At 35.6% G+C, this 72,089-nt stretch overlaps 2 protein-coding genes and 1 non-coding gene across 4 annotated transcripts in view; 1 reads left to right on the top strand and 2 right to left on the bottom strand.

Moving 5' to 3' along the window:
• LOC112703263 (MADS-box protein AGL24) overlaps nucleotides 1-4,935 on the bottom strand; it is a 10,691-nt gene extending 5,756 nt beyond the window's left edge. Inside the window, exons 1-2 of one of the 2 annotated variants that reach the window (XM_025754640.3) lie at nucleotides 4,538-4,935; nucleotides 3,743-3,943 (exon numbers count right to left, since the gene is read on the bottom strand). In XM_025754640.3, coding sequence (XP_025610425.1) covers nucleotides 3,743-3,924 — 182 coding nt within the window. In that variant the 5' untranslated portion in view covers nucleotides 3,925-3,943; nucleotides 4,538-4,935. The remainder of the gene's footprint in view (nucleotides 1-3,742; nucleotides 3,944-4,537) is intronic. The other variant, XM_025754642.2, reaches the window with a different exon arrangement.
• Nucleotides 4,936-22,453: 17,518 nt separating this feature from the next.
• Nucleotides 22,454-24,210, top strand: LOC112703262 (uncharacterized). Its single transcript, XM_025754639.3, has one exon. The coding sequence runs from the start codon at nucleotides 22,705-22,707 to the stop codon at nucleotides 23,824-23,826; it is 1,122 nt and encodes a 373-aa protein (XP_025610424.1). The 5' UTR covers nucleotides 22,454-22,704; the 3' UTR covers nucleotides 23,827-24,210.
• Nucleotides 24,211-42,313: 18,103 nt separating this feature from the next.
• On the bottom strand, nucleotides 42,314-42,422 carry LOC112704359 (small nucleolar RNA R71). Its single transcript, XR_003154987.1, has one exon. It is a non-coding gene; the product is annotated as a small nucleolar RNA R71 (small nucleolar RNA).
• Between the last annotated feature and the right edge of the window lie 29,667 nt (nucleotides 42,423-72,089).

The raw sequence follows: 72,089 nt of genomic DNA, 5'->3' as shown, positions 1-72,089 counted from the left end.
TTTTTATTGTATTTGCCTTATACATGCTTACATTTTTTCTGTCAGTCAATAGCAATTAAACTCTAAATTTTTAAATTATAAAAATTTTCAATACTATATTATAAAACTATATTTTATCCTAAAAACTTAAACTGATAGGATAGGAAAAGTCACAAAAACCAGAATTGTCCCCAATTACTCAAAAACCAAGCGCTTATAGTAGCTAGCACGCTTTAAGAAGTTGTCCAAGCTAATACCACCATCAATTTAGACTTGCACATCTACCTCAAGAACTAGTTCCTTCAGTTGCACTATATAATTAACTAGTGAGGAAATAATTGGTTCCAGCAAGGGTTCAGAGGTTATATGAAACCACTTGTTTAAAAACCTAAACATGAATTTTGTTACAAAAATTATAATATTATCTTTTGTTCTAAAAAGTTAAACCGATATGTTTCTTGAGATCTTGATTTAGGATAAGCGATGAGGAATGGTATAGAATATCCAATGAGGTTATGTTTACCGCTTCTTATGATGATGTGCAGTTAGAGAATGGCCTAATAAAATTGATGAGGTTGATAGGCTTGAAAAATGTTAGCAGTAACACTTTTTATTAATATTTTGTTTTTATATTGTTATAATTTTAAAATTTAGTGTTTAAAATTTAAAATTTTAATTTTAATATTTAAAAATAGTTACTATTAGTCAAAAATTTAATAAATTTTATTAGTCATCTAGTATTGTTAATAATGATAATGAAAGAAATTAGTATAAAGTACTATTTTAGTCCATAATATTTTAATTAAGTCTTAATTTTGTCTCTAATATTTAAAATATTTTGTTTTTGTCATAAATATTTTATTTCGTCCTATTTTAATCTTTTTGTCAAAAATAAAATTTTTTTCTCCTAAAAATACAATTTTTCCTCTATTATTATCATTTTGTTTCACTTATTATTTGTTATTTTTAATTTCAAATCACTACAAGCACCATTATAACTATGAGAATTATGATTTTTTTTGCTACTTGTTTAAAAAAAATCATAATGAAAAAAAAGAATAATTTAAAAAAAATGAATTTTAACCAAATAACTAAAATAAGATAAAATGAGATATTTATAATAAAATTAAGACCTTTAAAACGTTAAAAAAAATTAGAATTTACTCAAACATTATAAATTAAAACATTGCTTTACCAAAGAAATTAAATGTATGTAGACCCAATGAAAAGAGTAGAAAAAGAGATTATGATGAATTATATATTTTTTTTAAATCTTTCGGTCTTTGCATTAAGCTCAAACTCTGGTTCAAAAGTAGGCTTATATTAAAGGTAGAGAAAAATAAGGCTAATATTTTTGTTAATATTAGTTAATATTTTAGATTAATATTTATATTATTAAAATTTAGATTTTAAGATTTAGAATTTAAAATTTAATATTTAGAGTTTAGAATTTTAAATTTAAAATTTACCTAACTAACAGTGTACTGTCTAAATATTAAGTATAAAAAAATATTTTTATTGACTAGTCAAAAATATAAATTTTGTTAGTTATATAACATTACTCTTAAAGGTATACACTACACAATTTATAATAGTTATGTTTTTAACGTTTTACTGAGAAATAATTTATTTTTTTTATTTTTTATTAATAAGACAGACATGCTAATTCTAAAATAATTACTGGCGTTTTGCCAGTGTTTATTTTAAAAAAGAAAACTAAATGACTATTCTACCCTCCATTATCTAATAATGAATGAGTAGAATTATGGCAAACATGCAGCGGACCACACAACAAAACCACATCCCAAAAATGAATATAAAGTAGAGATCAGACGTGTGTGATGGGAGTTATATCAAAAGCATGAGTAATCATCAGGGCCCATCGTCTGTTTCTGATTTCAGATTTGTACCAATCAAGAAAAAAATCTTCTTTGTAAATAACCTTTTTTAAATGTAAATTTAATTTCTCTTTTATTTTATTGTTTGAGTTTAGAAAAATTAGAAAACATTTTCTTTTTTTGACAAACATATAAAAAGTTGCTTCTGCCAAAATTAAGATGTAGAACTTAGAAGAGAAAGAAATGTATTCCTAAAATTTCGCAACTACTATCTTATATATATATATATATATATATATATATATATATAATTCAAAAAAGCTTTTATATTTATAATGAAATTCAAATATAAAAATAATTTTACTCCTAATTTTAGTTTTAAAAGTATATTCTTCCTATAAATTTAGTTTTAAAAAAAGTATAGATAAATAATGAAAATACTAAACAATACAAACAATAAATATATTAATTTAATTCACTAAATGTACGAATGATTATCTTAATATTAAAATTTAGATAAATAATTTAAAAATATAATATTTTTTATTTTATTAAATCAATTTTAAAATTTATTGTTTACAAAAATTATTATCTACTTAACAAAATTTTAAGAAAAATCTTTCTGAATTAGTTCATTAACTTCATATTGGCTGAACCCAATGATGTTATCCAATGCATCTGGTATAATGGTATACATTCACATTAGATAAACCGTCATAATATACACTAAATGGAACTATAATATTACTAATTAATTATTATATAGATATAGATAATATAACTAAAAGTGCTTTTATTTATTTAACAAAGTTTTAACTTGGGCAACTATCGCCACCTAAAATTAAATTAGGAAACGACTAAGCAACTGTGTAACCTAATTAGTACAGGTTTACATATTTAATAGGTATCTATAAGAGTAAGATTGAGTTTGTTTATAGATACTAGACATTAAAATAAAAATATAAAAATATAAACATTAATATTATGTTCAGTCCAAAATATTATTAATATATTTTGTATTACAAAAAAAAATACAGAGATACTAACAAAAATATAATTTAATTTTTTATTTCTGTATTATTTTTATTATTTTTTATTAATATATATATTTTTTAATTCTTTTATAATAAAACATAAAAAAATTAATTTTTATATTTAATTTATCATTAAATAAAATATAAAAATATTAATTTTTACATTTTTATCTTTTGTATTTTGTTATCAATGATCTCTCTTATTCGGTTTTGATTATCAAACACAGACAAGAGCCAGCATTTTATGAATTTTTTATGTAAACTTGATCAGTAGTCGCAATCACAAGTTAATGAAAATCCAAAAACGCTTAATTAACCAATATAAAATTTTGATAAAATAAAATTAAACTAATTAAGAAAAAGTCGTGTGGGTGATACGAGGTTACTATTTGATCTTAGATTTTTTTAAGCTTGGTTCCTAGTTCGTACCCCTCTCTCTTTATTCTCACGACTCATCACAGAAATGAAAACAGAAGAAAGACTATTTATTCCGTACACAGTGAGTCCACATATCCAGATCATTATTATGTACCAAAAATGGATGACCACTTCATCTACCCAACCTTTGTCTTCAACTACTTATGATTAAAAAACAGATGAAACTTGATGTATTTTTCACAAATATAATAATTTCAATTATATTCAGGTGTCCTTACAATAATAGAATTTTTCTATAAAAAAAGTCCATAAATTATTCGATCTTACTCTCTCACTCGGATAAATTTAGCAAATTTTTTTTTTGTTTTTTGTCTAATTCAAATTTTCACTAATTTTTTTCCATATTATTATACTTCATCTTCATTTCATTGACAAGGCATCACAAAAATACGATAATTGAGTTCAAGTGTTCAACAAAATGGAAAGGGGGAAATAAAATTATATATATTATACCTGGAGCTAGCATATTCAAAGAGCCTCCCAGTGGCAGAGAAAATGATGAGAGCAACCTCAGCATCACAAAGCACAGAAAGTTCTTGTGCTTTCTTGAAGATCCCTCTTCTCCTCTTTGAAAACGTTACTTGTCTTGCTGTTATGTTGTCTATCTTCTTTATCTTGATCTTTTGCCTCACCATCTTCAGCCTCTTGTGCTTGCTGTATTTTTTTTAAAGAAAAGAAGAAGAAAATCAAAACTCCTTTAATTTTCAGTATATAATACCAGAAGAGTTTCAGATATTACACGAATGCTAATATTCAAGTGTATTTTTTTTTTTTTGTCGTTGATTTCAATTATATATAAATTTTATGAGTGAGACCACCAAAACTACACATTAATGTTCTTGAAATATATGGAAATTCTCCAGAAGTAATGATACATATTCAGAGTCGCTTCATCACTAAAGTAATAATAATTTCAAAGTCACAAAACCCTAGTAGTGAAAAAGCAGTTTCAGATCTGGTGAAAAGATAACCCAAAAACAAAAAGAAAATTAAAACAAAGAAAGAAAAAGGGTAGCTAGCTCTTAATGATTTAGCAGAAGAGCTTTGATTTGAAGATTTTTTTATTATTCCGATGAGGTTTTAACCTATCAGCGACGGTTCAGAGATATATCTAGAATCTAGATGAGTGATGCACATAAAAGAAATAAAAATGAAAAAAAAAAGAGTTACTAATAATGGAAAGAAAACATTATGAGAACTTTTGGGGGGTTTGTTAAGACAAAAAAAAGAAAGAGAAAGAAAGAAAACCTCGTCACTCCGGAATGCTGTTTTTGGATCTCAAGAAAGGAAAGAGAGGTTTCTCCCTTATTATAGCAAAACAATAATGGAACCTTCTTTCTTCTTTTTTATTTATTTATTTTTAAATAAATATCCCTGCTTGAACACTTTTTATTTTTCTAAAAATGGTTAAATTCTACCAAAAATTATAGGACCAAGATAGACCAGAAATATAATGCAACTGAAAGCTTTTCAAAAACAAAGAATAGATCAGGTTTCATTGGAAGCTACGTGTTATCCAATGGTTCAAATGAGGTAAGAAAATTTTTTCATAATAAAATAAAATAATTCTTTCCCCAACACTTTAACTTTTCAGATAATAGATGAGATATTTTCAGGTTGAAATAATTCAAATTTAGGGTAATTTTAATAAGGAATAAAATCTGAGTTTATTCTATAATATTTTGATCCAATTTTAATTTTTTATTTTATTTTATTTTTATTCTTTAATCAAAATTCTTTTTTATATTTTTTTCTATTATTATCTTCTTATTTCTTGTTCTTCTATCACTTTTGGCTCTCAAATCACTATAAATACGATCATGACTACTACAATTACGACTTTTGTTGTTATCTAAAAAAAATTATAATAAAAGAAATTGAAGAATATTTCTTAAAAATAAATTTTAATTTAGACTAAAAGACTAAAATAAGATGAAATAAGATGTAAAGATAAAATTTAGTATACGACCAAAATGTGATATTTGTAAGCATATTATCTTTTATATCTCTGCTGTTTCTTTTAAACTCTCTCTTTCTTTTCTGTTCTATTTTTTTTTGTTATTTATTTTTTAAGCTTCAAAAAATTATATTTGCACACCATTCATGGGAGGCAAAATGGAAAGAACACTCAAATGCCCATCATCGCAAACCCCTCGAACCTCCCCAAAATCTAATTAGGCCCCAAGTTTGATTTGATAACTGAAGAATAAAATGTCTTTGAAAAAGGTGATGTATATCGACTTACTTTAACTGATCCCAACTTATAAATGCAAATTTGATTGGAGTTATTTTGACGTATAAGTGTCGGATTGTTTGAATTGAATCCGATAGGGGTGTTCATGGATCGGATTCAATCCGCATATCCACGGTGTTTATCCGAATCCGATCCAAAAATTGTGGATATGGATCCGATTCGCACACTAATCAGATCGGATTGCGGATTTTGTGTTGGTATCCGCATATCCGATCCGCATATCCGCGTATCCGCAAAAATAAAGAAATAAATAAGTAAATATTCTTTTTATATTTTATTTCAACTAATAATTATCATATATGTTATATTATTTTAATTTATTATTTAAGAAAAGTATGTTTAATATTATTTTAAGAGTAAACATATTTAAAAGAATAGAAAAAATGAATTTTATTGATATTTTTTAATAAAAATAAGCTTTTAAAAATATTTTTGTGTTTTGCGGATACATCCGATCCGATCCGATCCGATGATTTTAATGCGGATCGGATCGAAATTTTGGTCATATCTGATCCGATCCGATCCGCGCACACTCCTAGAATCCGACTTATAAATGCCGATTTGATTGAGTAATGGAATGAATAATTAATTAGTACGAAATAAATAAAATAGAAAGGAATGTGAAATGTCTCCAATAAAATAAAGGAATAACATTTGAAATAGGTAATAAATAAGGTGATAGAGGTAATTATGACATGCAGTTACTTTTTTGTTTACCAAGGTCATCAGGACCTTTCATTAAAGGTTGGAAATTGAAAAATGTGATCAACAATTAATGTGTTTAGTTGGGGAGGGAGGGGGTTCAGGTTTATGAGAAAATGGAACGGTTTCTCATCTTATCCCTATGCATCACTGTTTTGTGATATACCTGCTTAGTGTAACTTTTGGAGAGTTTGCACATTGAAGGTTTTGTAGAAGTTTTCTGAAAATATCTAAAAGATGAGTAGAAAAGGTCAGTAGTATCATTTTGTACTTTTATACGTAGTCTTCTTCATCTTCTTCTAGTCTGTAACTCTTGTTGAGTTTGTATTTGTGGAACATAAGAATGGAAACAATAAGGGAAAGGAGAATAGTGATGGAGATGTGATTGTGGATGAGGAGTATATCTTGGATAGTGAAGACCGGTATTCTTGGGTGGCTGATTCGATAAAAGAGTATGCGTCAATTTTTTTCTTATGAGGAGTGAAGAGGGAAAGCATGCAAAGTGGAGAAATCATGAAAAGTCAAAGAAGTTGAACTCGCCCATGGACGCGCACGCGCACCTGGCGCTTGCGCGCACCTGCGAATTACCCCATGGACGCGTACGCGTGCTGTGCGCGTACACGTCGGTGCTGGTTTATGATTTTTTAATGAAAACGTGACCAACGAAGTCTCAAGGGTTGTGGGGCCCAATTCCAACCAACTTTGGCGCCTAAACTGCTATTTAAAGCCAAGGATTGAAGAGCAAAGGGAGATTAGTTCATTCTCACACATTAGGATTAGTTTAGAAGTAGTTTCTAGAGAGAGAAGCTCTCACTTCTCTCTAGAATTAGGATTAGGATTATGATTAGTTCTTAGATCTAGGTTTTAATCTTTGCTTTCTTCTACTTCTACATCTCAATTCCTTGTTGTTAGATTCATTCTTCTTCCATTCTTTTGTTGTAATTTCCTTTATGTTGTTCTTGTATTTTGTTGTAGATCTAGTATTGTTCCTTCCATTTTCTTTCAATTCAATAAGAGGTAATTCATAATAATTGTTCTTCTTTGCTTTTCTATTGTTGATCTCTTGCCTTCGTAGTTAGATCTCTCTTTAATTCTTACAATTTATGTTGTTTACTTTTATTGCCTTTTATGTGTTTGTTGAAATGCCTCTTCTAGATATAGTGTAGATTTTTGTTCCTCTTGGCCTAGGTAGAGTAATTAGTGACACTTGAGTTATCTAATTCCTTTGTTGATTGATAATTGGAGAGATTGCTAATTGGTTTGGAGTGCACTAAAGCTAGTCTTTCCTTGGGAGTTGGCTAGGACTTGTGGCTCAAGTCAATTCATCCACTTGACTTTCCTTTATTTAGTAAGGGTTAACTAAGTGGTAGCAATGAACAATTCTCATCACAATTGAGGAGGATAACTAGGATAGGACTTCTAATTTTCATACCTTGCTAAGAGCCTTTTATAGTTGTTAGTTTATTTTCTTGCCATTTATCTTTCATGCCTCTTATCAAAACCCCAAAAATAACTCAACCAATAACAAAACACTTCATTACAATTCCTAGGGAGAACGACCCGAGGTTCAATACTTCGGTTTATAAATTTAGGGATTTGTTTTAGTGACAAACAACTTTTTGTATGAAAGGATTATTGCTTGGTTTAGAAACTATACTTCGACGAGATTTTATTTGAGAAATTCTAAACCGTCAAAAATCCAATCATCAAAAAATGGCGCCGTTGCCGGGGAATTGCAATGGTGTTGTGTTATTGGTTATTGTATATATGTGAATATTGTGAATATGTTTGCTTTTTTGCTTCTTTGTTAGTTCTTAGTTTGTTCTCTTTATTTGTTCCTTTTTTTTGCCCTCTTTTACTATCATGAATTCTCACTTTGGCTATGAGTGTGATTACAACTATGTTGTAGGAAGTGGAGATTACAATGAAGATGTGTATCAAGGATGGGATAACCAAAGGTGGGAGGAGCCATATGCTTATGATCAATCCTCATGGCAACAACCCCCACCAATGCACTATGAAGAAGAGCCATTCTATGATGCATACCAATCAAATGGCTATGGTGAATCTCCTTGTGACTTTCAAGAACCACCACCATATGCCTATGATCCATACCCTCAACATAACTCTCAACCATACTCACAAGCCCCTTCTTACCAACCACCTTCATATGACCCTAATCCATATCCATCACACCAACCAACTTTTGAGCCATATGAGCCATATATGGAACCACCACAATATCAACCCTTTCAAGAGCCACCCCCTCCATATTATTACCAAGATGAACCACCTCCAATATATGAAAATTTTCAACCACAAGATGAATACTACTTTCCACCACAACCTCCCATGGAAGAATACTCATATCCATTGATCCAAGAGCCACATGATCCTAATCGTATTATCCAAGAAGAACAAGAGTCAAGGGATCATCTCAAGGAAGCATTGGATCAATTTCAAGCAACCATGGAGTGTGTTGTGCAACAAGTGGAAAGAATGGAAAACATTGAACCACCATAATTCTACCAAGAACAATCACCTTCCTATTATGAACCCTTCCCCCAAAATGATGAACCCTTCCACCCACCCCAATCTCTAATGGATGAAACCCTTGGTGTTTTTGCTCAAGGACAAAAAGAGATGAAAAGGGATGTGCAAAATTTTATGGCCGCCTTAGATGTGGTAACAAATCAATTAGCCTCCCAATGCTTGAACACTCAAGGAACTCCCATGGCTACATGTGGAGAATCAAATGAAGAACATAGCATGAAGGAGAGATTGGAAACTCCGGTGGGAAATGAGGGAAGTTGCTTTGTATTGGAACAATTGGAGGAAGCTTTAATTGTTGAAGACAAGGAAGAAGTGGTAGAAGACTTAGGAGATGCGGAGCTTCCATGGGAACATAGAGTTGAAGAAAACCCCTCCAAGATGATTGAAATTGATGCTAGGGAGGAAAGTGCACACCTTCCAAGGCATACTCCATATGAAGACTTGGATGGGATAGAGCAAGAATTAAGTTCCCTTGGTGATGAAGATCAAGCATCAAGTCTTAGTGGTGAAGAATCCTTTGAGCATAAAGAACCTTCTCCGGTTGGATTTGAAAGCGTTGAGGAGGTAAATTTTTCTCACCCTCCCTATTATGATTTAAGTAAGGGAAAAGGCTTAGATAGTATTAATGAACAAAGGATTAAATTAGAAAAATCTTGTGAAGAGGTGGAAGTCCTTAGAAATAGAAGGATGGGAGTGGAATATGCTTTGTCAAGATCGTTGAAAGTATCTTTGCCTAGGTTGTCATCTACTCCTTCACTTGAGTGGGTAAAATTCATTTCTATTAGCTTTATTGTCCCACTTGAGTATGACGTGCTTGAAACGGATGGTCAACTTAGGATGCTTTGTGGGATGAAGCGTAAGCGAAAGATGTTTTGTGGTGGGCGTTGCAAATCAAGGCTCATTATGGTTGATGCATCAAACATGAGATATAAAGGTTGGAGTAGTGCTCAAATAGATGGGTCTAGGAGGATTGTTGGGTACTTCATAGAGAATTCATCTTGTTCACCACCCGGATGGACTAATAATGATGATCAACCTCAAGACGGGTATGAAAACAAAGTGTGGGATCCCGAATTACAAGAAGAGGATCAACTTTGGGAGCCCCAAGCTTGTGAAGAACTCCATCAACACTTGGCTCAACCTATAGGAAATCTTGGGGCACAATGGAGATTCAAGCATTGGTGGAAGTTCCAAGATGAGTACAAGCACAAGCCACCTTGAGAGGAGCTCCCCATAAGTCCAACTTAAGGACAATAAACAAAAGTGCTAGGTGGGAGACACCCCACCATGGTAAAATCCTCTCATTTTCTCTTTTGTACATATTGGTAGAATTAGTTTAATTTCTTGTTTTGATTGTTTTAATGAGTCTAATTGGTAGTTTAGTATGTTAAATAAGGTTTTATGGTATTTTGGTAGCTGTTTGGAGGTTTGGAATGCTTGGATTGGTGCAAAAACATAGCAAAATTTTTTGAAAAACAGAGCACCATCCACGCGTACGCGCACTTCACGCATACGCGTGCATCAAGCGTTTTCAACCATCCATGCGAGCGCGCCATGCGTGCGTACGCGTGGATTGAGAAGTTCCACATTCCATACATTTTTCAGAGAGTTATGCCTACGCCGCGCCAACGTTGTGCCTTTGGCACAACCCCACTCGCGCGCACGCGCACATGACGTGTACGCGCCACTCTCAGAATAAGCCATCGACGCGGACGCACTCTGTACGCGTACGCGTCGCATCCATTACACCACCATCCGCGCTTGCGCGCCATGCGTGCATACGCGCGGATTTCCTTCCTTCACCACTTTTCTTTTCTTCTCCTCTTTCTATTTCTTTCCTTCTCCTTTCTTCTTCCCCCCTCCTACCCCTCATCCAACACTTCCAAACACCATGGATAACCATTTATTTTAGTTAGTTAATTAGTTAATTAGTTAGTTTGTTAGTTAGTTTTAGTTTAGTTTTCATTTTATTTTCTCTCTTTTCATCATAAGTGTTGGATTATTGACTTTGTTTACTATGCATTGCTTCCCCCTTATTGCCTAAATGCTAATTTAGCATTAATATTTTTAGATAATCTTTGTTGGATCCTATGATTGAGGTTATATTTTGCTACTTGGTCTTGAGTTTTTCATGCTTGTCTTTTGAAAAATACCAAGTGATGAGAATTGCCTTCGAGCTTGTAACTCTTCTTGAATTACATGATTTGGGCACCATGTGATTTGAGCCTTATTTTGTGATTAGGCAACCTCTTGATGATGGATGATGATGTGCATTTACCTTAATGCATGGTATTTCATGATCATATGCATCCATATGTGTTTGACTTGAATGCTTTCATGCTTCTTTAATGCTTGTTTTACCTTACAAGTTTACTTAAAGCATCTCAAGCATACTAGAATGAGTAAAGTGCATGCTTCTTTGGTGACATAGCTTTTTATGCTAATGTGTGTTCTAAACCGCGCAATTTAGAATTCACACACCTAATATTTCTTAATGTCACACTAATTCACTCACTCAATTCTAGTGATTTACCTCATTCCAACAATTATGCTTCCTTGCTTTTGTATTACCCTACCTTATGGTGTTATATTTTTATTTTTCATGATGAATGCACCACGAGCAATAACGGAAGCAAGACTAAGAACACGTAGCAATCCAGAGAGTCGCCGTACCCCCTTGCTCATCTTTGAGTGCACCGAGGACGGTGCAAACTTTTAAGTGTGGGGAGGTCGCCCGACCGTTCGGCGATTTTGGGTGACAAATTTCTAATCCCAACACTTTTACTTGCATTCTCTTAATTTTTCATTTTAGGTTTTTAGGATTTTTACTTGCATTCTCTTAATTTTTGCATATGTATACACAATAAGCTTAGTCAAAATAATGAAAATTTTCAAGATTTATATTTATAGGGCACTTCAATTGATTTAAGTGAAAACTTTTCATTAAACTTGCTTGAATTATATATCTTGTGGATCATGTTTTTGAGCTAAGAACACAAGCAAGTGAGTTTTGAGCCTAATAGTGTGGTTACATCTTATAACCACTTATTTTTCCTTCTTGTGTGCATTATTCTCTTTCTATGATTGTAATCTTTGATTTGTTTGATTCTTTATGTCTATTATTTTGTGTATACATGCATTTATATGATTGAGGCCATCATTTCATTAGCTCATTTATCCAAATAACCAACCCTTTTATATTCCTTTGTTAGCCAATTTGAGCCTACGATTAACCCACTTGGTTCTTTAATTTAGCACATTACAAGCCTTAAAGAGGAAAACAATAAATGCCCTCATTTGGATCTTTGATTAGCTTAGGCTAGTGTGTGTGAGTATCATTCAAGTGTGGGAACCTTGGGACATTGGGTGAAAAAAAGGGTAATTTTGTATTGTTATTGAAAATATTGGGAATTTGGTACATACTCATGTATTGATCAAATGTAAAACCTTATGCATTGAGGTTCTTGTATATAGAAAGAAAAGAATGAGAAAACGAAAGAAAAAGAAAAGAAAAATAATATGGAAAAGAAAAAGAAAAAAAATAGAAATAGAAAAAAAAAAAGAAAAAGCAATAAAAAGGGGACAAAATGTCCCAAAGTAAAGTTCAAATAAAAGTCAATGCATATGTGTTGTGAAATGAAAAAGAAATTGCATGAGTATGTGGAAAAGTGAGGAATGGGTAGTTAGGTTAGAACTTAATTGTATAGGATGTCATAGGTTAGGCGAGAAGTTTAAGTTTATCAAAGATTTAAAATTCAAGCTCACTTAACCATATATGCATCCTACCTTGACCCTAACCCCATTACAATCTAAAGAAAAGACCTCATGATAGATGTATGCATGCATGAAATATATGTTGATTGTTAGAAGAAAAACAAATCCTGGAAAGCATGATTAGGAGAGAATTGAGAGAATCAACCCCAAATACTTGAGCGAATAGAGTGCAAATACATCCGTGAGGGTTTGATGCTCAATTACATGCTTCCATCCATAAATATCACTTTTTATGCAAGTTTGTAAAAATATTTAATAACTCAATTCAATTGTGGATTAGACTTGCTAATCCTTAGCCCTTGTACATATATGTTTCTTGGGAACTGATTTATTTTGACCAAGCAATTGCATTCATTTAGATAGTTGCATATAGGTAGATTGCATTTAGTTAGCTCCATTGAATAAATGCCATACCCTTTACTTCATTCTTGGTTTAAGCATGAGGACATGCTTGGTTTAAGTGTGGGGAGGTTGATAAACCCCGTTTTGACGGTTTATATTGTATTGATTTTAAGAGCTTTTACCACCTTTTACCCACATTTATTCAATGAAATAGCATGGTTTTGTGATTGTCTCCTTATTTGGCTTAGATGTGAAAACATGCTTTTAAACCCTTGATTTGATGGTTTCAATCTCCCTTTTGATTCCACTAGATGCCTTGATATGTTTGTTAGTGATTTCAGACTGAAAAGGCTAGGAATGGATCAAAGGAGTGAAGAGGTAAAGCATGCAAAGTGGAGAAATCATGAAAAGTCAAAGAAGTTAAACTCGCCCATGGACGCGCACGCGTTCCTGACGCTTGCGCGCACCTGCGAATTACCCCATGGACGCGTACGCGTGCTGTGCGCGTACGCGTCGGTGCTGGTTTATGATTTTTTAATGAAAACGTGACTAACGAAGTCTCAAGGGTTGTGGGCCCAATTCCAACCAACTTTGGTGCCTAAACTGCTATTTAAAGCCAAGGATTGAAGAGCAAAGGGAGATTAGTTCATTCTCACACATTAGGATTAGTTTAGAAGTAGTTTCTAGAGAGAGAAGCTCTCACTTCTCTCTAGAATTAGGATTAGGATTATGATTAGTTCTTAGATCTAGGTTTTAATCTTTGCTTTCTTCTACTTCTACATCTCAATTCCTTGTTGTTAGATTCATTCTTCTTCCATTCTTTTGTTGTAATTTCCTTTATGTTGTTCTTGTATTTTGTTGTAGATCTAGTATTGTTCCTTCCATTTTCTTTCAATTCAATAAGAGGTAATTCATAATAATTGTTCTTCTTTGCTTTTCTATTGTTGATCTCTTGCCTTCGTAGTTAGATCTCTCTTTAATTCTTGCAATTTATGTTGTTTACTTTTATTGCCTTTTATGTGTTTGTTGAAATGCCTCTTCTAGATATAGTGTAGATTTTTGTTCCTCTTGGCCTAGGTAGAGTAATTAGTGACACTTGAGTTATCTAATTCCTTTGTTGATTGATAATTGGAGAGATTGCTAATTGGTTTGGAGTGCACTAAAGCTAGTCTTTCCTTGGGAGTTGGCTAGGACTTGTGGCTCAAGTCAATTCATCCACTTGACTTTCCTTTATTTAGTAAGGGTTAACTAAGTGGTAGCAATGAACAATTCTCATCACAATTGAGGAGGATAACTAGGATAGGACTTCTAATTTTCATACCTTGCTAAGAGCCTTTTATAGTTGTTAGTTTACTTTCTTGCCATTTATCTTTCATGCCTCTTATCAAAACCCCAAAAATAACTCAACCAATAACAAAACACTTCATTACAATTCCTAGGGAGAACGACCCGAGGTTCAATACTTCTGTTTATAAATTTAGGGGTTTGTTTTAGTGACAAACAACTTTTTGTATGAAAGGATTATTGCTTGGTTTAGAAACTATACTTCGACGAGATTTTATTTGAGAAATTCTAAACCGTCAAAAATTCAATCATCAGCGTGTTGTCTTGGAGCTGTCACGTAGTAAATTTTTGTTGAAAATATATGATAAAATTGCCTCGAAATTTTACAACAAATTCCTACTAAAATAACACGTAGAGTATGTGTTACCCCTAGAATTACCACATGATGAATTTCTGATAGGAATCTCTGATAAAGTTACCTTAAAATATATCGATAAATGACACGTGGCGAATCTTTGATAAAATTGCGACAAATTTCTGCAAAAAGTAACATACATAAATACATGTTAGTATTTTTTTAAACATCCACGTCTTTATAAAACACCCCAAACACTAATATTCAACAAAATAATTTAGTTTAATTTTCAAACTATTTAAAATGATTTAATATAATTTGAGTTCAGTAAATGAAAAAATTGAGCCACATGCACGCCTCTATCCATGAATATATTTACACCGGTTTCTTTCTTTCACAAGTTTATCTTTCTCATTTTTTCCCATTTGAAAAGAAGTATACACACTTCAATTAATAATTTTAATATGTATAACTATATTAGTGTTTTACATTTTTAATATTTACCGTATTCTTATTAACATCACTTGTCAATTCTATCATAATCGATTTTCTTTTAAGAGCCTTACTAAAATACGAGTCAAGAGTGCTGTAAGAAAAAAGATTTCACTAAAACTTAGAAAAAATTTCTTTATATTTTTAATACATAATATATAAAAATTATAAAAAATTCAATTATATGCACTTAAAATATACCATTTTAATTAAATTATTTTTGAATAAACATCCATATTATTATCTATCAAATTTTAAACTGAACATTTTAGTCTCAATAAATTTTGGTTATTATGAAAATTTAAAAAATTACTCTTATCAAAATATTAAATAGATTAATTCTTTCATCATTTTTAATAAAATTTTTAATATGTATATTGAATAATAAATTTTTAATAAATTTTGTTACAAGACAAGTAAATAAAAAATCACTTTTTGACCAATTAATTTTCCTTATAAAAGAAATCAATCATATAAAAACTTTTGAAATAATAAAAACTTATCAAACATTAAAATACCCTATCTAAAATTTTCTAAAAATCAATTTAAATATTACGTGTAAACAAAAAATTAACCATCAAATTAGTAATTTATATAAAATATATATTAAAATAAAAAATACATATTAAAAATATATAAAATAATATATATATATTTATACACAAATTCATATTAATTTAGTAGCTAAATTTTTGTATACATATATCATTTTTGTATTTATTAAACTTTTGTTAAATGCTATATAGCTAGAGTAAACGCCCAAGTTTGATCCGCAAATAAATTCAAATCGTACATTGGGTCCTATATACCGAATTTTTTATTCTTTAGAAGTTTTCAAAAAATACTTGGATAGATTAATTCCGCTATTACTTTGAATCAAAACTTCAATATGTATATTGAACAAATAAGTTTTCAATTAATTTTATTATAAAATAATTAAATTAAACAAATATACGATAAGATAAAATTAGTCTATTTTTAAAATAACTAGAAGACCCCATATATCTTAGAAAAATTTTCGAGGACTCAAAAGGAAAACTTGTTAAAAAATATTTAATCTTAAATTCTTTTCAAGAAAAATTAATTTTGATATCATCCTAGAACATTTAATGGCTAAATAACATTTTTCTCCTATTTACACTGACGCTCGATTTGGTAAAATTTTTATTTTTTAAAAATATTTTTAAAAAAATATTTTTTAAAAGTTATAATATCTATATGCGATAAATTAAATTAAAAATATTTTTTAATAAATATAAATAGCAATAATTGTATTGATAAAATAATTTTTAAAATTTTAAAATAGTATAATAAATATAAATATTAAAGTTAAATTTTAAAATTAATTAATAGATAAAGTTATATTAATTGTTTTAATTTTGATAAATACAAGTCAACTTTAAAAAATTCTACTTTAAGACTTAGCTTGGTAAAGTTATTACTTTTTATAGTTTTTAAAAATGGTAGCATCTACATTTAATAATTAAATTAAAAATGACTTTTAATAAGAATAAGCAACAACAAATAGGTTCGTAAAATAACTTTTAAAATTTAAAAATACTATAATCGATATTAATGTAAGAATTAAATTTAGATACATTTTGATAAACAAATTCATCTTTAAAACATTTCACGTTAAGCATTTTCAAAAATTTTTATTTTTTAATAATTGCAAGTACAAGCACGTAGGCTTGATTTGCTCATTTATACTTTTCAAAATACAAGCTCTTCATTTTGAGTTGGTAAATAAAAATGACAATATACTTATACTTGTAACTTTTAAAAGATAAAAAATGCATTAAAAAGTACTTGAAATAAAATTTTTCAAAAATAATTTATGTTTATTAAAATTGAAAAGTCTAATATAATTTCGTATATTAATTAATTTTAACTTTAGTTCTTATGTTAATATTTATTATAATATTTTTTAATTTTTAAATTTTTTTACTAAATACATTTGTTATTGCCTTTGCTTATTAAAATTATTTTTAATTTAATTTATTAAATATAGATATTATAACTTTTAAAAAATTAATTTTTATAAACTATTTTTATAAAATACTAATGAGTTATAATTCAAATGATATAGTCTTTCGATCTTCACTTAGAAGTATTAGATTCGTGTCTCATTCTTAACTTTTAAAAAAATATTTTTATAAAATAAAAATTTTACTAAATCAAATTATAATATTTTTTATTTACTAAATACAAAATAAAAGATTATGCTTTTAAAAAATACACTTTATCAAATCATATCTAAGTAGTTTTAAAAATATTTCTATCTTTAAAAACTATAAATTCAAATACATAACTTTTTGTTTATCAAATACAAAATAAAAATAGAAGAGTGCTAAGAAGTCGTTAGATTTTGTGATTTGTAAACCTTTAATTAATTATTACAAGTGTAATGATCTGTGACATGCACGTGATAAGATTAAAATTATAATTTTAAATTATTTTTTAAAATTAATTTAAATTATAATTATTTAATTAATAAAAAAATAATATGTTATGCATTGTTTGTTTTTTTTTTAAATTTAGTATTAATTGGATTAACTCTAAAATAGTTATTAATCGATTTAATAATCTACTTTCTTTAATAAATCAGACATATATACTGAATGTGATCATAAATAATATAGTAATAATTAAATCTACCAACAAACATATTGGCTATTATCACACTCTAAAACAAATTAAATATAAAGGCTATTAGCACGCACTTATAAATCTCTAAAATTGCACTGTCTTTAATTCGTGCAAGGGTTTATTTATCAAATAAACTTAAAATATAAACAAAAAATATTTATAAAATAGACCTAGTATCACTTGAAAGAATCATGGAAAATAATCAACTTACCTTATCATCCATAAGAACCATTTCTATGTAAGTCGTGTTGTTCTTGTCAAATTTGGATGAAACTTTTCATAACCTTATAATTCTTGCCTTTATTTTTCAAACTTTTTCATTACATAATCTATCATAGGTAATACTGTTGATAGAATCGTAATTAGTATCCCTTAGGTATGAAAAATAATAAACATAAGAAGTTCTATGTCTGAGGTACAAATTTTCTAAATGATAAATAATTGTAACAATTCACTATTAATCCTTATATATATATACACACACTAATTATACACGGTAATAGTTAACAAATATTTTTAATGGAGATACTTACTCAATATATATGTTATCGACATTAATTATATGCCAATATTTTTAAGAAAGAGCTAAAAGAGGAGATATATAAATATATATAATATTATTGCTAAATAGGAAACATACATAAATTGCTATATTTTTTTATTATATTATACAACTTAAAATTATACTATCATATTATTATTAATCCTAGATACTTGCTATAATTATATCAAATTTAATTATGAATCTAAATAAATAAAATAAATAACATTCAATATTATTTTTTTCTTTTTTTATATTCAATATTACTGTAAATATAAAAAGTAAAATAATTAATGAAAAAATATGAGTAGAAAATAAAACATATTAATTAAAATTCAATTTGTTATCTAATTAATCTTGTGTCCATATGATATAACTTTATAAAAATATTATGAATCACAACCTTTTTTATTCTACAAAAAAGAAAAACACTATATGTAGTCTTTAATAGTACAAAAAATAATTATAAAAATTAATTATTGATATTGATATTAATCATAATTGATTATTAATATTCTAATTTTTTAAAATATATTTTGCCTTTTTAAAATATAATGTATGTACCTGTAGACTTTATTATTATTATTATTATTATTATTATTATTATTATTATTATTATTATTATTATTATTATTATTATTATTATTATTATTATCCACTAATTGATATCAAATTAAATGGGTCACTATTAATGTGTGCATCAATTATCTCCTAATAAAATTATTGTACTTGAATGAGAATTAAAACTATATCAATTGATATAATTAGAATGATTAAAAATATCGATGATTTATAAGTAGTTTAATAACGCATTAAATATTAATTTGATATAATTATAATAAAAATATTTTCTTAAATTAATATAATCATGCATTATTCATGAGCTAATTGTAATATAATTAGAATAAATTTATTTGAGAAAAAAATTCATGTATAATTTTCAAAAATTATAATAATTTTTTATTTATATATACGTATATATTAATTTTGTTAAATAATTATATATATATAAATAATTATATACATATACATAAATAAAAAAATATATGAATTATATTTTGTTAAACTCCATGTTACCGGTTATTAAAAATATTTAAATCACATGTATTAATTTTTCCGTTATAATTATTTCGTTTTATATATATGATTATTTTTTATTCTACAATCGTGCAATAATATTTTCTATAATATTATTGTTATATATGAAGCAACTTTATATTACTATAATTATATCAAATTTAATTATGATTGTAAATAAATAAAATAGGAAACAATCAAAACTAATTTTTTTATAGTCAAAATTTACTGTAAATATAAAAAATAAAATCACTAATGATTAAAAATTTGAGTAAAAAATAAAAATTCATAAGCTAAATTCAATTTGTTAACTAATTAATTTTATGTCTATATAATATTATTATTATTATATATTGATTAAAACTGTGAATACATACCAATAAAATTATTACATACGAATGAGAATTAGAACTATATCAATTATATCAATTATATAAATTCGAAATTATTATTATTATTATTATTATTATTATTATTATTATTATTATTATTATTATTATTATTATTATTATTATTATTGAGTAATGATGATAATTCATCTGATAAAGAATATTACCTATAAAACATCTAAAATTAAATAATATTCAAGTATAATTATGTGACAATTATAATTCAAAAATGACTGTATATGAAGTCACGTGAATTATTATTATAATTGATATAATAATTGCTATAATTACTACATATTCTCAATCTTATCGATTGTATCAATTTAACTATATCAATTATATTCAAATTAGTAGTCAATTATTTTTATGAAAATTCTTGCTATAATTAGGTTATACTTATGAGATTATCTTGTATTAATCATTATAATTAATTTAGTAAAGATATTTATTAAGTATATATGTTATTTATTAATTATATGCCAATATTTATAAGAATAAGTTTAAAAAAGTGATATATAAATATATATAATATTATTGTTATATAAAAAATAGATTTAAATAATATATTAAATATTAATTTGATATAATTATAATAAAAATATTTTCCTAAAATAATATAATCATACATTATTCATGAGCTAATTATAATACAATTAAATGTATAATATTATTCAATATTATTTATTTACCGTCATGATTTGATTTGATTGTTTTCTAGTTTATTTACTTACATAAATGATTAAAATATATAACATAACTATCGTAATTATTATAATTTTATGATATAATTATAATTAATTTATTTTTATCATAATTAAATATTGATTTGATATAATTATAATGGAAAAATTTTCCTAAAATAATATAATCATACATTATTTATGAGCTAATTATAATACAATTAAAGATATTATTATATCATAATGTCTACTTACTATATTAATATAATATCAAAATATACATGTTTCATTATTTTTTATAGATAAAATCGGTTTTTATTGGCAACTAAATTGTGTTTAGGTCAACGAAAACTATATGTTTAGACAGTGATTTTTTGTCAAATATAATGAAAATACAAATAAAGAAATAAAGGATAAAAATAAACTTAAATAATATATCTGACACCACTTCATTTTATTAATTATTAAATTATTTAAAATAGTACATTCACGAAAAATACTCATAATATATAAATTGAGGCAATAATTTAAAATTTTCTAATTATAATTTAATCAAATACTAATATTAAAACTAAATTACTTAAACAATATTGAATTTATTCTAGTTCTTAGTCACGTATAGTATAGAGTCATTCTCGTAACGATAACCAACTGAAATAACATCGTAAGTATCAACATTTAGAATTCGTGCAAATTCAAACCATCCTCTTGTTAAATAAGCTTCATCATCCGCTATCCATGCAATGCGGCAAGGTATAGAATTGCCACACCGAGAAACCAAACTAACCCTTATTCCTCTCAATAGCATTGCATGCATGCAAAAGAAAGCCGGTAATTTCTGAAAAAAATCACAATATGTTATAAAATTATTCTAATAATGAACAACTTAAAATAAAAAAATTTAAATATATTACCAATCGTTGAAATTACATATTCGAGTTTGTCATAAATTTAGCAAAACTGAACTTAAATTGAGGGAATTCAATCTCATTAGTCATTATGTGCTCCACTTCGAAGATTTTCAAGCAGATGTAAAAAGCATGGAGGGGATGAAACTTGAACTTGTCCTATAAAGTTCCGTGGATGCAATTCCTCAATCAAAAATCGAGCTCCTCCCAAAAAAGCTAACTTTAACCACATTCCATTAGGTTGGTCATAATAGGTGAGTAGATCCAACCATCTTTCGGTAAAGTAAAGATTATTGCCCCTTCTTTGAACGTTACATCCATGTAGTTAGAACCTGAATCAGTGAAGACAACTCAATGAGGTATTTCATGGATGTGATGCATTGTAAACGATTGTGGTAAAAGACAATCGAACTGGAACATTAGACGATAAGAATAACTTAGAGTAACAACAATTAATAAATTATTAAAAGAATAGTATAATAGAATGAGTATATGAAAAATATTATAAAAAATTATAAATTGTACCTTAAAAGGATTAACTTCAATAAAAAACGAAGAATACATTCTTATTCTATGAAGTAGTAAAAAAAAATACTAAACATAAAATTATGAACTGACTCTCAAATTTAAATTTATGTACCACAGAAAAACACTATTTATAGACTTTAATAAAACAAAAATAAATATGTAAATTACTTATTATTAAGGTAATTTTTTATTATGTAGAGTAATTATGTATTATAATTGATAAGTAGTTTAATAGTGTATTAAATATTGATTTGATATAATTATAATGAAGATATGTTTCTAAATTAGTATAATTATATATTATTCATTAAATATTAATTATAATATAATAATATAATTATAATAAAGGTATTTTTTATAAAATAATTTAGAATAGATGAAAAATTTTATTCGTTTTAGAGGGAAACTGACTTACGAGAGATTGACACGTCATCCTTATTAGTTGGGGGAAAACCAATTTTAATATATTAAATAGATTAGTATTTTTAATGGCTTAAAATTATATCAAATAGTGTGAGATAACTCATTTTTATTATTTTTATTTTTTTAGTTAAATGTTGATCAAATTTTAATAAAGTATTGATTCGCTGAATTTACTTATATTATACTTTAAAAAATTACAAATATCTCATTAAAAAATTATACAAAACAAACCTAAAACATGTACTCCCTCAGGCCTCAAGCCAGTCAAGCGTGTGTACATACTAGAGAGAGAATGGCTGAGAAGTGAGAACTGAACCAGGAACCCATTCTCTCTCTGTAGCTTTTACCAATAGTTCCAGTAACTCTCTCACTCTACCAACCAAGAAACGCATCAACCAAACCAAACCAAACCCAACAAAACCCTCTCTTACAACAAATCCAAAACATCCAAAAAGTTTTAAGAAATGCAAACGGCAACGAGAGCAGAAGCCGAACGTCTACTCGGGATCGCAGAAAAGCTCCTGCACACCCGCGATCTCAACGGCTCCCGCGAATTCGCCATCCTCGCCCAAGAAACCGAACCTCTTCTAGAAGGTTCCGACCAGATCCTCGCCATCGTCGAAGTCCTCTTAGCCGCTGATAACCGTCCAAACGCCGCCACCAGCCACCCCCACCACCACCAACTCGATTGGTACGGCATCCTCCAGGTGGACCGCCGCACCAACGACCTCGACCTCATCAAGCGCAACTACCGCCGCCTCGCTCTCCTCCTCCACCCTGACAAGAGCCGCTTTGCGTACGCCGACCACGCCTTTAAGCTCGTTGCCGACGCCTGGGCGGTGCTCTCGGACCCAATCAAGAAGTCCAACTACGACAAGGAGCTCTCCTTCTTCTCCCGAGTCGACCTCTCCGTTCCCGGCTGGGTCCAGCAAGACAAGCTCCCGGTCCGTAGAACGGGACCTGGGCCTGGTCCAGGGCCAGGCCCAAGCGCCAGGACAAATAATAGCAGTAACACCATAAGCTTCGACGGGATGAATATCAGCATGACTAATAACACGCCTGCGTCCGCCGCGAGGAACGAGATTGCGGCGGACGAGAATTCGAACGCGAGGCAGCGGCAGGGGCAGAACAGATCGGGAAATTTCTGGACCGCGTGTCCGTACTGCTATAGGTTGTATGAGTACCCTAGGGTTTACGAGGGATGCTGCTTGAGGTGCCAGAATTGTGACAGGTCCTTCCATGGGATCTCGATTCCTTCGCTGCCCCCACTGGTGCCGGGGCAGGATGCCTATTATTGCTGCTGGGGGTTCTTTCCGATGGGGTTTGTGGTTGGGAATGTGGGATCTGCGGAGAAAGAGCCTGCGCCGGCGCCGGTTCCAGTCACGGTTGCACCTCCACAGTCTGCGTCCTCACTTCCGAATTGGATGCCTGCCGCGGCTGTTCAGGAGAATGGGGGAAATGTTGCTGTGTCGGTTGCAGCGCCTACGCCTGCGAGGGTAGCTGCCAGAGGAAGTATTTCGAATGGAGTTGCTGGATCTGGGCCGAGGAAGCGAGGGAGGCCTCGGAAGTATCCCTTGCAGTCATGATCCGTGGCGATTCAGGGTTTTGGTAGGGGCTGAGGAGCTTGTTGGAGTTGAAAGTGTAATTTTGTTGAATATGAAGTGTTCCATTGAAGATCAGAGAAGATGTGAAGCTGGTGCTGAGTGCCGAGGTGATAAGTAGCGCTCTTTTTTTCTTTTTGGTTCTTGTTTGTAGATATTGTTTTAACTTATTGTCTCAATTGCCTCGTGATTGTTGTAATTTGGCTCTCTGATATATCTATTATGGAGTTGGATTTACTTGGCTGTTGGGGAGGAGAACGATTTCGCAGTTTGGTGTAGTTGAAATTCCATTGACATGACCTTGGCAGCCAATTTTCCTAAATGTGAAAACATTCTTATAGAAGTGCTGTCATTGTATTTTTCACGAAATCTCTGTAGGCAATCATATGTTTGGAATTGGTTTCTGTTAAAATTATTAAATTTAGTTGCTAGCTGCTAGTCTTTCTATCTGGGTTCGGGGAAGATAGGGCTTTGATAGTTAATCCCTTAATCAGTTATGGCAAGGCACTATATTCTTGGCTTGGATAGTAGTAATGAAGAGATTGACAGAATTTGGTTATGCCTAGGTGATCATGGGGTGAATGTAATCAAGTGATTGACAGAATTTGGTTATGTCTAGGAGATCATGGGTAAATGCAATCAAGAGATTGACTCCTTGATCTAGCTCTGATGTTTAAGTGAGTACCTAGAATAAGAAGTCTCAGAAAAGGAGTGTGCATGTTCATGTATGTCTGTGTGAGAGAGTGACAAAACGAGCTTATATTCATATACTTAGAGGCATCTACAGGTTGAGTAATCTTGACTTGTCACTGACTAGAAAGTCAGAACAGTTGGTATGAGGTCTTCTATGATTGTTTTTTTTCCTCTGCTGAAGTTTCTTCTCCCATTGTAAAATCAGACAACCCCATGCACAGTATGCTAGTTAGTATGAACCCATTTGAAAATTCAAATTGTGAGCATCTGGCTTAATGGACAATGAACGTGTTTTGTCAGTGGTGTTACCCATTTCTGCAGTCCAATTCCAAGTTTCTGTGTTGAGTGTGTCTTTTATATATTTTAATTGGTTTTGTCTGATGTCTGAATCTGTTTCTATGTAATTTCTTTTCCTCAAAATTCTATGTAGAGGATGCCGACTTCAACTTGAGGTTACTTTTCAGTCTTGAAAAGTTACTTGGGATTTAAAGGTTACTAACTTCCTGCTTGTCCCAGCCTCCCAGGAACTAGGTTGGGACAGTGATAGTTAAAAGTTTTTATGACAGAAGGGGCAAGGGAATTGGTAGATTATTTATTTTTTGCAATCTGATTTTCATCTGTAGTTTTAAAATGTAAATGGGATTGCATTCATCAAATTTTTAGAAAATAACAGGTGCTGCTGTGGCTGAATTACAGTTGCAATGTGGTTGCAGATTGTCGATGAATTTTTTTTCCCGGTTCAAATGTGATTTACATGTCTGAGAGTGAGAAACTCACCCAATTTCATTCATTCGTTGGTCGGTTTAGTTGCTGATCTTTGTGTTGTATTTTGGCACTTTGCATATGGTAAGGAGGGACGGTGATAACCTAAGAAAATGTTGTGTGGAAGAGAGAATTGGAGTACCTCCAGTGTTGTTTCTCCACATTTATAGTTGTTTCTCGAAGGAAGATATCATCCATATATAACCCAAACGTATCAGGACTGTTATCTTCTTAACCCCGAAATGACTTCATAGTTATTCAGATTATTGGCAAATATGTTCATATGCAAAGAATTCTTAATAATTTTGACGTAACATGTATAGCATTAACACCTCTCTCTCTCCCCCCCCCCCGGAAATTTTTTTTTTCTTTTCTTTCTTCCTCTCGTTTTACATTCACACTGTTTCAAATAAACCTTTTGTTATTTGTTTTTCGGCCACTACACTTTCAAGAAGAAACTTAGGTGGTCTACGATTACAAATGGGCCTCTTTCTTTTTGATTTTTTGAGTCAGTCAACAGGCTCGTCTTTAGTGGGCATGAGAAAATAAAAGGGAATAAATATGCAAGCTGATATATTGAACAAAAAGGTCTCACAAAAACCATAGTACCTACCAAGTAGTTCATAACATCCTGGCCAACGCCAACAAAAAAAAAAAAAAAAGAATCCCAAGCCAACCCCGCAAACCAGAATACCTAGACCCAGATTGAAATCCCACCTGTAGACCCCAACTCAATCATCCCTAACTCTCTTGGCACCCTTCTCTCGATTCAATAGGGGAGACTATGGTCATGGAAACCCCCGAACCTAGCATGGATGTAGCCATAGATTCGGAACCACCAGACCCTAGCAACCAAGGTTTCTCAGGCTCGGAAATTATCGACATTCGGAAATTAACGACCCTATTATGGCAGCTTGGGGAGATAGAGAAACCCTGGATGGGGAAGATGTTCGTATGTAATGAATGGGTTCTTGTGGTTGTGTTTCTTTGGTTTTCTTTGGGTGCCTAGAAGCTCTAGCTTCACTCATCTTTGTTTTGGCCTTTGTGATTATCCTGTCGTGGAATGCTAGAGCGACAGCGAGCCCAAAGTTTGCTAAGTCTATTAGGATGAGTTTGGTTCTAAGAAGTAAGACCATAGCGGCATAACAAGACATTGAAAACAAAATATAAAGTACACTGAAAACAAAATATAAAGTACACAGATACAAAAATTAGTGTTTTGTATTTGTTTAGTAATAAACTAGAACAAATTACGAACGTCTAATTTATCCTATTTTTTTTCATTCAAATGAAGAAAAATATAATAATAAAAAATATAATTATGAAAAATTAATAAGAATAATGAAAGAAAAAATGAAAAATAAGTTGTATTTCTTGTTAGTATTTTTGTGTCCTTTTTGTCAAGATGGACATAAAATACACTAATTCAATATATTTGGATATAATGTCTATTCATGTCTCATCTGTCAGACATGAATTATATCTCTGTGTCTCTATCTTAGTGTCCTGTACATATAAACAAACGCAACCTTAAATAATATTGCAGGCAGTATAAACCTGATGATTGATATTGCCGTCATTCAAGAGATGCGGTGCAGCGGTAAGTGACAAGTAATTCTATAAAAAATTTTGGGTTTGATTTCTCCTTAGTGATTGATGCTAATGGTTTCTTAGGAGGAATTTGGCTCCTCTGGAACAAACCCAATTTGAGAATTTGGAAAATAGAGAGACATGACCAAGTGCAGCATGTTTCGATAGAGGATGGGACGGATAGGTGGCTGCTCACTATGGTATATTGTAAAACTCGGTTAATTAATGGCTAATTAATCCATAAATGAGAATTTATTTTAGAAAGTCAAAAATGTGATTTTTATGGCTTAATATGATAGAGGAGATTGAGACGAGAAGTTCGATATCAATTTATGGAAATCGGACCAAGATTGGACCGAACAGGCCAAATCGGGCCAACCGGACCTATATTGGGCCCTTGGCCCAACATAACTAAACCAAAACCCTAATTTTCAGCACTCTCTCTCCTCACAACACACAAACACACACTCAAAATGGGAATGGAGGGGGAAAGAACACTCTCTCAAGCTCTCTCCCTTGGTTGATCTTCAAACCACCATAACTTTTGATCTAGAGCTCCGATTGTCGCACCGTTTACGGCCATGCGTTCACCGCGAAGAGCTCTACAAAACCCACTACTTTATTCTTGAGGTAAGCCACGATTTCATCTCAGTTCCTCAGACCTTAATTTCGAATTTTTGGGTGAAAAATATTAAGATTTTGGGCTCTTTGATGTTATAGGACCTAACTCTCTTGAAGGAGAAGATTAATCTTGTCTCTTTGAACCTTGGATGTGGTAAGATTCTCAATCCTAGTGTAAATTATTATTCTATGATGTTTGGATATTGAGATGTTGTGTTTGGGTATGATGATTGTGGCTTAGGTAGTGTGTATGTGAATATTGGAGCTTGATTGAGATTTTGGAAAGCTCGGAAAAGGGCTTTGGTGTGCAAAAAATCTGTTCTTGGTGGTGTTGATACCTTGAGAGCATGTGGAAAAGTGATTTGGAAGTGCTCCGGTTGAACGTGGGAAATCGGCTAAGGTATGGTCTCGGTTTTTTGTATCTAAAATGTAATGTGGTGCGAAAACTTAGGCTAGAGGCCCTAAGATAGACATTGAATTGTTGATGTTGTTGGATGATTGAGATATATGATGTGGTCATATATGTGGTTATGAATATTGATGCCTTGATGGTGTGATATATGAGAAAAATGCATGTTGTGATATATGCTTGATGAATGATTGAGGTTGATTTGTGGGTGAAACCATATTGATGGTAAGTATGATATTGATTATGTATAATGATGGTTGATTGGGAATGGTATTGTTGGAAATTGGGATGAGGAATGATGTATGACATGTTAATGTGTTTGTAATTTAACCATTTGATTGAGATGGGTAAAATGGTTGGGTGGTGGTTTTGTGAATTGTGGTAAAGTGTTAATGTGTGAGTTGAGGAGGCTTGATGTTGATTTTTGGTATATTTTGATTGATTTAAAAAAGAGTTGAAAATTGGTATGTTTTGGTTAATTTTGAAGATGGATGAAATTGGTTTGTTTTGAAAATGGCATTTTGTGGTATTGTATGAAAATATGGTTTTTGGGCATACTTTGACGGGGTATAACTTGGACTCTGAATTCCCAATTTGTGCCAAATTTGTTTAGAATTGAAATTGGATCCGGGATGTTCATGCCGTTCTAAGAACGGGGGAAAAATGATTTGAAATGAAGAAGTTATGTCCGTCGGAAGATTGTGGGTTAAATTTGTGAATTATGCAGCTTTTAACTTAGAAAAATTTTTAGCAGAATGCCCCCCACGCGTAGGCGTGATTGACGCGTACGCGTCGTTTTTCGAAAATGCACCATCCACGCATGCACGTCGATGTGCTGCACCAAGTGCCCAGCCAATTTCCCGAGAGTTGTGCGAAAATTGTGCCAGTTTTGTGCGTGGGTCACAAACGCATGCGTGGCTGACGCGTAGGCGTCACTTGGTTGTTTTCCCATCCACGCGTGCGCGTGGGCGACGCGTACGCATGATCCTGTTTTCATCCCAAAGTTAATTTTTGAGTTTTAAATGCCAAATTCATACTTCTAAGCCTCTGATCTCTCCCCTTATGTATTACATCATTATGATATGCCTAGCGATGAGAAAGGAGGTAGGGGATGTGGTAACTTGTGAATGAAGAAAGGGGAAAATTTATGATCAATGATGATCAAAGATGATTATATGAGATACTGTGTTGTCCATATTATACCTCTGCTGGTGGTTGGGAGGTTTGAAGGATTTGGAAAGGGAAGTAATAGATAGACTGAAAAATCTTTAGCAAGTTGCCATTTATGGTTTAGTCTGTCTATAAGTTTTCAATTTATCTGGTGGAAGTTCTAGGATTGCCTTTGGCTTTTCCAGGACATTACATGTTAGATATGTGGGTACTATTACCATATTGAGAACCTCCAGTTCTCACCCATGCGGATTTTGTGATTTTTAGATGCAGGACGAGAGGCTTCTCGCTGAAGCATGCTGGAGACTTCTGGATTAACGAAGATCCTTTGTTCTCGGGACTCTGTTTTGGTTTTATATGTTTTTCTTAGATACTTTTATCTCCATTAAATAATACAAACTGTGATGACTCCTCTTGGAGGAGATTTTAGAGAATAGGTTTTCTGTATTTTTGTCTCTTTGGGTTTCTTTGGGGTTTCCTACTTTATTTACATGTATATATTGCTATGCTCGGACCAGTTATCTTCGCAACCAGATTTTGAGTTTTGATATTCCTGCTTTTGACACTCTTTGTATATATACAATCTTGCGATAGTTCTTTCCTTCATTCGTTACGTTTTCGATTAGAGTGTTGCGCTTTCGAGTTACGATTTTGTTTTACCCCTTTTTCTTCAAAGGCTCCTAGTTATAATCATTTTCACACTACTACATGTACTAAATTTTTATTTTTAGAGATCGTAATACCTTGCCATCTCTGAATTATGACTTAAGCATAAGACTCTGTATGGTAGGGTGTTACATATATGCTTATGACGGTCTACTTATTTTCCGTCCATCTATGATTGGGGCCTGGTACACAAGTCTTCCATGAAATGTCTATCGTAGAACTGCTCCCATCCACCCATGTAGCCACTAATTAGATCTCCATCAACATTAAGACTCAGTTGATAAGCCACTTCATGTAGGGTAATGGTCGCCTCCCTATAGGGTAGGTGAAAAATGTGAGACTTTGGTCGCCATCTCTCGACTAATGCGGAGACTAATGTCCAATGATGTCCCATTTAATCATGTAGGCCACGTGTCAAAACTAAGACGTCTGAGATATGTCCTGATACGCTCGTTGGGAATCGTCAGTAAAATTCTGTCGCCTCCATAAGACCTTATCAGGCTAAAAAAACTTATGTAAAACTGATGCTCAAAATAATACAAATTTTATATTTATTAAAGACATAACTTAAACGTTATACCAGTTGTCCAAGTCTTCCAACAATATGCTCTCCCTAGTCTAATATATAAAAGGTGTTCTCATAGCCTAATAAATTTTGCTCCTTCAAAATAACTAAAATAAAATATTTAAAAATTATTTTCAATAACTTTTAACTAAAATAAGTATTTTAAAAATAACAATAATTAAAGTAAGGATTTTTTTTTCAAAAAAAATAATTTAAATATTTTATTTATAGATATAGGTAATTTGTAGCATATTTACTGATTTTCATTCCTATACATATCTTATTTACAGTGTAAACGAATTAAGATTGCTTATATCTTGTTTACGCTGTAAATGAGATAAGACATGTCACGGAGTCCATGTATCATGTTTGCACAGTGTTATGACACGTAGCTTATCTTGTTTATCATGTTTGCACGTGTTATGACACTGTAAATGATATAAGCAATCTTATTTCATTTACACTATAAACAAGATAAAGCTTAGACGCCCCTATATAAGGAACTCGTTCACAGCGCCTCAAGTGTCACTCTCATTGCCACTTAACCTTCATTTCTCCCTTTGTCAAACGTTTTCCTTGATATTCTTGAGATACACAGATATTATAGCGCGCGCATATGCATGAGATGATGACATCAACCGCCTGAATGTGACTTGCCACATTGTGGGAGAGATCGACTTCCAGGTTAATGTTGTTGTTTTCCTCTTTTAAATAAATAAGCATATAATTATAGATAGGATACTTTTATAGATTTAGTGTTGTTATACATTACTTGAATAGATTATATTTTCGTAACATAAAATAGGTTAGTTAGCAGTTATTAGCATTTGTTAGGTGGTGGAATGTATTCTTAGTAAATGTTAATTAATTAATTTAATTTAACTTATTAGTTAATTTACTTTATTTATTAAATATTTATTACATTTTCTTTTTTTTAATTTGAATTTTATATTTTCAATTTTAATTTTGAATATGCTAGATAACTTGTTTTACTGAATATTTATTGCAATGATGTTGGATAAATTTTTAAAATGCTTAATTTTTAAAGTTAATTATTCTGAAATGTGAAATAATAGGTTTATTATAATTTTTATCTTTTTATTTTGAAATATAAATTTTTACTTTTGGAATAGATTTGCTATTGAAAGGTTTTATTTTTTAATAGAGGCCTCACCTACTACTCCTTAGGCGAGTGAGTCTACACTCTTGTACCACCAGACGCCATTCTCTCTTACTTGAAGGAGGTTGAGTTTGGCGACACGGTGCAACTCTAGGAATTTGTCTTTGACAACCCCTGTTTACTACATTCGTGGGACTTTAGCGTCCAGAAACCCACACTTTCCTCTATCTTGAGTGAGTGCACCATCACCCTGTAGGATGTTGCATATCACCTTAGATTACTCACGCACGGAGAGCTAGTGGGTGGGTGGTTGCGTAACTTCTGGACATGGTACCAGCACTCAACCTGAGAGTAGGTAGAGAAGCTCCTCGGTGCCAGGCATCCTCATACTTAGCAACAAGGGACGCAGAGAAAGGAGTCATTTTCCATCATGTTGACATGGCTGAGGGAACAAGTACGACATATGCTAGCTATTGCAGATGCAGCTACCCTCCGACAGTACACAAGGTGTTACATCATGTTACTGATCAGGGGTTACCTGATGGCAGACAAGTCAAACAATCAGGTCTATATCATGTGGTTGCCATTATTAGAGGACTTCGAGAGGTGTCGCAACCTATCTTGGAGATGTACTGTACTTGCATGGACGTATTACTCATTATGCTCTGCAGCACATTGAACTACCACTGATATTGCTGGATACACTCCCCTACTAGTCTCGTGGATATACCATAGATTTTGTAAATGGTGTCCACATAATAGATAGATTTTGACATGCCCCATAGTCGTGAGGTAACTATTTTTGTATACAATTTTTATTCTTTCTATTTATGTAATTCAACTATTTCTTGCATAAATTGAGACATTGTTATTGTCGTATATGTCCACAGGTTAGGTATGAGCAAGCAGAGTAGGGACCGGTTTGACTAGAGTCCTCCAATGGCGTCTTGCATTGGATTGGTTGCAATTATATAAGCTACGCGACATTGTTTTATTTATTTGTTTCTAAATGATTTGTCGTTCTTTGTAATGAGGTATATTACATTTTATTTTGCAATTCCTGTGGACGCCATATGACGACCTAGTCTTGCAATCCATCAGCCTGGACATGGATGACTATAGTTCCCCTTGTCTGTTTCAACATTGTTGAGTTTCACCATGTTGATCAGGTGAAATGCCAATTCGGTGGCCAACAGCCAGTGCCTGGAGACCTGGTCAATGTCGACCAGTTCCTCACCACCATAATGCAGGGAGAGGAAGTATGGTAGCCCACTTGTCATCAGGAGTGGTACAGATGGAGGGCTCGATTTGAGAGAGGTCATAGGATCTCCATCCAGCCATTCACATATTACCGGCCTACATAGGAGGATTGGGCTTGGTACTAGCATGTTGTCGCTTAGACATCTGTCTGGCCAGGACGTGTTTGATGATCCTAGGTTGTTGACTCTTCCAGAAGATGTTCAGTGCATCGCCAGTCAGCCTAGAGACGTACTTGACCTTCCCTAGGATGTCCCTGATCGTCGTAGGCTTGCCAATTTGGTTCGACCAGACACGCGGAGGCTGACTAGGAGGGAGAGGGGTGCGAGGGACCGTGGAGGAGCTGCGAGGCCTTGGAGGGAGCGGGTCGAACCTTGCAAGGAGCGGTTAGATGTCGAGTCTGAGGAGGAGGCCAAGTATGGCTGGCAAGAGGAACATGGTGACATACCAGCCAATCGGGAGGACTCACTACCACCATCGCCACCTCCACTGCCACTGCCACCCCCACTACTAGTCTCATAGACACAGTATGTTCGGGGCGATCCTTTTACGGCCTCACCCGGCTGGGTGGATCTTGGTGCATCAACCAGTGGTCGTGAGAGATCCATGTTAGATGAGATCCAATTTGAAGATGCATTTTATATTCATACCACTGACAAGAAGACCATGCAGCGTCTCCTAGACCAGTTCTGCACGGGCAGAGAGCACAGTGTTGGACAAGGTCTTCATCATTCATCCGTTCTTGCGTCTACCTCAGTGTGGGTTCCTTACTTGTCACCAAGGCCCAACACCTCGTACAGCATAGATGTCTGCCCCGGTTCTCAGTATGCGACACCCCTGTCAGTTGACTCTGGGCAATTGATGGCTGCATCATAGCCGTTGCCTACACTACCACATTATTCATCTGTACAGCCTTATTACCAAGCACAGCCATATAGTCATGTGTAGTACCATGAGACTTAGATGTACCTACATCCTCCACACCTTCACTGCCTCCACTATCGCACGCACAGGTTCCTCTAGCTCCATGACCTGGCAGATCATCTCGGCAGACACAACCTCAATTCTGTGGCACTGGGCATCGCTTGCATTATGCACCTGACCAGCATCGATGATGTATTTTACATGCTTTTTGTATTATTTATATTATATTCTGTACTTTATTTAGTTTGTGTTTTGTACTTTATTTAGTTTATGTATGGACACTTGAATTAGCTTATTGGAAGTTGAATTTATCTATCATCATCTATTATCCATCCTATGTTAGTTTAGTAACTATTTTCAAGTATACTTGAATAAAGAACATCAATTTTTAATTCAAATTTTGCATTCGATTTGTAATAAACAAAATAAACAACATAAATAAGATAATGAAGCCATAGGAATACAAGTCACAACTAGAACGGGTTAATACTCAAAATGACCCTTGAAATTTGTCCTCGGCCTCAATTTAGCCCCCAAAATTTTAATTGACTCAAATTGAACCCCCAAATTTCAAAAGTATATTCACGTTAGCCCTTTTGCTTATCTCCATTAATGGCATGCCTAGCTAGAACGTTAAGTGACACGTTGGATGACAGATGGCTTGCTAACACTTATCTGACATGGTAAAAATTGTGATAGGCTTAATTTAGCCCCCTTTTAATGAACTTAAAACCCTAACAATGAGACCAAATTCTCAAATTGAGATAATTGTTTGGGTGCTAGTGAAGATGCTCACGAGTACTAACCAAGGTTCTGGGAAGTTACAGCAGGTTTCGTTCACATGGAAGTGTGGCAAGGAACCCAAGTCGAGCTAGAACTGAAAAGGTTCTACACTAGTGCAGTTGTGGGATGCATCCCAATCTTCCCTGGTAAAGAACAGAAGTACCTCCAGAGAGACCCTTTTTTGGATGCCTAAACTATAATGTAAGCTCTTGAACTGCTTCCTTCTGGAATTTACCTCTTCTTTTTATAATGCATGCTCAATTTATTTTTGTGGTTCTTGCTGTGATAGACCTTTGGAAAGAGATGGAGTAGTTTTGTGTGGACAAATGGTGAGAATGGAGAAGTCATTAGTGGGAGAAATGAAGATGAAAATAGTGTTGAGCATTGGAAGAAGAATGTGGGTTGGAGGATTAGTACAATAAAAGTATGGAACAGTACTTTGAGTTTTTCTGTTGTTTTGTTTGTGGTTATAGTCATTGGCTATGTCTTAGGTGTAGAAAAGTGATGAATAAAATTTAATTAATTATGTTACAAATCTATTTTTTTCAATTATGTAATTTACAAATTAGAAATTCCAAATATGTTTTTTAACTATGATGTTTATGACAGTGGAAGACATACGATAAACCACAATTTTATGGTTTATCTTGTATTGAATTTTGTGGATTTTATCAACTTTTACCACATTTATTCAAGAAATAGCATAGTTTTGTGAATTCTTCCTAATTTGTGCTTAAGAATGAAGACATACTTTTTAGGTCTTTAATTTGCTAAATTTAATTCACTTTAATTCCACCCGATGCCTTGATGTGTTTGATAAAGTTATTTTAGATTTAGAAGGTAAAGATTGGATTGAAGGAATGAAGAAAAAGCATGTAAAAGTGGAAAATTCATGAAAAAATGAAAGATTTGCTAAGTTGTCAATCCTGACCTATTAGTACTAAATCAATCATAACTTGAGCTACAAAGATTCAAATGAGGTGTTTTTAGTTGCGTTGGAAACCTAACATCTGAGGCTTCAAAATGATATACAATTTTCCATAGTTGACACCATTTAGGTGATGCGTACGCGTGACAGGATCAGCGTGCTTCACTTAAGGTAACACGTGACTAGCGATTTCTGAAGTATTTTGGGCCCAATCCAACCCATTTCTGATGTTATTGAAACAAGGATTGAAGGGAGAATGAACCAAGTAGTCATAATGAAGTTTTAGCCATGTTTTAGGTTAGGTTTCTAGAAAGAAAAGCTCGCTTTTCTCTTTAGAATATATGGTTTTGTTCTTAATTTTCTCTTAGATTTATGTTTAAATTCTTGTTTTGATTTAGTTTTCCTTACAATCTCTTACTATTACTTCTTTGTTATCTTAGTTTTATTTGTTATTTCTTTTATTTTGTTGCTTTGATGCTTATGAACTCTTGTTAATTTTTATTTTCATTAATGCAATTTGATGTTTATTTGTTTATTGTTGCTTAATTTAGTTGTTATTATTGTTTTCTTGTATTTGGTAGCCATAGATTTTATATTCTTGCACTTTTACTATGCTTTTCTTTTATGCCTTCCAAGTATTTCATAAAATGCTTGGTTGGATTTTAGAGTAGAATTTTGTACTCTTGGCTTGAGATGAGTAATTGGAAACTCTTGAATTGTCAAATTTTTTTGTTGATTGGTGAGAGGATTGCTAGTTGGCTTGAATTCCACTAAAGCTAATCTTTGATTAGGACTTGTGGACTAGAGTCAATTTTACTCAGTTGACTTTCCTTCAATTGTTAGAGGATAACTAAGTGAGAGCAAAAGACAATTACCATCACAATTGAGGATGATAATGAGGATAGGAATTTCAATTCTCACTCCTTACCAAGACGTTTCTTAGTTGTTAGATTATCTTTTTGTTATTTACATTGCTTGTCTATCATTCATAAACCCCAAAAATACCTTTATAACCAATAACATGCACACTTCCCTTCAATTCATTGAGAGACGACCCGAGATTTAAATACTCTCGGTTTTTATTGGTTTGACTTAAGTGACAAACAAAAATTAAACTTTGATTGAGGGTTGTCTATCGGTTTAGATTTATACTTTGACGGAATTATTTTGTGGAAATTCTTAACTGACGATTTCCCTCTATCAAGATATTGTAAAATGGAGTGGTGAACCTCAAACATAAACATGACATAGGCTCACTATTTTACCAATCTGCAAATAAGATTAATGAACCAACCTGTCATATATATCAATTCTCCAAATTGCAAAATAAATTATAGTAATAAACCTATCATATAGTAATAAACATTCAATTTGAATTCATAAAGTAATCATAGTCATGACAATGAGCATTCTAATATATAAAATAAACCAAGAATGATGTCTAGAGTATCATCAAACACCATATATTACAAAAATAATAAACAACCATTAACACAGTCATAAACAGCCACAAAACAACCTCAAAATACATAACTTCAGATCAGATTTATCAACTTCATCCATACAAAACAATATAAATTGATCTCTATTTCTTCCTAGGTGGTTTGAAGGCTGGATTGGGGACAAATTTCATAATCCCTACTAACCTTGATGTTGTCCTAGAACTAGCTCCTTGCATTAGGTTCACACCAAGAGTTGCTCTTCTTTTAGGCAGCAACTTATCAGGCCTTGTAACTGGAGGTGGAGGTGGGTTCAGGGATGGATCTGATGGAGGCACCTACGTGTAATTGGAAGTATTTAATTGATTAGGGATAAGCATATGAAATTTTAAAAATATAATTAATGATAATGTTTCCTGTTCTATTATTTCTGGATGCGAATAAGTGGGTTGGGTGAGATCTATCTTTGAAACCTATGGAGTATCAACAGTTTGTGTATCAGCAGTATCAACAGCTGCTGCAGCATCATTTGGTGCATTTAGGTTAACTCCATCTTGGGATTTAGATTTAGCTACAATAGCAGCAGTAGCAGTAAGAGCACAGGCAATACTGTCAACTTTCCCACGAGAGTAGCTTCTTTTAGTGTGTCCTTTAGCACCACAGTAAGTACAAGTGAATTTTTTGTAAATCCTTTTTAACTTGGTTGCAGTTTTGGATGTCTTACTGCCCAAAGGCTCCTCATCAACGTCCTTTCTCTTCTTTTTCTTAAGATTTTCAGGCCTTCTCATAGTCTTAGGTGCTTGAGGCTTGCTATATTGAGAAATCTCCCATAGCTCCTCACCTGGTATTGAATTTAAGGAATGCATGTATGTAGCCCTATATGCCTCCATAGTCAACTAATGATGACAAAAGTCTTCAAAATTTTTGTTTATCCTTGAAATTGCTCCACATGCATGAACACATGGCATTCCTACAAAGTCGTATTTTAATTAGTTATAATCTAAAATCCTTAATAACACAAGTTAATAATGTTAACTAAAAAAATTGGACCTATTATCTGCCAAAATCTACAAGTACAGATGCTTTTGCTTAGATTAACTGCCATGTTAGTAGGCCAGCTGTGAACCTCAAACCTTTGATAGCCTTCATCTCCACACCATATAGGTGTTCACTTCTGCGATTTTTTCCTGATCTTCGCCAGTTGGCTGTGTTGGATTGGGAGTAGCTTACCAATATGATGAGACAGTTTCACTTTATTTTTGGCAATTGACCTCATTGCAAACATCCAAACCTCCACTAATAGTGTTATAATTGGCTTTGCTCTAAACTCTTTGACCCTTAAGTTAAATACCTCACAAGAATTATTACAAATGTTTCCTATTTTTGGTCCATAGCTAAAAAATGCTCTTGTCCATGGCTCTTTCAGCCACTTGTCCAAGTATGCCTATGCCTCTTCATTTCTCTTCTTTAGCCTATCCATCTTCTGTTGAAACTCGTGCTGAGTAGTTTTCCTAGCACAATCCCACAACATGCCTCTTAGGTCCTGCCCCTTCCACTACTTATTAAAATTCCACCATAGATGCCATACACAGAACCTGTGGTAGACCTAAGGCATCAATTCGTTCATTACTGGTATCAATCCCTAAAACAAACAATATGCGAAAATTCAGTATAGTGCCTCAGTTGGCCCCTAAAATACAATTAATGAACTCAAACTGATCCCTTAAATTATTTAAATGTTTCAAAATTGAACCCCATATCAGAAATGTATATTATATAAAACATTCAATTTATGTACCTTTTGCATGTCGGACATGAAGCACCATCCATTTTGAGTATAGACACCAAGGTCTTCAAGGAGCAATTCGAGAAACCACATCCAATTGTCCTTATTCTCAACATCTACAATCGCCTAAGCAATCAAATATATGCGATTGTTAGTATCCTACCCCACAGCTGAAAGTATTTGTCCCCTGAAATGAGTTTTTAAGAAATCTCCATCTGGCCCAATCAATGGTCGACAGCCAGCCTTGAACCCCTTTTTGTAGCCATCCAGAAAAATATACATTCTTTTAAAGATTGGTTTACCTTCAACATGTGGAGTCACTCTAATCTTGATTGTCGGCTGATGAGCGGATAATTTATATGCTTTTTGCAATTGTTTTCATATAGTTTTTAGTATGTTTCTTTAAGTTTTACTAAGTTTTCATAGGTTTTAGTGCAAAATTCACATTTTTAGATTCTACTTTGAGTTTTTATTTTTTTATGCAATTTCAGGTATTTTCTGGCTGAAATTGAGGAGTTGGAGCAAAAGTCTGATTCAGGGACAGAGAAAGCACTGCAGTTGTTGTTTGGATCTGACCTCCTTGCATTCGAAAGAGCTTTTTTGGAGCTACAGAAATCCAAATGGAGCGTTCTCAATGACTATGGAAAGATAACATCCAGAGATTTCTAGAAATGTATAATAGTCCATATTTTGCTTCAGAATCAAAGGCCCAAAACTGGCGTTCAAAGCCAGCTTCCTGCCCTATTCTGGCGTCTAGCGTCTAAAGGGAAAGAGACCAGCATCCAACGCCCATAAAGGACCCCCTAGCCAGCGTTCAACACCCTAGATGCCTCCTAGCACGTGGATATCAATCAAGCTCAGCCCAAACACTCACCAAGTGGGCCACGGAAGTGGATTTTAGCACTAAAAGACTGTTTTACCCTTCTTATGTAATATTTAGTCATTAGCCTAGTTTTATTTGAAAACTTTACAATCTTCAGAACTTTTGACACTTTACACGTTTATCATTGTATTTTCTATCAGTATGAGTTTCTAAACCTCCTAGGTTGAGGGGAAGAGCTCTGGTGAGTTTTATGGATTAATAAAGTACTACTGTTCTATCTTAATACATGTTTGATTCTCTATTCTAAGATGTATATCCGTTCTTCATCATTATGAATGCATTGAACCAGCACAAGGTTATCTCATTCTACAGGGGTTCAGAGTGAGTCTTTCATCGGACAATGATGAACCACCAGCTTGATCATACATCTCTTAGACAGCTAATCCATGACTTCGTTGGGGACTTCTCGAGACACCAGTCCAGCCGAGGTACATGGAGATTAGAGTCTTTGTGGTAAAGGCTAGAACAAAAGGCGCAACATCCTTTGATCCGAAAGATTCGACCTTGTCTGTGGCATTTTGAGTAGGATCCCAAAAGAGAATAAACTGTAGGAGCTTCACCCTCTATCAGACTGGATCCGCACTAACCCTGGGGTTCAGATCTGGAGGAGCATTGGCGATCTTGTAATAAAGGCGTTGATCGCATACAGCCTGCCATAGAAGAAATCATTCACAGTTGGAATAGACAGTAAGACCGGATTAATCCAGAAGAACAAAGTATCTCCAAGCCTTAACCATCTTCATATCATTGCAAACACATCAACCTAATAACATTTTATTTATTTTTTTCATGCGAATTAAACAAACAAACAACTCTTCTATCTGCCTGACTAAGATCTACAAGAAAATCATAGCTTGCTTCAAATTACAATCCTCGTGGGATCTACCCTGACTCACTCAGGTATTACTTAGACGACTCAGTGCACTTGCTGGTTCAGTTGTACGAAGTGTGAGAATTCGTGCACCAAGTTTTTAGCGCCGTTGCCGGGGATTGTTCGAGTTTGGGCAAACTAACGGATTATCTTGTTGCTTAGATTAGGTATTATCTTTAATTTTTAAGTCTTTATTTTCTTCTTCATTTTCGAAAAATAGAAAAATTTCAAAAACCTTTACTTTTCTTTATTTGATATTTGTTTTTGGTTTGAGTCTTTTGTTTGTGTTCTTGTTGAAATTTTTGAATTTCTTGAGTCTTTTTCTAAAAATTTTCAAAAATAGTGTCTTTTGTTTGAGCCTTGTGTCAATCTTTAAGTTTGGTGTCTTCTTGTGTTTTTCTTTTAAAGTTTTCAAATTTTGTGTCTTTGGTTATTTTTAAGTTTGTTGTCCTTTGCATGTTCTTGTTTTCTTTGAATTCCTTAAATTTTGTTCTTGGTGTTCTTACGGATCTTCAAAGTGTTCTTGTTTTAATCTTAAAATTTTTAGGTTTGGTGTGTTTTGGTGTTTGTTCTCTTGATCTTCAAATATTAGTACTTCTTTGATCTAAAAATTTTAAGTTTGGTGTCTTTTGGTTGTTTTTCTCTTTCTTCATTAAATTCAAAAATAAAAAAATAAAATATCTTTTCTTATCTTTATCTCAATTTTCGAAAATTACAACCAATTTTTCAAAATTTAATTTCAAAATCAGTATCTTATCTTAGTTTTAAATTTCAAATTCAAATCTTTTCAAAAATCATATCTTTTTCAAATTACTATCTTATCTTTCTATCTTTCTTTAAAATTCAAAAATATTATCTTATCTTATTTCAAATTCAAATTTTAAAATTCAATTTTCAAAATTTAAAAATTTAAATTTTCACAATTCAAATTTCAAAATCAAATCTTTTTCAAATCTTTTCAAATTCTTATCTTATCTTTTCTAATTTCAAATTTTAAATTCAAATCTTTTCAAATTCTATCTTATCTTTTCTAATTTTAAATTTTAAATTCAAATCTTCTATCTTATCTTGTTTTCAAATATTTCTTAATTAGTTAGTTGTTTTCTCTTTCTTTTTTTTCAAAACTTCCTAACTAATTCTTCTCTCTCCTATTTTCGAAAATTCTCTTCTATCTCTCTCTTCTATTTTCAAAAATTCATCAATTAATTTTCAAATCTTTTTAATTAATTAGCTTCTATTTTTGAATTTCATTAATAAATAAAATAAAAACAAAAATACCTTAATTATTGTTTATCTTGTTACTTCTAATTTTTGAATTCTTCTTCTTCTCTCTTATTCGAATTCTTCTTCTCTCATCTATATCTTTATTCTTCTTTCCTTTCTTCTTCACATCTCAGAGGGAATCCTCTGTTCTTGAACATAGAACTCTCATTCTCCTTCTTTCTTGTTTTTTTTCTTGTTTATGACTAGGAACAGTGATAAATAACATCTTTTAAATCTTGATCCTGAACCTGAGAGGACTTTAAGAAGGAGCTTACAACAAGTCAAAGCACAATACTCTGAAAGAAACCTCTTAGAAAATTTTGAACAAGAAGCTGAAGACATGGCAGCAAAGCCTAATCATGAAGGAGAGGCAAGAAAAGTTCTTGGTGACTACACCATACCTACCTCTGATTTCTATGGAAGAAGTATCTCCATACCTTTTATTAGAGCTAACAACTTTGAGCTTAAGCCTCAGTTAGTCTCTCTTCTGCAACAGAATTGCAAGTTTCATGGACTTTCACAGGAAGATCCACACCAATTTCTGTCATAATTCTTGCAAATCTGTGACACTGTCAAGACTAATAGAGTAGATCCTGAGGTCTACAGACTTATGCTCTATTCCTTTGCTGTTAGAGACAGTGTTAAAATATGGTTGGATTCTCAACCAAAAGAGAGCCTAGACTCTTGGGAGAAGCTAGTCAATGCTTTCTTGGCCAAATTCTTTCCTCCTCAAAGGATGAGAAAAATCAGAGTGGAAGTTCAAACCTTCAGACAAAAAGAAGGTGAATCCCTCTATGAAGCTTGGGAAAGATACAAGCAACTGATCAGGAGATGTCCTCCTGACATGCTCTCAGAATGGTCTATCCTAGGTATCTTCTATGATGGTCTGTATGAGATGTCCAAAATATCATTAGACAGCTCTGCAAGTGGATCACTCCACTTAAAGAAAATGCCTGCAGAAGTAAGAGAACTCATTGAGATGGTTGCTAACACCAATTCATGTACACCTTTGAGAGAATCCTATGAACAATAGGATTACTCAGAAGAAAAGAGTTCTTGAAGTGGACATTCTGAGAACCATATTAGCTTAGAACAAGATCTTGACCCAGCAGGTCAATATGATCTCTCAGCATTTGACTAGAATGCAAGCTGCAGCTGGCAGCACTCAAGAAGCTTCCTCTGAAGAAGAAGCGTATGATCCTGATCAACCCACCATGGAAGAGGTGAATTACATGGGAGAACCCTATGGAAACACCTACAAAGCTTCATGGAGGAACCATCCTAACCTTTTATGGAAGGATCAACAGAAGCCTCAACAAGGCTTCAATAATAATCAAGGTGGAAGAACCCAGAATAGGTTCAACAACAGACCACCATTCCCATCTTCTCAGGGAATATGGAGTCTCCTAAGCAGAGCCTTTTTGACTTAGTCATTCTAGTCTCCAGCATCTCTAAGACCACTCATAGTTTCATAACTGAAACAAGATCTTCCATTAGAAATTTGGAGATACAAGTTGGTCAACTGAGCAAGAGAATCACTGAGAGTCCTCCTAACACTCTTCCTAGTAACACTGAAGTGATCCCAAAAGAAGAGTGCAAGGCCTTCACCACTGAGGCTGAGGCTAAATCTAGAGAGACTGGGATGACGTTGAACGCTAGTGAAGAGCATCTCACTGAGTGTTCAACGCCCAAAATGGCCAAGAGCCTGGCATTGAAAGCCAGTAAAGAGCATATCACTGCGCGTTCAACGCCCAACTTGGCACCAAAGCTGGCGCTAAATGCCAGTGAGGAAGCCCTCACTGGGCGTTCAACGCCCAAACAGGTAGGGACTCTGGCGTTGAACGCCAGTAAGGCAGCCCTGCTGGGCGTTCAATGCCCAACATAGTAAGGAAACTAGCGTTGAATGCCAGTAATAGCACACCCTCTGAGTACTCAATACCCATTCAAGAAATTCCTATCCAGGAACTAAAGGAAGCCAAGGCTCATATAGAGACCATAGAGGTTCCCTTGCATGCACTCCTACAATGCATGAGTTCTAATGAATACTCATCCTCTGATGAGAATGAGGACACTAGGGAAGAGCAAGTTGCTCAGTACCTAGGAGCTCTCATGAAACTGAATGCCAAGCTGTTTAGTACAAAGCATTTTGAAGGTTGTAGTAGGCTTAGAGAAGGGAGGTTGAATCTATGCCTTTCTTTTAAGTTATTGTTATATCCCTTTAAAGCAAACTTTTAATTCTGATTCTGTTTGAACTTAGCAGCAGAAAATTTATGAGACATATTTATTTTTATCTCATGAATATCAGAAAACAGAACAGAGCAGAAATGAGAGAAGCTGACACCATCATGTAGCTTGGTTCAGTTGCCTTGTACAATGTAACTTACATCCAGTCTCCACCATAACAATGGTGGAATTTCCACTAAAGTTAAAGTATTACATACACCAATTCCTCAGGATTGACACAATCCTTTCACTCTTAGTGCTAACCCAACTAAGAAAAGGATACATCACTAGTACAAGATACAAGACACAAACATACCTAAAGAAATCTGAAATAACTCTAGACTTTTCTCTCGAGTGTATCACTTAGCCTCTTTCACTCATTGGCTTTTACTTGAGCTCTCTCATATGCCTTTTCACTCAAGAAATTACAGAAAGATAAACATTAAAAAGAAAGTTACAATTTGTAAAACATGAAGGAGATTGACTCTTCAACAGCCTCTATGCTATGTGATAAGCCAGATTTGCATGTATTTGATTCAGTTCTTCATTTTTGGCAGAATGCTTCTTTAAAAGAAAGTGTTGTCCAAGTAGATGAACTTCTTCAGGGAACTATTCTTAGAACATACACCTCAAGAACACTGGTTATCTCTCCTTAGCTTCTGAATGGTGAAAAATATTCTTTTATCTCCTTGCATGTTGCTGAGTTGCTATCCCTAGGTCAACTTCTTGAGCTTCGTGCTTCACCAACCCAGCCTTCACTTTCTTCCATTAATCCTCAAAATGAGAACTTTGGTTCTGACCCTCTTTTGCTGACCGAAAGTCACAAATCAGCAGAAACATATATCTTCAATAGTATACCCAGATCTTGGCCATTAAAAAACTACTTGGTCCCCAAGAAATATTTTTAACTGTAGATACATACAGTGTAGAATAGACCATGTATCCCATTTTCAGACTGGCAGAGAGTTAGAAAGAAGAGAAGAACATAATATGCATGTAATAGAAAATGGGTTACCTTTGACCTTTGCCTTAGATTGATGTAGTTTGAAATGGTTGATTAGACCTCTGTCTTTCAAGCTTAATCTTTCTCTTTCTTTCTTCTTTAGTGAACAGCTTAGGGAAGAAGCTTTCTTTCTCTTTCTTTGAGTTCTGACCGAGACAGAAAAAAGTGTACATTGCTTTGGAAGCAACTATGGAGGGATTAACTTGCTGAACTCAAGTCGGGCTTGGGTTGGTTCTACTCAAGTTCAGCCCGTTTGGATTCTTTTTCTTATTTTCGGGCTTCTATTGATTTGTGGCCCACTAAGATAGATTTGACTTGCTTTGTATTGGGCTGCTGCAACAATTGTGTTTTAGCCTGCAATATTAATCACAAATAATTAACATTAGTTAGATAATTGCCCAAAAATAATGTTTGTCATCATTAATTAATTAGTTAATTTCTTAACTCAGTAATCTCCCCCTTGATGACAAATATAATTAAAACAATGATCAAAAGGAAAAGAATTTTATTTAAGTTAAGAAGCTTCCCTTTGAATGATGTTACTTGCTTTTATGTTGCTCCCCTTTTCTTTTTCAAATATAGTTCCCCTCTGGATTTATGCTCTTCTCTTCTTTCCTGTTTGCATTTACTTATAGAGAGCACCATAAAGAGCTACACAAAGTTATTTTGATTAAGGGAGTTTAAACAATCAACACTATAAATCCAGCCCAATACTGAACATATTATGTCAGCAACAAAATCAGATCATCAAGATTAATCAAGGACAAACCAACAACATATGAAAGCAAATTCCTATTGGAATTTCAATACACTCCCTACAGTAGCACAGTTGCAAATTAAAATTTATATGCTCAAAACTATCAGCAGCAGCAATTAATCAAAATTCACTATTAAAATCACAAAAAAAATCAGTAGCAGCAATAAAGTTCAGCATTCAGTTAGCAGCATTCAGTCAGCAGCTATTACTCCCCTTTTTGTCATCAAGGGTGGAGCATAAGCAAGAAAAACAACACCTTAAATCCTGCAGGAAGGTGTTAGAGCTCAATCCAAAATATCAAATAAATTAAAATTAAGTGCAGCAGTAGTTAGAGTATTACAGTCATCCAAGACAACAAAAACTAGTTCAAAAGTAACAAAAAAAAAAATAGTTTTCATGAGACGAAAAGAGAGCAGATAGCAGCAGTTTCATGAGATAAATATAGGCATCTGAACCATTCCCCTCCGAATCAGCTTTGTCATCAGCATCAGTGGCAGGATCTTCATCTTGTTGAAGATTATCAATGAACTTCATAAATACAGCCACTCTATCCCTTGATTTCCAGAGGAAATTCTCATGCTTGCTTGCTAGCTTCCTTTGTTCCTTACTCATGGCAATTATGTGATTAGATTGGGAGACAGACTCCTAGACTACATCTTTGACAACATTCAACAAGACAGATTTTTGTCCAATGGAGATGGAAGTGCCCTCGGTAGAAGGAATGGGGGATTCCTCAGGAATAAACTCATCATCTTCATAATCTAGAACCACTCTCTCACATCGAGTAGGTCCTTTTTGCTGTTTCACTGCACCACCTCCCTTTAGATATGAATGTCTATTTTCATAATCCTTATTGGACAAATCAACACCAAAATGCTAAAAAATACAAGTTAGAAACATGCCATAAGAAAGTGCTTTGTCTTTCTCACTTCTAACAGAGTCAAACATGTTCTAACCATCAAATAAGCAAATGAAATTTCTGTTTTGGTGAGCATGGCATATAAAATAAGAGACATGGTCAGTGTAAGAAACCCTTTGATATGAACAACTTTGAGGAAGTATGATGTGGTTGACAATTCAGTGCAACTGAGCACGTTCATATCCTAGGGTTTTGTGAGTGGGAGTAATGCCATCAATCAAGGAGACATGTTCACAAATATGAGCCAAAGCATCATTGAAAGAAATTTCAACTCCTTCATCCCACTTAACAGAAGTCTAAGCACAAGGCCAAACATCAGTATACTTCAATGAATTACTGATTGTTTCATTATTTAAAACTATGTCTCTTCCCTTAACATAAGAGTGAACAGTGCCCTCATGATATGTCATGTTTGCATAAAACTCTTTTACCAACAGAGGATAAACAGGTTTTTTGATATAAAAAGGTGATTCCAATCTAAAAATTCCAAATTTTCAACATATGGAAAACCTTTCTTGTTCAGGTTAGGCAAATCAGCAAGAAAAGAGGGACACAGGGTACGTTACTTGATAACTCCATCATAAAAGTCATTGTTCATGGCAGACCTAAATCTATAAGGATTATAGTTAGAGTGAGATGTCATGAAGTGGGATTTATGTGCAAAGGGATCAATGTCTAGTTCTTTAACTGATTTAAGGGGTATACGAGGATTACCTCTCTGTGAACGCAAGGGAACAGACCTTGTCCTAGGTTGTGTGGGCTCAGAGGCAGGTTCAGGCGCTACTGGTCGTTTCCCTTTTGACAAGCTCGGCTTTGATGACCCAGGCTTTGATTGAGGTTCCATTGGAGGTGGCATTGGCTTGGCTAAAGGTGGAACCTTGGAAGGATTCTTTGTGCGAGCCATAGTATCCGGACGAGGAGGTGAGGTTGGAAGAGAAGGTAAAGGAGTGAAGGTTCGGTCTTGGGAGTGAGTTGAGGGTTTTGTAGGAAGCTTGTAAACCTTTTCACAAGGAGGCCTTTTAGCTAAGGTTTTCTTCCTCATTTGGTTGGTTTCAGATTTTTGAGGGAAGAGAAGCAGTAAAGATAGTGGGGAGAAACCGAAGGGTTTGAGGAGGAGTTATGGAGGGAAGAGAAGGAGTGTTGGTAACTGATAAACCCATATTTTATGATATATTTTGTGCTTAGTTTGAGTGATTTATTCAATCCTTCACCCACTTATTCATATTAATTGCATGGTTTTACTTTCCCTTCCTTATTATGTGATGTATGTGAAAAACATGTTTTCTATGCTTTAGAAATAATTATTTTAATTACCTTTATTTCCATTCGATCCCATGATTAGTGTGTTGAGTAGTTTCAGATCTTCTAAGGTAGGAATCACTTAAAGGATGGAAAAAGGAACATACAAAAATGGAAGGAAAGCGTAAAATGGAGTTTTGGAGAAACTGGCATCCACCCGACCGCATGGACGACGCGGCCGCATGCCAGGCGCGAAAAAGCAGTGACGCGGTCGCATGACTGACGCGACCGCGCACCTAAAGAAGAACACCTATGACGCGGCCGCATGACTGACGCGACCGCGCGATAAGAAAAACTCCAATTGACGTGACCGCGTGACCCACGCGGACACGTGACAGAGGCCACGCACCAGAAATTGCAGAAAACGCTCATAGCGAATTCTGAAGCCCTTTTTGGCCCAAATCCAAGTCCAGAAGGCATAAACCAGAGGTTATGAAGTGGGGGAATGCATCCATTCGGGGGGAGCTCGCATTTTTAGTTACAATTCATGATTTAGGTTTAGTTTGGAGAAAGGTTCTCTCCTCTCTCTCTTAGGATAGGGATTTAGGACTTTTCTTAGTTTTAGGAGTGACTCTCGATCCCAGGTTCAATGTTTCTTTTTATTTACTTTCTCTTTTATTTGTCTATGAACTTTTCCATGTTACATTTGATATTTCTATTTAATATAATTTGAGGTATTTTCAGATTTATGATTGCTTTATTCTATTTATGATGTCTTCAATTTAATTTAGAATTTTCCCTCTTGGCTTGAGTTAAATAATTGGTAACTCTTGAATTATCAAATAAAGCAGTGGTTGAAATTGGCAGATCGCTCTAAAGCTAGTCTTCCCATAGGGATTGACTAGGACTTGAGGATCAAACTAATTATTTCACTTGACTTTCCTTTGCTTTAGTAAAGGTTAACTAAGTGGGATTAAAATCCAATTCTCATCACAATTGATAAGGATAGGACTTCCGGTTCTAATACCTTGCCAAAAGTTTTATTAGTTATTAATTTATCAATTCTGTAATCTATTTCTCTTGCTTGAAACCTTTTTCAACCCCAAACACTGTTTTTTCATAACCAATAATAAGAACATACCTCCCTACAATTCCTTGGGAAGACGACCCGAGGTTTAAATACTCGGTTATCAATTTTAAAGGGGTTTGTTACTTGTGACAACCAAAACGTTTGCACGAAGGGATTTCTGTTGGTTTAGAATCTATATCTACAACGTGACTATTTTTAGAAAGTTCTTTACCAGCAAAAATCCTAACATCAAAATGGCGCCGTTGCCGGGGAATTGCAAACGTGTGCCTTATTATTGGTTATTGTAAATATTTTTCAAAAATTTTTTTTTTCTTTTACTTGTTTATTTGTTTCTCCTTTTTCCCCCTTATTTCTGATAACTACTATGAATTCTCACCCCTCTCGCTTTGAGTTTGGTTCTAACTTTGTTGAAGGAAATAGAAACCACAGCAGGAATATGCATCAAGGTCAGACCAATCAAGAATGGATGGAGCCAAGAGGATCTAATCAACCCTTTAGGCAACAACACCCTCCAAGATATCATGGACAACGACCATTCTACAATGCATACCCAGCTGAAAGATATGGTGGACAACCTTGTAACTACCAACAAGCCCCACCCCGTGCCTATAAACCATCCTCACAACATAACTTTGAACCACCACACTCACAAGCCCCCTTTCCACTATTCACCTCCACATGACCCTAACCCGTATCCACCATACCAACCACCTTATGAGCCAAATGAACCATACATAGAACCACCACCTCAATATACACCATCTCCTTATCATTATCAAGACGAACCACCTTCCTACCATGAACCCTTTCTCCCAACAAATGAACCCTCCTATCCACCCCAAACTTCCATGAAGAAAGCATTTGCCAATCTGAACTCTACTATACAAGCTCTCGCCGCCCAAATCGGACCACCAAATACCTTTAATATACAACCCTCAAGCTCCAATACACTTTCATCTCAACCACATAATGATCCACCCATCCCATCACCACCATCCGTGGAAGAGCACCAACATCCATCAATCCAAGAGCAACATGATCCCACTGATACTATTGACATAGAACAAAAGAGAAAGGATCATCTTCGCAAATCCATACTTCATAATGAGCTCGAGGAGGCACTAAAGGTGAAGGTAGTAGAGACCCTTAAAGTTGACAGCGCGGTTGAAGAACTAGTGAAAGAAGACAACAAGGAGGATTTTGTGCTTGAAGGTGAAGAAATAGTTGAAAAGAAAATCATCGAGGACGAATATAATTGCATACTTAAATACCTAGATCAAGATAGAAATCGATTACCTTTCCGAAGTTCGGACATTCAAAGAACCCCCATGGTTTCATGTGGGAAATCTACTGAAGAATGTAACAGGAAGGAGAAATTGGGCACTCCGGTGGATAGTGAGCAGCACGATTTGATATTGGAACAAGTGGAGAAAGCCGGAATTATTGAAGAAGTAGAGGAGGCAATGGTTGAAGACTTAGGAGATGCTGAACCTCCATGGGAAAGTCAAGTTATAGAGCACCCTTCAAAGACGTTTGAAGCTGATGTTGAGGAGGGTGTACAACCTCCAAAGCATATCATAGTTGAAGACTTTGAAGGAGACGATCAAGAGATGGATTCAATCATTGATGAATACTTATCTACATTTGAATCCTCTTCCATTGGACTTGATATGGAGTTTAAAGGAGATGAAACACAACATCCCATGCCCTTGGTGAACAATGAAGAAAAGATTAAATTAGAAGAAAGCTACCAAGAGGAAGAGGTTGAAATTGAAGAAGCTTGCAAAGAGGTGGAAGATGTCAGAGGAGAGCACAAGGGAGTAGAGCTTGCACGTTCATTAAAAACACCTCCGCCTAAGTTGCCATCATCCTTCACAACATTCAAGTGGGTAAAATTCATATCCCTTAGCTTTCTAATTCCATTTGAATATGGGCTACTGGAGACAGATGGTCAACTTAGAGCTCTCTGTGGCATTAAGAGTAAGAAGAAGATGGTCAGTGATAAGATTTATCCTGCAAGGTTCAACATGGTTGTGTACTCAAAATTTAAACGTAAAGGTTGGTGTAAAGCTCAACTAAATGGGTCTAGGAAGTTGTTTGGCCGCTTCAGTGAGAATTCAGACTGTTTGCCACCCGGCTGGAACAATATTGCTCAACAAGAAGACGGGTGCAAAAGCAAGATTTGGGACCCCGGAATTCAATCTAGAAATCAACACTCTTGGGGCCTTGTCACTTGCTTTAACTTACTTGAAGGCTTTCTGCGCCTAGTTTGGAACCCCGGAGGCTACTGGAACTCCAAACATTGGTGGAGATTTTTGGATGAGTTCAAGCACAAGATGCCATAACAGAAAGCTCCTCAAATGTCCAACTTAAGGACTTTAACTAAAAGTGCTAGGTGGGAGACAACCCACCATGGTATGATCGTTCCCTTTTTAGTTTTAATTCGAGTATGTTTTGTTTGTTTTTGAATTTTTACTGAACCTGGAATCATGCATAGCATTCATATTAAGCATTGCACTCTGCATACTGCATAATCAAAAAAAGAAATTTTTTTACGCACGCGACGCGGCAGCGTCGCTGACACGTCCGCGTCACCAGTGCATTATGAAGAAAAGAAAGTTAAACTGAGAGTCACACTGGAGCGTGGCTGGAGGCGTGTAAGTGGCACAAATCGTCCCACGCGACTGCGTCCACATCACATGGGAATAATGGCCTCCCACGCGACCGCGTGCTCCACGTGGCCGCGTGCCCTGATTTTCGACGTAAAAAAGGGTGCACACGAATTATTGTGCGAGAGTGGTGCTGGATTGGTGCTGGACGCCCAATCCCTATCACGCGACTGCGTCGCTGACGCGTCCGCGTCATTCCTTTCTGAAGCCCACTCATGCGATTGCGTCACCCACGCGACCGTGTCACCCAATTTTTGGCAAATTGCAATTCGAACAGAGAGTTGTGCAAAAGTGAGGCTGCACTCCTGCCGCTAGCACAAATTCAATGACGCGATCGCGTGACCCACGCGTCCGCGTCGCCTGACCTTATTGCACACCACGCTGCCGCGTCACCGACGCGACCGCGTCGCCAGCATCGCACACCTATATGCCAAAATATTTTATCTTTTCTTCCCCATCCTAATTTTTCCCCCCTCCTTTCTTACTTACTTCCTCTTCCCTTCTTTCCCTTCTCATTCTTCTTATCTTTCATTTTCTCTTACTTAATTGCATACTTTCATTCATTGCATTATTTTCATTGGTGTTAAACTTTCTTATTCAACTGTTACAACTTTTCTGGTATTATCTGGTGCTTAGTGACTTGTTTACACTGTTGGGTAATATTATTTAAATCAATGCTATTCCTTTATGATATTTGTATTCCTTTTTGCATTGACATGAGCTTATACTGTCTTTCATTACCCACACTCTCCTCTCTTATGTTTCGAATCTTGCACCAACTGTCATGCCATGGCTTCTATTATTTTCTCACTTGCATGTTGTAGCTACCATGTAATTGAGACCCTTATTATCGGGCATTAACACCCATACTTTATTTATTTTCTTATCTTTATTTCTGGGTTACTTTTTCTTCCTTTTCCTCTTCTTTCAGGATGGCCACCGAGGAAGGGAAAAAGAGACACTTCTAAAAGTGGAAACAACCAAGTCCATCTGCACAATCTTTGGAGAAATGCATCAGTTGAAGAAACCCGTCTACTTGCACATCTCAGCATGCACCGAGGATGGTGCAATCTTTAAGTGTGGGGAGGTCGATACCGATCTCCATGGGTTAGTTACTCTTCTATCTCAACACCAATGGTTTAAATACTCGGTTATCAATTTTAATGGGGTTTGTTAGTTGTGACAACCAAAACGTTTGCACGAAGGGATTTCTGTTGGTTTAAAATCTATATCTACAACGCGACTATTTTTAGAAAGTTCTTTACCAGCAAAAATCCTAACGTCAGTAACTATTCCGGGGGTTACCTGAAACTGTAGGTTGATCTCGGACGAGATCTTCTGTGTGGGTCGGAGCTGTTGTGTCCGACTTGTTGGACTTGGTAATGGTGCTGATCCTTTGTCCCCGGAGGGTGGGGGGTACCTGCAAGGGACTCCGATACTTAAGTTAGCAAGGGTATTAAGTAGTTATTGAGTAGAATCAGAGTGTGAGTTATAGCTGGGTGCTCCAGCGTATTTATAATGGTGTAGAGTGACCTCTTTAGATGAGATAAGTTAGTTATCTTATCTTTTATCTTTATCTTATCTTTGACTGGGGTCCTCATATCTTCAAGAAAACTGCCTTTATCTCTATGGGCTTGGGCTGCCTTTGGATTTGGGACGTGTTCCTCTATTTGGGCCATTTGTTGGGCTTTCCTGTGACTTGGCCGAGCTCTTTGAGAAGAGGTCGGGTCATCCTGACCTGAAAAGGTCGGTCGCTTTGTCTGTAGAACATCCCAGGTCAGACAGCTCGACCCAGGGTATGAACAGTGTCCCTGCTCGAGCTCGGTCTTCCTTTTTGAGGTCGAGTCTTTAGTTTTATGACTTCGATCCTTCTTTGGTGAAGCCAAACTCGAGCATTTTGTCGATTTATTTTTTGTAGAGTTCTCCTTTTTTGAATGCGGAACGTTTCTGTTCTGTTTCCTCTGAAAGTGCGCACTTTTGCGTTAGTGCCCTAGCCTTGGGAATGCGCGAGGGTTTTTAATGCCCCCATTAATTGGTTTTCAATGCCCCGTTTCTCTTGCTTTCTTTTATTTTGAACTTCACACACGGAGACATTTTTTTCTCCTTTCTGTAACTTCTCCTTTTCTTTCTTACTTTGGTTGTTTTCGTCTGTCGTCTGCCCTTTCGCTTTTTTCTTTGTGACATTGTTTGGCGATCGTGGGTGCTCTTTTTGCTTTCGACGGCAACTCCTGATCTCTTCGTCTTTGCTCTTCGTGCGCTTCTCCTTTTTCAGGTTGGTTCATCTTCTCTTTTTTGCTTGCATTGTTCTACTTCCTGGTATAGTAGGGTTTTTGTTTGAGTGTATATTTGGGAAAGTTTGAACCTTTTTGCTTTTCTGTATTTTTTGTTGTTGCGATTTCTGGCTTTTTCTTCCCTGATGTTCCCTTGGCAGTTGAAGCTTCCTAAGACTTTTGCATGTTGTTGCCTGATTCGTTTGATTTTTTGAAGAAAAGATTGCGCCTTTATCTGTTTTTTCGTTTGGCATGTTCTTGCTGTTGGGTGGACTGAGGTTGTAATTTCTATCAACGCTTATTTTGATGGCTTTATTTGCTTTTTGTTGGGACGTGTAAAGATGTAGGGTTGTAGGCTTCCCTGAATCTTTTTTCTGCCTCCAAAGGATGCCCTTGGAACCTTTTGGATTGGGTCTTGGGGTTTCCTTTTGTTGCTTTACCTGGTTTCTTTGACACCTATATGCTTTAGTTTTGTGAGTTGCCTCCGTTTATGCCCGAGTTGTTCAATTAGTGTTCCGAGGTGTTTTTTGAGTAATCCAATCTTCTTTTCTTCTTGTAGGACTAGTTAACCATGTCTTCTCACAAAAATATTATTGAGACGTCTTCCCAGGTCCCTGAGGGCATGGCCGATTGAGTGGATTCTATGGTCCTCTTATGCGTCTCGTTGGTTGACTCTGAGTTTTGTCAGCAACTTAGGCAGTTTCATAGGATTTGTAGCAATAGTAGTGACGAGAAGAATTATGAGCTCGTATCTCCGACTTCTGATGAAAGGGTTTGCTTTTCTACCCGGATTGCTGGAGAGCGCCCCCTTTTTTTATGAATATGACTTCTTTTTTAGTCAAATGAATATTACTCTTCCTTTTACCCCTTTTGAAACCAACCTGTTATGGTCCTGTAATGTATCTCCATCCCAACTTCACCCCAATTCCTGGGGTTTTATAAAAATATTTCAGCTGCTGTGTCGTGAATTTGGCATCCCTACTTTGCAATCTCTTTTCTTTTATCTCTTTGTTTTGACAAAGCCTGGTGTAGTGAAGAAGAAAGCCGCTTGGGTTTCTTTCCGAGCTTCACAGGAGAAAAAGGTTTTCTCCATGTTTGATGAGTCTTTTCGTGATTTCAAATATTACTTTTTTAGGGTTCGAGCTATTGAAGGAGCTCGGCCCTTTTTTCCGGATGAGAATGATGAGCCCACCTTTCCTTTAGAGTGGCAAAAGAATGTAGTGGTATCGAGATACTCGTGGGAGATGTTAGATGAGGCTGAACAAGCTTTTGTGATTATGCTGGAAGAAAACTGAGGGGAGCCTCCTCATCTTGACACAAAGAAATTTTTAGCTAACCCCTCTCTCCTCCGAGCTGAGCTGGGTAGTGGTCAATTTTTTCTATTGGTTTGCTTGTTGTGTTTGTCTCTTGTGAGATCTTTTTCTGACTCGTAGCTTGGCTTCCTGTTTGTGATGTTTGTTTGCAGAGATGATTAAGAACAATGAGTCCATGAAGGCCTTTAAGAGGGCAAGGAAGGCTACTGCGGCTCAGAATGCTTCGGCCAAGGTGGCCGGGGAGGGAACTTCTCAGGTTTCATCTAAGCCTTTGGTTACAAGTTCTCTTGGGCCGAGGAAGGTTATCCCCACTCCTCGAGTTTGTTTGATTGATCCTTCTGCTGGTACTTCCTCTCCTTCTGCCGCTCCTTCTCCAAAAAGACCTCGGACTGTCGAGCCGTTTAATCTTGGTGCTCCTGACTTTGCTGCTGTTGGGTTTGTAGATCAACAGATTGCTCCCTATGGTGTCATGCCTACCGACGATGTATCCATTCTTCGTCATTTGGATTTTATTACTCGGAGTGGTATTACACTGGCACACATGGGAGCAGCTTTATACCGAACTGCTCAAGATCTTCCTATCCATGCTACCAAGGCTTTTATGGAGGAGGCAAAATCAGAGTTTGACCGAATTAAAGGTTTAAAGGAGGAGCTCGAGGTGAAAGTGGCTGAGCTGGAGAAGGAGCTGAAAGGGGAAAAGGCCCGGGCTGTTGGTCTAGCGGCTGCCGCTCAACTGGCCGAGGATACGGCGCCAAAACATAAGGATAGCTATGTTACTACTTATAGAGAGATGATGGAGCTCAGGAGTAGGTTGGAATCAGTTCAGGTTGATTACACCGGACTTCAAGGTCATCTTGTAGGTAGTGTTACTGCGGCTTATGAGAATCTGAAAAAGCAATTTCGAGTTCTTGCGCCAAATCTCGACCTTTCCCTTATTAGTCTGGACAATGTTGTTAAGGATGGTAAGATTGTCCCTGACGATCCCGATGATGATGATGATGATCGTCCTTCACTGCCTGCTACCAAGACTTCTGCTGTGCCGACTTCTCCGACTTCTACTGCTGGGATCAATTGTCCAGAAGGGGAACCGGATTGCCAAGTCTTGAACCGAGATGATGGGACGGTAGATGCGGTGCCTCTTCAAACTCGTCCTCCTTCACCCCGAGTTGATGCTGCTGAGAAGTCTTCTGATCTTGTCTGAGTTTTCTCCCTTTTTAATGTAGATAGCCCGGCTTGTGGGCTTTTGAACTCTTTATCTTGTAACTGGTGTTTTGGCGACTGTTGATACCTTTTTGGTTGCTTGTTTAGCAACTTTATTTTGAAAAACAAAGTAGTTTTTGAGCTTCCGGGGCCGATCTTGATGGCCTCTAGAGCTTGCTATTATCATAACTTAGTAGTTTTTATATCATGTCTGCTTGCACTCATCTTGGTACCTTTGTAGGCTGGAATTTTGTTTGACATGATCAGCTTGATTATTTGGCTTGGTTTTGTTTGTAATCCTCCATTTTAGACCTCGTTTAGATCTCTTTTGGGGACTATTTTTGTAATTTCTGTGTCCTGGGCCTGACTTCATCATGTCGGGTCCTGTCGAGTTTGCTTGGTAATCCTCTTTCTTGGACCTTGTTCAGGTCTCTTTTGGGGATTACCTTTTGTAGCTTTACGTCTTTCTGGGCCGATTTCATCACGTCGGGCCCCGTCGAGTTACTTGATGATCCTCTTTCTTGGACCTTGTTCAGGTCTCTTTCAGGGATTATCTTTGTAACTTATGTTTCTGGGCCGACTTCGTCAGGTCGGCCCCTGTCAAGTTTTCTTGGTAATCCTCTTTCTTGGACCTTGTTCAGGTCTCTTTTGGGGATTACCTTTTGTAGCTTTACGTCTTTCTGGGCCGACTTCGTCACGTCGGGCTTTGTCGAGTTACTTGATAATCCTCTTTCTTGGACCTTGTTCAGGTCTCTTTCAGGGATTTATCTTTTGTAACTTTATATTTTCGGGCCGACTTTGTCACGTCGGGCCCTGTCGAGTTACTTGATAATCCTCTTTCCTGGACCTTGTTCAGGTCTCTTTCAGGGATTTATCTTTTGTAACTTTATCTTTTCGGGCCGACTTTCTCACGTCAGGCCCTGTCGAGTTACTTGATAATCCTCTTTCTTGGACCTTGTTCACGTCTCTTTCAGGGATTATCTTTTGTAACTTTTTGTAGGAGTCCGACTTCGTCATGTCGGGCTCTTCGAAGTTATAGTAATCCTCTTTTATAGGGTTGGCCAGACCTCTTTCCAGGGCTCTACTTATAACTTGGGTTGTTGTGGCTGGTCCGACCTTTTGTGCCGGCCAGTCTTTAAGTTATTTTATAGCAATCCATTTTATTAGGACCTCGTCAGGTCCTTTCTATGGATCACTTTCTATAACTTCTTGTATTATTCTGTTTTCATCTTTGCCGATTTTGTAGAATTTGGGTTTTTAGCCCTCATTTTTATCGTGATCGCATAGTGAATTTGGTTTTCACTTTCTGTCGATCTGTAGCTTTACAATTGGGCGATGAATGTTTTTAGAATAATACGACTTGAGTGTTTGTAGAGAATCTGAACAAATTTTATTAAAAGAGAATGCAAATATACATGAGGAGTTAATTTCCTAAATCGGGTGATTTGTAGGTCTTGGCGGGGTGCCTCGTTAAAAAACCTTTTTCAGGAAAAAGAGTGCGCCTTGTCCAAGATCTTTTATCATCCCTAGCAATAATACCTTCTTAAGTTGCAGGCGTGCCATGATCTAGGAAGCTCTCGCCCGTTGAGTTCGGAAAGCTTGTAGTAGCCCTTTCCCAATACTTCTATGACTCGGAAGGGTCCTTTCCAGTTTGCTGCCAGCTTTCCTTCTCCAAGTCGAGTTATTCCTATGTCATTTCGGATTAGGATGAGGTCGTCTTCAGCAAAGGTCCGCTATATTACTTTTCGGTTGTATCTGGAGGTCATTCGTCGTTTCAACGCCTCTTCCCTTATCCGAGCTTTTTCTCGGATTTCTGGAAGTAAGTCGAACTCTTCCCTTTGAAGTTGGGAATTGGCTTTTTCGCTAAAATGGATTACTTTGGGTGATCCTTCTTTGACCTCTACTAGGATCATTGCCTCCATTCCGTAAGCTAATCGGAAGGGTGACTCCTTTGTCGTGGAATGTGGAGTCGTTCGGTACGCCCATGGGACTTGTGGAAGCTCCTCAGCCTAGGCTCCCTTTGCATCCTGTAATCTCCGTTTTAACCCTGCTAATATAACTTTGTTAGCAGCTTCAGCTTGCCCATTGGCTTAGGGGTGCTCAACAGAGGTGAATTGTTGTTTTATATTCAGGTCGGCCGCTAGTTTTCTGAAGCCTGCGTTTGTGAACTGGGTACCATTGTCTGTAGTGATGGAGTATGGAACTCCGAACCTTGTGACGATGTTTCTATATAGGAATTTCCGACTTCTTTGTGCTGTGGCATTGGCTAGGGGTTCTGTCTCGGTCCATTTTGTGAAGTTGTTTATTCCTACTATGAGGAATTTGACTTATCCTGATCCTTGAGGAAAAGGTCCGAGGAGATCGAGTCCCCATTTTGCGAATGGCCAAGGTGAGGTTACGCTGATGAGTTCCTCTGGCTGAGCGGTGTGGAAGTTGGCATGCTTTTGACATGGCGAACATGTCCTTACAAATTCTGTGGCTTCTTTTTGTAGAGTTAGCCAATAGAATCCTGCCCGAAGTACTTTTTTGGCGAGTGCTTGTGCTCTGAGGTGATTGCCACAAATGCCACTGTGTACTTCTTCTAGGATATCTTTAGTGTTGGAAGTCGGCACGCATTTTAGCAATGGTGTTGAAATTCCTCTTTTGTATAAAGTATTATTTATGATGGTGTAGTATTGTGCTTCCCGTTTTAACCTCTTTGCCTCTTTCTCATCTGTAGGGAGGGCTTCTGTTGTGAGGTAATTAATTATGGGGGTCATCCATCCCTGATCGTGACCTGTTATGGCTAGGACCTTTTCTTCTTCTGAGATTGATGGATTCTGTAAAATTTCTTGGATAAGGCTTCCATTGTTGTCTCCTGGTTTGGTACTGGCTAGTTTTGAGAGTGCATTGGCCCGGGCATTCTGTTCTCAGGGTATGTGTCGAATCTCATACTCTCCGAGTTGTCCGAGCTGTTCCCTGGTTTTGTCCAGGTACTTTTTCATAGTGGGGAGCCAATGCACATTTTATTTGAGGAGCCATCCACATATAGATTTCATTCTGTGGGGATTTACGGTGGTCCATAAATTCTGCAATAAAGTTAGCCAGATATTGAGATTTGATGGCCGTCCGAGCTTTGTATTGAAGGTCGAATTCGGACAACTCGACTGCCTATTGCAAGATTCTGCCTGCCAAGTCTGTTTTTTGTAAGATTCCTTTTATGGGCTGGTTGGTCCGAACTTTAATGGTGTGAGACTGGAAATATGGGCGAAGTCGTCGCGATGTTATTTTGAGAGCGTAAGCGAACTTTTCTATTTTCTGGTAGTTTAGCTTGGATCCTTGTATGGCTTTGCTGATAAAGTATATGGGTTATTGCCCGCTGTTGTCTTCTCGGACCAATGCTGAGGCTATTGTCCGATTTCCCACCGCGAGGTACAATATGAGTGGTTCTCCTTCCTGTGGCCGACTTAGTATAGGTGGCCGTCCCAGGAATTTTTTGAAGTCTTGGAAGGGTTGCTCGCATTCTGCTGTCCCTTCAAACTCCTTTCCCTTCCTTAGAGTGGCGTAGAAGGGGAGAGATCTTATTGCTAACCCGGCCAGGAATCTGGAAAAGGCTGCCAACCTCCCATTGAGTTGTTGTACCTCTTTGACACAAGCCGGACTTTTCATGTCGAGTACGGCCCTGCACTTGTCCGGGTTTGCCTCGATTCCTCTCTGTGTGATCATAAAACCCAAGAATTTACCAGCTTCTACTGCGAAGGTACATTTTGTGGGATTGAGTCGCATGCTGTGTCGTCTTATAGTGTTGAATACTTGTGTCAGGTCAGATAATAACATCTCTTTGTTTTGCGTCTTTACTAACATGTCGTCTACGTAGACCTCCATGATCTTTCCGATGTGATCCGAAAAAACTTTGTTCATTAATCTTTGGTAAGTGGCTCCTGCGTTCTTAAGACCGAAGGGCATAACAATGTAGCAGTAATTTGCCTTTGGGGTTAAGAATGAGGTTTTTTCTTGGTCGGGTGGGTACATTAGGATTTGGTTATATCCCGAGTATGCATCCATGAAGGAGAGGTATTTATATCCGGAGGAGGCATCTACCAGAGCGTCGATGTTTGTGAGTGGATAAGGATCTTTCGGGCAGGCTTTGTTGAGATCGGTATAGTCAGTGCACATTCTCCACTTCCCGTTTGACTTTTTTACCAATACGACATTAGCAAGCCATAGTGGGTATTTGACTTCTCTTATGAAACCTGCCTCCAGTAGAGCTCGTACCTGTTCTTCCACAGCTTGAGAGTGTTCTGGTCCTAGCTTTCTACGCCTTTATTGTACCGGCCGAGATCCTGGATAGACTGCTAGCTTGTGGCACATTAGTTCAGGATCTATGCCTGGCATGTCTGCGGCCTTCCATGCAAAGAGGTCGGCGTTGTCTTGTAGAAATTGTATGAGTGATTCTTTTATGTCTCCTTTTAGGAGTGTGCCAATATTGGTTGTTTGGTCCGGGGTATCCTCGATCTGGATTTTCTCTATTTCTCCTTCAGGTTGTGGGCGGAGCTCTTCCCGCCTCTGAACTCCACCGAGCTCAATTGTGTGGAATTCTTCTCCTCTGCCTCTGAGGTTTAGACTTTCATTGTAACAGCGGCGCGCCATCTTCTGATTTGCCTTTATCGTGGCTATTCCTCATGTAGTTGGGAACTTCATGCATAGATGCGGAGTCGAGACTATTGCACCGAGCTGATTTAACGTTGTCTGACCTATTAGAGCATTGTAAGCGTCGACTACGATGTAATCTATTCTGAGTGTTCTTGACTGACTTTATTTTCCGAAAGTTGTGTGAAGCCCCATTGGTTGAACTGGGTTATCTTCTAGCCCGAACAGGCTGTCCGGATATGCTCTGAGTTCTTTTTCTTCCAAGCCGAGTTTGTCGAAAGCAGTTTTGAATAAGATATTGGCAGAGCTCCCCTAGTCTATCAACGTGCGGTGAAGATTTGCATTTGCCAGCATAATAGTAATGACCATGAGATCGTCATGCCCTGATGCAATGCCGGATGCATCTTCCTTGGTAAAAGTGATCGCCGGGATGTCAGGTGCTTCCTTCTTTTCTGCGACGTGATATACGTCTTTGAGATGTCTTTTACGAGATGATTTGGAGATTCCTCCCCTGGCAAATCCGCCGTGTATCATGTGGACATGTCTTTTTGGCGTTCGAGATGATCGCGTGGTTGGTCCGACATCTTCTGCTCTTCTTCTTTTTCTTTGTTCATCATCATGGGTGGCCAGATATCGATCTAGCTTTCCTTCTCGTACGAATCTTTCTATGACATTTTTTGAGTCGAAACACTCATTGGTAGAGTGCCCGCAGATCCGATGGTATTCACAATATTCAGCCCGGTTTCCTCCTCCTTTTTTGCCTTTGAGTGGTCGAGCTGGTGGTATTTTTTCCGTGTTGCAAACCTCTCTGTAGACATCCACAAGAGACACCCGAAGAGGGGTGTAATTGTGGTATTTTTTGATTTTCCCTCCATGGCGATCTTCCTTCTTTCTGGAATCGTTGTCTTTATCCTGAGAGGTGAACCCGGCCTTTGAGGTCTCTCCTAATTGGGAGTTTTCTTCCATGTTGATGTACTTTTCCGCTCGTTCAGAGACGTGGGGTACTTCTTTGATATAGATTGACTAAAGGGCCCTTCTCGCAGGCCATTAATGAGGCCCATGATAGCAGCTTCTGTTGGCAGGTTTTGTATATCCAGGCATGTCTTGTTGAATCTCTCCATGTAGTTGCGTAGGGTTTCCCTTTCTCCTTGTCTGATTTCCAGCAAGCTCGGCGCATGTTTAGCTTTGTCCTTTTGGATGGAGAATCTGGCCAGGAATTTCTTGGCCATGTCGTTGAAACTCGAGATGGATCTAGGAGGGAAGTTGTCGAACCATCTAATTGCTATTTTTGTTAAAGTAGTTAGAAAGGCTTTGCAACGAACTTCATCTGAGGCGTCGGTGAGATACATTCTGCTCCTGAAGTTGCTGAGATGATGGCTGGGATCCGTAGTACCGTCGTACAAGGTCATGTCTGGGAGTTTAAAGTCTTTTGGGATTCTTGTCTTCATGATCTCCTTGGTGAATGGATCTTGCTCCTTGCGGGTGCTATCTTCGGGAGTGGATCGACTGGCTTTAGTCTTGACATCGGCTTCAAGTTTTAGGAGTTTTTTCTCTAATTCCCGGCATCGCCTTATTTTTCTTTGCAGGTCCTTCTCAGCCTCTCATTGACGTAGAGCTTCTTCCTTAAGTTATTTTAATCGATCTTGAAACGCATCCAGGGCTCCTTCGTTTGTGGAGTTTTTTTATTGTTGATTTGGGGAGTATCTTTTGGTGTAGTGTCTGCATTTTTGTGCGGCATTCTATCCTCTAGATCTGAGTCGTGGTTGATGTCATGGTCGTCTGCCATGGTGCTGGGATGAATGGTTCGATCCCCGGCAACAGCGCCAATGTTCCGGGGGTTACCTAAAACTGTAGGTCGATCTCGGACGAGATCTTCTGTGTGGGTCAGAGCTGTTGTGTCCGACTTGTTAGACTTGGTAATAGTGCTGATCCTTTGTCCCCGGAGGGTGGGGGTACCTGCAAGGGACTCCGATACTTAAGTTAGCAAGGGTATTAAGCAAGTATTGAGTAGAATCAGAGTTTGAGTTATACCTAGGTGCTCCAGCGTATTTATAATGGTGTAGAGTGACCTCTTTAGATGAGATAAGTTAGTTATCTTATCTTTTATCTTTATCTTATCTTTGACTGGGGTCCTTGTATCTTCAAGGGAACCGCCTTTATCTCTACGAGCTTGGGCTGTCCATGGATTTGGGATGTGTTCCTCTATTTGGGCCCTTTGTTGGGCTTTTTTTGTGACTTGGCCGAGCTCTTTGAGAAGAGGTCGGGTCATCATGACCTGAAGAGGTCAGTCGCTTTGTCTGTAGAACATCCTAGGTCGGACAGCTCGACCTAGGGTATGAACAGTAACCGTACCCAAAAGAAAGTTTCTCAAACCATGCAACTGCATCACCACTAATTTGACTTGAAGGGACTTGACATCATAAAGAAAAGGATTTGATTTTATTTGAAAATAAAACAGGAAATTAATTAAAAATATTTTTTGGACATAGAGACAAAAAAAAATAAATTAAAGCAAATAGCCCAACAAAAACAAAACAAAACTCATGTAACATTCATATTTGGGCCCAGAGGTCATTTGGATTAAGGAAACACATTGGACCACTCATGATCTGATTTTTGAGGTTGGCTCAGATAAATTTGCTCGTGCAACAAGCCCAGAGAACGCTGATTGAAGAGAATGTTCTTCACTTGCCCATAATTGTCTCAGCCCTATTTATGAGACAAAAACTCCAACAAACATATTAGCAACTTTCAAATAAAGAATCATGGCTTAAAATTCCTAGACTAGTCCTAAGCAAGCAGAATCTGTCCTCAGCAAGTGGTTTTGTGAAAATATCTGCTAATTGCTCCTCCAATTTAATCAATTGAATGCTAATATCTCATTTTTGGACATGTTCTCTTATTGAGTGAAATTTCACTTCAATATGCTTAGTCCTAGAGTGCAAAACTGGATTTTTAGAAATATTAATTGCACTCATATTATCACATAACAAGGGAATATTTTCAACATTTAATTGATAATAAGCAAGTTGTGTTTTTAACCACATAAGCTGAGAACAATAAGAAGAAGCATCTATATAATCAGCCTCTGTAGTGGATAAAGCAACTGCTGGCTGCTTCTTACTTGACCAAACATTCAAGGACTTTCCAAGGAAGCAACATAAGTGGTGCACGAAATTGTGATCTCTAATAATGGCATTCAACTTGGTATGCGCATCTACTAACTCAGCACTTTCTTCACAACCTCGCACAACTAACCAGCAAGTGCATTGGGTCGTCCAAGTAATACCTTATGTGAGTAAGGGTCGATCCCACGAAGATTGTTGGTATGAAGCAAGCTATGGTCATCTTGTAGATCTCAGTTAGGCTGATTCAAATGGTTATATTGGTTTTCGAAAATAATAATAAATAAAACATAAAATAAAGATAAAGCTACTTATGTAGATCATTGGTGGGAATTTCAGATAGGCGTATGAAGATGCTGTGCTCCTTCTGAATCTCTGCTTTCCTACTGCCTTCATCCAATCCTTCTTACTCTTTTCCATGGCAAGCTGTATGTAGGGCATCACCGTTGTCAATGGCTACATCCCATCCTTTCAGTGAAAATGGTCCAAATGCTCTGTCACAGCACGGCTAATCATCTGTCGGTTCTCGATCATGTCGGAAAGAATCCATTGATTCTTTTGCGTCTGTCATCACGCCCAACAATCGCGAGTTTGAAACTCGTCACAATCATTCAATCCATGAATCCTACTCGGAATACCATAGACAAGGTTTAGACTTTCCGGATTCTCATGAATGCCGCCATCAATTCTAGCTTATACCACGAAGATTCTGATTAAGGAATCTAAGAGATATGCGTTCGGTCTAAGGTAGAACAGAAGTGGTTGTCAGTCACGCATTCATAGGTGAGAATGATGATGAGTGTCACAGATCATCACATTCTTCATGGTGAAGTGCAACGAATATCTTAAAACAGGAATAAAATGAATTGAATGGAAAATAGTAGTAATTGCATTGAAACTCAAGGTACAGCAGAGCTCCACACCCTTAATCTATGGTGTGTAGAAACTCCACCGTTGAAAATACATAAATGATGGTCAAGGCATGACCGAATGACCAGCCCCCATGAACGCGATCAAAGGATCATAAGGTAATCCAAAAATAATCCAAAGATGTCTAATACAATAGTAAAATGTCCTATTTATACTAGACTAGCTACTAGGGTTTACAGAAGTAAGTAATTGATGCAGAAATCCACTTTCAGGGCCCACTTGGTGTGTGCTTGGGCTGAGCTTGAGCTTTACACGTGCAGAGGCTTCTCTTGGAGTTGAACGCTACGTTGTAACGTGTTTTTGGTGTTCAACTCTGGTTTGTGACGTGTTTTTGGCGTTTGACTCTAGAATGTAGCATGGAACTGGCGTTGAGCGCTAGTTTGCATCGTCTAGTCTCGAATAAAGTATGGACTATTATATATTGCTGGAAAGCTCTGGATGTCTACTTTCCAATGCCATTTGGAGTTCTGTAGCTCCAGAAAATCTATTTCGAGTGCAAGGAGGTCAGAATCCAATAGCATCAACAGTCTTTTGTCAGCCTTCTATCAGAGTTTTTCTCAAGTCTCTCAATTTCAGCCAGAAAATACCAGAAATCACAGAAAAACACACAAACTCATAGTAAAGTCCAGAAATGTGAATTTAGCATAAAAACTAATGAAAACATCCCTAAAAGTAGCTAGATCCTACTAAAAACTATCTAAAAACAATGCCAAAAAGCGTATAAATTATCCGCTCATCAATAAGCCTGATGTGCTCCTTCTATCAACTATATCACCGGCAAAATCTGCATCACAATAACCAACTGCAGAAAAATCATCAATCTTAGGATACCAAAGACCAAAATTAGATGTGCCATGGACATATCTAATGATCCTCTTAACTGCAAAAAATGAGACTCTTTTGGTTTAGATTGGAATCTTGAACACATTCCAACACTTTGCATAATATCGGGTCTAGAGGAAGTTAAGTACATAAGAGAAACAATCATTCCTCTATATCTAGTCTCATCTACATATTTCTCAGTGTCTCCCTTGTCTAATTTTGAATTAGGGTGTATGGGAGTTCCCATGGGTTTTGTATTATCCATACTAAATTTCTTAACTAGTTCCTTGGCATACTTCTCTTGATGAAGGAAAATACCTTTTTCAGTTTGTTTAATTTGCAGCCCTAGGAAAAATTAAGTTCAGCCATTATACTCATGATAAATTCACTTGTCATGAGTATTCCAAATTCAGTACAAAGGAATTCATTAGCTGATCCAAAAATAATGTCATCAACATATATTTGGACTAGAATGAAAGAATCATTAGAGTTCTTGATAAATAGAATAGTGTCTATGGTGCCTCTTTGAAAACCATTTTTCAAAAGAAAAGAGCTAAGTCTCTCATACCAAGCTCTAGGAGCTTGTCTCAAACCATAGGGAGCTTTTGATAATTTGAAAACATGGTTAGGAAGCTCTTTATTTTCAAAACCCAGTGGCTACTCCACATACACTTCCCTATCTATCACACCATTTAAAAATGCACATTTCACATCCATTTGATATAATTTAAAACCATAAAAGACAACATAGGCTAAGAGAAGTCTTATGGCTTCAATTTGCGCAACAGGGGCAAATGATTTATCAAAGTCTATTCCTTCTTCTTGGTCATATCCTTGTGCCACTAGCCTTGCTTTGTTTCTTGCAATGCTACCATCCTTTCCTAGCTTGTTCCGAAAAATCCACTTAGTGTCGGTCACTTTCTTTCCATTTGGCCTTGGAACCAATGTTCACACTTGGTTCTTCTCAAACTCAAGAAGCTCATCTTCCATTACCTTTACCCAAGAAGGGTCATCAAGGGCTTCCTTGACATTTTGAGGCTCCATTTGAGAGAGAAGGGCAATGTTTGTTCCTTCACTTGCCTTTCTAGTTGAAGACCGAGTTTTAATCCCTTGAGAGACGTCCCCAATGACAAATTCCTTAGGATAATTCTTCAGGAATCTCCATTCACGAGGTCTGGTAGACTTGGAGGTAGATTCAACTACCAAGGGATTCTGGGTACTGCTGGTTTCAGGACCTCCTTCAAATTCATGAGACAAAAATGGAATTGTCTCTAAAATTTTCAGCAGTTGCAGTTTCTGGTTCAGCTTGTCCAGAATTTCCATTTTCACTATTTTGCGCAGTCTCATTGTCCTTTTGAGCTTGATTCCCTGCATCACAATCTTCCAAAACACTTTGCACCAAGTTAGTGTCACAAAATGTAACATGTATGGACTCCTCAATTATTCTAGCATCTTGATGATAAACTCTATATGCTTTACTAGTTATGGAATATCCTACAAATAAACACTCATATGCCTTTGGATCAAATTTTTCCAAATTATCTTTGTTATTTAGAACAAAAAATTTACATCCAAAGATATGCAAGTAGTCTAAGTTTGGTGGGTAACCTTTCAAAAGTTCATAAGGGGTTTTCTTCAAAAATTTTCTTATGATAGTTCTATTCAAAATGTGGCAAGCTGTGTTAACCGCTTCAGCCCAAAAGAATTTTGGAACATTGCTCCCATAAAGCATAGCTCTCGTCATTTCTTCTATGCTTCTATTTCTTCTTTCCACAACACCATTTTGTTGTGGTGTCCTTGGATAAGAGAAGTTGTGAGATATTCCAAATTCCTCACAAAAGGATTCAAATAAATTGTTTTTAAATTCAGTTCCATGATCACTTCTTATAAAAGAGATCTTTAAATCCTTTTGATTTTGAATTTTCTTGTAAAAGATTTCAAAGGCCGAAAAAGCTTCTTTTTTGTGTGCAAGAAATAAAACACAACCAAACCTAGAATAGTCATCCCCAATCACTAAACCATAATATTTACCACCTAGGCTTTGAGTTCTTGTTGGACCAAACAAATCAATATGTAGCAATTCAAGTGGCCTTTTAGTAGAGATGTCTTCCTTTGGTTTAAATGAACTTTTTGTTTGCTTTCCTATTTGGCAAGCATCACAAGTGATGTCTTTGTCAAACCTTATCAACGGAAGACCTCTTACTAACCCTTTCTTTATAAGTTTGTTTATTTGAAACATACTTGATGACCCAATCTCTTGTGCCATAGTCACTTTTCAGATTCCTTAGAATGAAAACAAGCTACATTTTGATCCTTTAGTTCATCAAGGGTAAGTCCATACACATTATTACAACGCTTAGCAACAAAAAGCACTTTATTAGTCTTTTCATTTACAACACAGCATCCAAGTCTTTTGAAAGTCAGTAGATATCCTAAGTCACACAACTGACTTATACTCAAAAGATTGTGCTTCAAACCACATACCAAAAATACATCAACAATGAAAGTAGAGTGTTCATTACCTACTTTTCCAACAGCCACTGTTTTACCTTTTCCATCATCTCCAAAGGTCACAAAACCTCCATCATATTTGTTTAATTTGATGAAGTTGACCTTCCAGTCATGTGCCTTGAGCATCCACTATCCAAGTATCACATATCCTTTTTGTTCTTGGATGCTAGGCAAATCTGCATGAAAAACTTCAAGTAACCTTCGGTATCTAAATTAATTTGGATCCTTTGAAGTTAATCCATCTTGGTTGCCCAAGTGCATTGAAATCACAAACAAAATTGTAAATTTGGTTTCCCACAACTCTCTTTTCAATGAAACATTGTGCATATGAGTGACCAAATTTTTTGCAATTAATGCAATGAAATTTTCTACCATGCTAAAAATGATTAAAGGGCTGAAATTTTCTGGTTTTTGAAAGAGGTGCATTTCTTTTGACAAATTGATTTTTGTTATAATTGTTACTCTTTGCAAAAGCATTTTCACAAGAATTTTTGAAAACTTTTAGACTTTTTGAATATGAGGTTTTATTGTAAAATGGTAGTTTCTTGAAAGCAACCTCATTTTTCGAAAGGTGCCCCAGACCTGACCTATTTGATGTAGGTTTGGTTCTTGGTGAAGGCTCAGTTTCACTTGTGTAAACTTTATCAAATTTTTCTTCAAATGTGGGAACATATCCAATACCTGATTTGTTGGATGTGGATTTAATATTTGATGAAGAAGCCACAAATTTCATAGAGGAATCATTTGAAACTGCACTTTCCTTGGTTATATAACCTAAATCAGATTTTTCAAACAATGGTCTTTGGCTTGCAAGTAATTTGTCCAAGTTACTAGAACTTTGAGCAAATTTTGCTAGGTCACCATTCAGCCTTTTAATCATATCATTTAATCTTTCATTTTTAGCAATTAACTCTTGAGAAGAATCCATAATGTGCTTTCCTTTTAATTTTTCAAGTTCAGATTTTAAAAATCTATTTTCTTCAATAATGTCCAAAGCACTTTCAGTTTCCTTTACTTTTTCTTTTAAAAAAACATTTCCAGCTTTTAATACATCTTTTTCTGATCTGCATTTACTGTACTTGTCTAGCAGTTTTGAGGTATTTAGAGTAAGATCATTAATAATAGCATGTAAATCATCTATAGACAAGTCATAGTATTTTACCTCATCAAGATTATTATTTCCAGCCATGAGGCGGGCTTTATCTTCACCTTCAGAATCTTCTTCTTCATTGGAGTCGTTCTCAAGATCTTCCCAAGCTACCATGAGCACTCTCTTCTTTTCTTTCTTTGCTTTGTCCTCCTTCTTGAGTTTTGGATAGTTTAGCTTGAAATGTACAGCCTCCTTGCAATGATGACACATCACCTTGCTCAAGTCCTTCTTGTGTTCTTTTGAGTTTGAACCCTTGTACTTGCCCTTGTTCTTCATCATCCTTCTAAATCTCCTAACAAAAAACATAAGCTCATCATCTGAAATTCCATCAATAGACTCACTTTCTTTTGATTCTATTTTTGATTTGAGGGCTATTTCCTTTTTCTTTGAGTCTGGGTTTGTGTGTGTGGTTTCATAGGCAAGAAGTTTTTCTCTCAGCTCATCATAGGTTATAAGGCTTAGGTTATTTCTCTCGGCAAGGACAGTGGCAGTGGTTTCCCATTCTTTTGTGAGGCTTTTAAGGAGTTTTCTCACTAGGGTTTGTTCTGAGTAGTTTATACCCATAGCATCAAGGTTGTTGATTATGATTGAGAATCTCTCAAACACTTCATCAATGCTTTCTCCATCCTTCATGTTAAACATATCGTACTCTTTTTGTAGCATATCAGTCCTCATTTCTTTGACCTGTTTAGTGCCTTCGTGTGTAACCTAGAGTTTCTCCTAGATTTCTTTGGCTGTCTTGCATCTAGACACCTTTTGGTACTCTTCAAAGCTGATAGCACAATGAAGAAGGTTGATTGCTTTAGCATTCAATTCCATCTTCTTCTTATCGTCTTCATTCCATTCAGCTTATTCTTTTAGAGTCACCACTCCATCAGCACTTGTTTTTGTTGGGATCTTGGGACCGCTCACAATAATCTTCCATATGTTGTAGTCAATGGATTGCATGAAGATCCACATCCTCTCTTTCCAGTAGGAATAGTTCTTTCCATTGAAGAAAGGAGGCCTATTGTTTGACTGGCCTTCAGTGAGGGTGTAGGAAACTGTGGTTGTACCCAAGTTGTTTACCATTGGATCTTTGCTCCAAGCGGTTAAGCTTGATTCTTGAGACCTTAGCTCCTGATACCAATTGAAGGTTGTAGTAGGCTTAGAGAAGGGGGGTTGATAATGAACGAATTTTTGATGGTATAGAATTTCACAAATGAAATCTCGTTGCAAGTATAGTTTCTAAACCAACAAAGAATCCTCTCATACAAAAATTTGATTGTCACAAATAACAAATCCCAATAAAATTAATAACCGAAGTATTTAAATCTTGGGTCGTCTCTCAAAGGAATTGCAGGGAAGTGTTCTTGTTATTGGTTATGAAGTATAATTTGGGGTTTTTGAATAAGGAAACAAGAAGTGTAATGGCAAAAGAAGTAAACTAACGTCTAGAAAAGCTCTTGACAAAGTATGAGAACTAGAAGTCCTATCCTCATTATCTTCATCAACTGTGACAACAATTATTCATTGCTCCACTTAGTTAACCTCTAACTATGAAGGAAAGTCAAGTGAAGATAATCAAATTGGATTCACAAGTCCTAGTCAAATCTAAAGGGAAAGACTAGCTTAGTGACATGCAATTCAATTAGCAACTTTCAGTTATCAATCAACAAAAGCATTAGATAACTCAAGAGTCACCAATTACTCAACCAAAGCCAAGAGGAGAAAAATCTACTCTAGCATCCTTCCAAGCATTTTATCAAACACTTGGAAGGCATAAAAGAAAAGTAAAATCAAATTGCAAGAAAAGTAGATCTACACTACCAATTGCAAGGAATTAACAACAACAAATCAAATAAACAATAAAGTAACATGAATAATAAATTGCATTAAAAGAGAAATAGAAGAAACAAGAGTGCATCAACATAAAAGTAAAGAATTACAAGGAGTAAAGTACAAAACTAGAGAGAGGAGAGTTAGAGGAACAAGAAATTATAAAGGAAAAGTAAATCAAAGTATGAATTAAACCTAGATCTAAGAAATCCTAATCTACCTCTAACCTAATTCTAGAGAGAAGAGAGAGCTTTTCTCTCTAGAAACTAACTAAAGCCTCATAAAACTCAACTATGACTCATTAACTAAGTAATTGTCCCATCCCTCTTTAATCCTTGGGTTAAATAGCATCAGAAATGAGTTGGATTGGGCCCAAAATGCTTCAGAAATCGCTGGCCACAAGTTGCCTTTAGTGAGTCATGTGTAGCTTCCCACGTGTACGCGTGGGTCACTGATAGGCAAAATTGTGATTTACACTTTTTATAACTCGAACAATTCTTAGCAATGGCTCCAAAAACTGGTGCACACTACTATGGTTCACTCACATTCTTCACAACTTCGCACAACTAACCAGCAAGTGCACTGGGTCGTCCAAGTAATAAACCTTATGTGAGTAAGGGTCGATCCTACGGAGATTGTTGGTATGAAGCAAGCTATGGTTATCTTGTGAATCTCAGTTAGGTGGATAATAAATGGTTATGGAGTTTTCGAAAATAAAGATAAATAAAGCATAAAATAAAGATAGAGATACTTATGTAATTCATTGGTAGGAATTTCAGACAAGTGTATGGAGATGCTGTGTTCCTTCTGAATCTCTGCTTTCCTACTGCTTTCATCCAATCCTTCTTAC

Source organism: Arachis hypogaea, chromosome 7, assembly GCF_003086295.3.
Source record: "Arachis hypogaea cultivar Tifrunner chromosome 7, arahy.Tifrunner.gnm2.J5K5, whole genome shotgun sequence".
NCBI lineage: Eukaryota > Viridiplantae > Streptophyta > Magnoliopsida > Fabales > Fabaceae > Arachis > Arachis hypogaea.
The sequence above is the reverse complement of the archived record's forward strand: the minus strand, read 5'-3'. Positions and strand labels throughout refer to the sequence as shown.

Excerpts from the sequence above, each read along its gene's own strand:
- LOC112703262 (XM_025754639.3), top strand. The coding sequence starts at position 22,705 with ATGCAAACGGCAACGAGAGCAGAAGCCGAACGTCTACTCGGGATCGCA.